This window comes from Hibiscus syriacus, unplaced genomic scaffold (assembly GCF_006381635.1).
Source record: "Hibiscus syriacus cultivar Baekdansim isolate YM2019G1 unplaced genomic scaffold, ASM638163v2 tig00111832_pilon, whole genome shotgun sequence".
Taxonomy (NCBI): Eukaryota; Viridiplantae; Streptophyta; class Magnoliopsida; order Malvales; family Malvaceae; genus Hibiscus; species Hibiscus syriacus.
Window position 1 is genome coordinate 188,622 of NW_024063190.1, and position 72,089 is coordinate 260,710.

Sequence of the window (72,089 nt, forward strand, 5' to 3'; positions counted from 1 at the left end):
GAGCTACTTCCCATGTGTATGAGCTGAAGATGAGCTGGTCATAGGTGAATTACATGAAGATGAGTCTTTGGCCAGCTCCTTGTGAAAAGACACCTCTTGGAATGACAACTCTTCGCGAAAATGTACGAATCCACGAAAATTGACCTTGACCATATTTGAAGTACTCTGTGTGGTGGTGGTGATGGTGCAACTCTCCAGCTGAAATGAGGTATCTAACTAGCTCAAAAATCCATCTCAAGTCAGTTATAAGCTCGGGGGTCAACTGACAATTTTTCACCATTTGTTCTTCATGATCTCCCGAGTCATCCTATGTAAGTTTTCCTAGCTCCTTATCCTTAGTTAAGCTCAAATTTAACTCCCATCATGTGGCCGAATATGCACCTAAAAAAAAGCATAATATAAGCTAAGTATTTTAAGTAAATAACTTATAATATAAAGATGTGGACTATAGATTATAATAATAACTCATGCATCATATGATAATGAATGAATATTATTATTATAACTATAGATTATATGCTTGAATATCAATCAATGATGCAAACCATATAATGAATAAATGCTCATGTTATGATAATTCAAGTATATTATAATATGTCAATGTATGCTCATAATAATAGATAATGCATAAATGAGTAAATATAAGATAAAGTAAGGTAGAACTCCCTTAGAATAACATCCATGGTGTGATCAAGTCATGGAGAAAATTGGAGCTAGACAGGATCACATCATCCCTCATTCTTTTAGGCAATTTATCCTCAAATCGAAGTAGCTTCTAATTGAAGACATTCTTGATGTAGGAAGGATGTAATCATTATGTTCTCCTTGAGAAGATTCTCCCCATGAAATATTCAACTTCATTGTTCCATATCGTTTGTGTTGCTTTGGTTCAACATTTCTTACTGTAAAGACTTGCGTCTCTTGGAGTCCTCTTTGATGTCCTTTGGAAATATCATATCCTTCATCAATGAAGAATGTATTTTAATCAATCTTTTTACTTGAAACAACATATCCTTTGGAGAAGGTATATAACTCTTCGTCTTCTTTCTTTAAATCATCATGATGGTTGGTGAAGAGTCTTAACCCTTGAAATCCTTCAAGTAGGTAGATCACGTCAACTCTTTGGTACTATTTTGAAACATCTTGTCCTTTTGTAAAGACACTAGTTTCTTGAACGTTTCCTTGGTGTTGTTTGTAACCGACATGTCCTTTGGTGCATGGATGTGTCTTCTGAACTTTGCTTATCCCTTCAACTTCTCTTTGGTGATGGTAGGAAACTTCATGTGCTTTTGCCTTTGTATCTTTCCAAATGATCACCTTTGATTCAATGGAAACAACCATTAAAGAGCTAGGCTTAGTAGGAACAAATTTTTCATCATCTTCCGGTGCAACTCTTTGTCAAACTTATGTCTTCTTTCATTTCCTATAACCACAATCAGATTAGTAGAAGAGAAAATCAATTCCAAAAGAGTAGAGAAAACAAACCCTTTAATGTTTATGAATGGAAGTAAACACTTATTCATGATGCACAATTGTATTGGTTCATCATTTGAAGTACTTTCATTATCCTGCATCAAAGAAAAATCAAGAATAGGAGAAAAAGAATTATTAGATAAAATCGGTTGTTTATACTTCTTGTCTCCAAATTCATTCTTTCCAATTCTCTCATTTACAACCCCAAGGTTTTATTCAACTTCAAAATGCTTTTCTTCATCTAAATTTTCCTCTAAATGTTATTCTTCAATTGCATTAAGTTGCTCTTCCATTACTTCAATACTCCTTTCCAAATGAGTTTGATCTTCATTCACTTGACTAGGAAAAAGTGACGTCAAAAGGAATTTATTGCCATTATGGGTTATAGTATATCTGTTTGTAAACCCATCATGGATTGCTCGTCTGTCGAATTGCCACGGTCTTCCCAAAAGTATATGTCCAGCATCCATTGGTATAACATCACAAAGGACTTCATCTTGGTATTTGCCAATTGAGAACAGAATGAAAACTTGCTTTGTGACTGTTACTTCTCCTCCGTCATTCAACCATTGAAGTTTGTATGGATTCTGATGCTTGGAAGTCTTCAGGCCAAGTTTTTCCACCATAAGAGTGCTTGCAACGTTCGTACAACTTCCTCCATCGATGATCATGAAACAAACTTTGTTGTTTACATGATAACGAGTATGGAAGATGTTTTCTCTTTGGTCATCTTCTAGAATTTGAGTTCTTAAAGCCTTTTTAATGACAAACACTTGTCTTGAAGCTGTATGAAAATCAAGCAATTCTTGTGACATGGTTAGTGAAATAAAATAAATTAAAAACCTTACCAACACACTCACAAAACCTCACTTGATCACTCCAAAGAAAGTTCAGATTGCACTCCACTCACACTCGTGTTTGCACTCGGGGATACAGTCTTGGCTTTTTTTATCCCTCTTCTGATCTCACCCTCTCTTTTGCCTTTTACCACTCGATTCTCTCTTGTGGGTCCTTTTAAAGAACGAACTCAAGATTGAGCAAGTTTTTTTAGTTTGTACGTCGGTTTAGAAATGGTTATGATATAGGGTAAGAAAAGGATATGGTAACGAAATAAGAAAATATGAAAGAAAAGGAAATGAAATATTAAGAAAGTGAAGATAACTTACAACTCAAGTTGCAACACTTATTATATTCCTTCACAAGAAACAACAAGGATACCTCATTCAAGTTTGATGTTGGGCAGATTGTAATATGCTTCTCTTTGAGTGTACTTTACAACTTTGCTTCACTGATGTAGGGGGATCCGAGACAGATGATGCTGAGCTGTCAGATTGCACCTTGATGGCGCTGAGATACCATGAATTGGCAGATAATCACAAAGGCGGGAATTGATTGTGACATGTTCCTCATTGGGGTCGTTTTGAGTATGTTTCAGTCTTTTGGCCATAACTTTGGCTACAGGTGTCAGAATCGCGCATAAGACCCCAATCCGAAAAGCTCTTTTCGACGCGCACGCTCTTCACATTGAGCTATGCTCTATGTAGCCTTTTTTCAACCTCAAATTCTGTCGTTTTCCCCTCCAAATCTCTAGAATTAGATATTTTTTTACTATTTATGGCAATATTTCGATTGTCAATTAGGAAGTCAATTTAAATCCGATTTAGAACGGATTTTTTAGAGATTGCTTATTTTATTTCGAATTTCAATTTAGAGTGATTTTCGGAATTTTGCTATTTTTGGCAAAATTCGAATAAAGACGATTTTTGGCTATAACAGTCCGGCTTGTGGACTGATTTTGCATGGTTTTGATTTGATAATATTTTATTAAACCCTAGAGACTTTTTTTCTCTGGATTTTTTTGGGCGAATTTTCTCTTGTGAATCATCTGTTGGAGCGCTTGCAGGATAATCACTATTCTGTCTGGCGTCAGTTGGTATCAGAGCTTCAACATCTTCCTGGGAAATTTCACCAGTTTCAATGGCTGGAGGTCGTGGTCGTGGTCGTCGTGAGCAGGTTCCGAATGAGGAAGCCCAACGCCGTGATTGTAACGTTCAGGATGTGATGATTGCGGATTTATAGAGGCAAGTCGCAGAATTAGCCCAGCGCCTGGCGGCGCAGGATTTCGAGGATCGTGAGGCCTCTGATCACGATACCAATTCCGCTTTCGAAAACCCATATCACAATCGTGCTCTATTCTGGGAACACCGTGGTCGGGAAGAGCGTCATGGAGACCTCGGTTTTCGGGTCGATCTCCTTGAGTTTTCTGGTACGTTACAGGCCGAGGGATTCGTGGATTGGATTAATGAAGTAGAGCATATTTTTGAATATAAGGAAGTCCCTGATCGTGTAAAAGTGAAACTGATCGCCATCAAACTCAAGGGCAGAGCATCTGCGTGGTGGGAACAGTTGCGACGTTCAAGAGAAAGACAGGGCAAGGCCAAGATCATTGATTGGGAGAATATGAAGAAGAAGATGAAGGGCCACTTCCTTCTCTTCGGCTACACGCAAACCTTGTTTCAGCGACTTCATGCGTTGAGGCAGGGCGCACGATCAGTCGATGATTACACGGAGGAGTTTTACCAATTGGTCACCCGGAACGATTTATCTGAGACGGATGAGCAAATGGTGGCGCGGTATTTGGGGGGTTTACGCCAGCCCTTACAAGATGTCCTCAGCCTTCATTCACTGTGGAGTGTTTCCGAAGCTTACCAGCGTGCACTTGCTGTTGAAAAACAACAAAATAGGAGACCATTGATCAGGAACGATCACAACAGTCGACCAGTTCGTCCTCAGGATTCCCGTCCTGCTCAACAGCCACCGCAGGGTAATTTTAACCCTACTATTAGATGTTTTCTTTGTGGTGAACAAGGGCATAGGGCGACTGATTGCAGGAAGCCTGCTAGTCAAAAGGGCAAAAATTTATTAATTGAGGAAAACGCGGAAGACGAGACTGAGGAGATTGGCGAACCCGTGTATGACGATGATGAGACTGATGATGTGTTGTATGGAGATGGTCATGAGAATCTGGTCGTTCGCAAGATTCTACTTACTCCCAAGGGCGATTCAGGGGACGATTGGTTGAGAACCAATATTTTCCACACGACCCGTACAGTTACAGATAAAGTCTGCAAAATGATCATTGACAGCGGCAGTTGTAAGAATGTAGTGTCCGAGGAGGTTGTCCAGAAATTGTAGTTGAATATAGACCGTCATCCTAAGCCATACAAGCTGTCATGGCTAAATAAATGCAGTGAAGTAATAGTTGATAGGCGATGCCTCGTGTCTTTTTCAATTGGTAGAAAATATTTTGATAATGCATGGTGTGATGTTGTGTCTATGAATGCGTGTCATATATTGTTGGGTCGACCCTGGCAGTATGATCGCAGTGTCATTCATGATGGACGGAAGAATACATATTCCCTTAGCATCAAGAGAAAAAAGATTATGTTGGCACCCCGACGGGAAGGACTCACTCCTACCCCAGTAACCCATAATACTACTCTGCTTTCTATGTCCAGGTTTTTAGATGGGATTGAGCATGGCGACGTGGTCTATGCCTTACTACCTTGCGAGAACAATGCAGTAGACGTGGATGTAGATTTACCAGTAGAAGTGTAGCGGCTGCTAGCAGAATTCTCTAACTTGATGCCAGAGGATCTTCCTCCTGGGCTACCACCTATGAGGGATATTAGCATCAAATTGACCTTATTCCTGGGTCAAGTTTTCCAAATCGACCAGCATATCGCCTCAGTCCCAAAGAGGCTGAAGAGTTGCAGCGACAGGTGGAAGAGTTGTTGGAGAGGGGCTATATCCGAGAGAGTATGAGCCCATGTACAGTCCCTGCTCTGCTAGTGCCAAAGAAAGATGGTTTTTGGCATACGTGTGTTGACAGCCGAGCGATCAACAGAATTACAGTTAAGTACCAATTTCCAATTCCCCGTCTAGATGATATGTTGGATAAACTATCTGGTTCTAAGGTATTCTCAAAAATTGACCTTAAGAGTGGTTACCACCAAATTAGAATAAGACCTAGAGATGAGTAGAAGACGGCGTTTAAAACGCCACAAGGGTTGTATGAGTGGATGGTCATGCCTTTCGAGCTATCCAATGCGCCCAGTACGTTCATGAGATTTATGCATCAGGTCTTGCGGCCTTTTATGGGGAAATTTGTTGTAGTTTACTTCGATGATATCCTCGTTTATAGTCCGACATAGACTTCACACTTCGATCACCTCCGTGTTGTTTTTGAGATGCTGAAAACGGAGTACTTGTTTGTCAATCAAAAGAAGTGTTCTTTCTTCACTACTTCTGTGACTTTTCTTGGTTTTGTTGTGTCTACTGATGGTTTTCATGCAGATCAGTCAAAGGTAGATGCAGTCTTGGAGTGGCCCAGACCAAAGACCTTACATTCGAAGTTTTCATGGCTTAGCGTCTTTTTACCGCCGATTCATTAGAAATTTCAGTACTCTGATTGCCCCTATCACAGAGTGCCTCAAGGGGCGTGATTTCCAGTGGTCTGAGGAGGCAGAGGCTAGTTTTCAACTGGTCAAGCAGAAGATGACCGAGGCTCCAGTTTTGGAACTTCCAGATTTTGACAAAGTGTTCGAGGTAAATTGTGATGCATCTGGCGTTGGCATTGGTGGTGTTCTGAGTCAGGCAGGTCGTCCGGTTGCTTTTTTCAGTGAAAAACTATCGGGATCAAAGAAAAATTATTCCACTTATGATCTGGAGTTCTATACCATAGTTCAGTCCCTGACGCATTGGCGTCACTACCTAGTACAGAAGGATTTTATTCTGTTTACCGATCATGAGGCCTTGAAGTACATCAATGGAAAACACAAGCTGAGTAGACGTCATGCCAAGTGGGTGGCATACTTGCAAGAATTCACTTTTACGCTGAGGCACCAAGCAGGGAGTTTGAACCGCGTCGCAGATGCCCTGAGCCGTCGTACCTTACTTCTCACCACCATGAGTACTAAAGTTGCAGGCTTTGAGACGTTCACAGATATGTATGCAGCTGATCCTTCCTTTGGAATGATATTTCAGGAGGTAACTGAGGGTCACCGTAATGATTTTGTTTTGCATAATGGGTATCTGTTTCGTGGATTACAGTTGTGCATTCCAGATTGTTCATTGAGACAGCAAATTATAAGTGAACTCCATAATGAGGGACACTTTGGCCGAGATAAGACCTTGGCCCTTATCTCTTCTGACTTTTATTGGCCCAAGTTGACTAGTGATGTGGCCCATTATGTGGACCGTTGTTATGTGTGCCGGCGATCTAAGGGAGTTCTCACCAATGTGGGCTTGTACACTCCCTTACCTGTTCCTGAAGCTCCTTGGTTCGATTTCAGCATGGATTTTGTACTAGGCTTACCCCGCACCCAAAGGGACTTAGATTCTATCTTTGTTGTGGTTGACAGGTTTTCCAAGATGGCTCATTTTGTAGCTTACAGAAAGACTATGGATGCTGACCGGATTGCCCATCTCTATTTTAAGGAGATTGTGCGTTTACATGGTGTTCCTCGATCCATCACTTCAGATCGTGATACTAAGTTCATCAGTCATTTATGGAAGAGCCTGTGGGGGAAACTGGGAATGCAGTTGAATTTCAGTAGCGCCTACCACCCCCAGACGGATGGCCAGACCGAGGTGGTGAACCGAAGTTTGGGAAACCTCTTGAGGTGTTTGGCAGGAACGAAGCCGAAGCAGTGGGATTTGGCATTGCCTCAGGCAGAATTTGCCTACAACAGATCAAAAAACAGAACCACAAGTTTAAGCCCATTTGAGATTGTCTATGGTCAGAACCCATCCGAGGTGCTGGACTTAGCCCCTATTCCACATATAGGTCATTTCAGTCCTAAAGCAGATGAGATGGCAAAGTATCTTCGGGGTATCCATGAGTAGGTGAAACAAACCATTCATGAGAGCAATACCAAGTACAAGACTCGGGTTGACAATCATCGTCGTCAGGTACTTTTTGATGTTGGTGATTTTGTTTAGGCTGTATTACCTCGTGATCGTTTTCCTATTGGTGAGTATACTAAGCTTAAGGATCGGAAGATTGGACCTTGTGAGGTCGTGTAGAAGATCAATGATAATGCTTACAGGTTGCGCCTTCCCAGCCACTTGAAGACTTCTGATGTCTTTAATGTGAAGCACCTGAGTCATTGTTTTGTGGATTCTGATGACACTACTCTGAACTCGAGGACGAGTTCTTTCCAACCCAGGATGACTGATGCAGGGGGATCCGAGACAGATGATGCTGAGCTGTCATATTACACCTTGATGGCGCTGAGATACCATGAATTGGCAGATCAGCGCAAAGACGGGAAATGATTGTGACATGTTCCTCATTGGGGTCGTTTTGAGTATGTTTCAGTCTTTTGGCCATAACTTTGGCTACAGGTGTCAGAATCGCGCATAAGACCCCAATCCAGAAAGCTCTTTTCGACGCGCACGCTCTCTATATCGAGCTATGCTCCACGTGGCCTTTTTTCAACCTCAAATTCTGCCGTTTTCCCCTCCGAATCACTAGAATTAGATATTTTTTTACTATTTATGGCAATATTTCGATTGTCAATTAGGAAGTCAATTTAAATCCGATTTAGACCGGATTTTTTGGAGATTGCATATTTTATTTAGAATTTCAATTTAGAGTGATTTTCGGGCTTTTGCTATTTTTGGCAAAATTCGAATAAAAACGATTTTTGGCTATAACAGTCCGGCTTGTGGACTGATTTTGTATGGTTTTGATTTGATAATATTTTATTAAACCCTAGAGACTTTTTTTCTCTGGATTTTTTTGGGCGAATTTTCTCTTGTGAATCATCTGTTGGAGCGCTTACAGGATAATCACTATTCTGTCTGGCGTCAGTTGGTATCAGAGCTTCAACATCTTCCTCGGAAATTTCACCAGTTTCAATGGCTGGAGGTCGTGGTCGTGGTCGTCGTGAGCAGGTTCCAAATGAGGAAGCCCAACGCCGTGATCGTAACGTTCAGGATGTGATGATTGCGGATTTACAGAGGCAAGTCGCAGAATTAACCCAGCGCCTGGCGGCGCAGGATTTCGAGGATCGTGAGGCCTCTGATCACGATACCAATTCCGCTTTCGAAAACCCATATCACAATCGTGCTCTATTCCGGGAACACCGTGGTCGGGAAGAGCGTCATGGAGACCTCGGTTTTCGGGTCGATCTCCTTGAGTTTTCTGGTACGTTACAGGCCGAGGGATTCGTGGATTGGATTAATAAAGTAGAGCGTATTTTTGAATATAAAGAAGTCCCTGATCGTGTGAAAGTGAAACTGATCGCCATCAAACTCAAGGGTAGAGCATCTGCGTGGTGGGAACAGTTGCGACGTTTACGAGAAAGACAGGGCAATGCCAAGATCATTGATTGGGAGAAGATGAAGAAGAAGATGAAGGGTCACTTCATTCCCTTCTGCTACACGCAAACCTTGTTTCAGCGACTTCATGCGTTGAGGCAGGGCGCACGATCAGTCGATGATTACACGGAGGAGTTTTACTAATTGGTCGCCCGGAACGATTTATCTGAGACGGATGAGCAAATGGTGGCACGATATTTGGGGGGTTTACGCCAGCCCTTACAAGATGTCCTCAGCCTTCATTCACTGTGGAGTGTTTCGGAAGCTTACCAGCGTGCACTTGCTTTTGAAAAATAGAAAAACAGGAGACCATTGATCAGGAACGATCATAACAGTCGACCAGTTCGTCATCAGGATTCCCGTCCTGCTCAACAGCCACCGTAGGGTAATTCTAACCCTACTATTAGATGTTTTCGTTGTGGTGAACAAGGGCATAGGGCGACTGATTGCAGGAGGCCTGCTAGTCAAAAGGGCAAAAATTTGTTGATTGAGGAAAACGCGGAAGACGAGACTGAGGAGATTGGCGAACCTGTGTATGACGATGATGAGACTGATGATGTGCTGTATGGAGATGGTCATGAAACTCTGGTCGTTCGCAAGATTCTACTTACTCCCAAGGGCGATTCAGGGGACGATTGGTTGAGAACCAATATTTTCCACACGACCCGCACAGTTGCAGATAAAGTCTGCAAAATGATCATTGACAGCGGCAATTGTGAGAATGTAGTGTCCGAGGAGGTTGTCCAGAAATTGCAGTTGAATACGGACCGTCATCCTAAGCCATACAAGCTGTCATGGCTAAATAAAGGCAGTGAGGTAACAGTTGATAGGCGATGCCTCGTGTCTTTTTCAATTGGTAGAAAATATTTTGATAATGCATGGTGTGATGTTGTGTCTATGGATGCGTGTCATATATTGTTGGGTCGACCCTGGCAGTATGATCGCAATGTCATTCATGATGGACGAAAGAATACATATTCCCTTAGCATCAAGAGAAAAAAGATTATGTTGGCACCCCGGCGGGAGGGACTCACTCCTACCCCAGTAACCCATAATACTACTCTGCTTTCTATGTCCAGGTTTTTAGATGAGATTGAGCATGGCGATGTGGTCTATGCCTTACTACCTTGCGAGAACAATGCAGTAGACGTGGATGCAGATTTACCAGTAGAAGTGCAGCGGCTGCTAGCAGAATTCTCTAACTTGATGCCAGAGGATCTTCCTCCTGGGCTACCACCTATGAGGGATATTAGCATCAAATTGACCTTGTTCCTGGGTCAAGTTTTCCAAGTCGACCAGCATATCGCCTCAGTCCCAAAGAGGCTGAAGAGTTGTAGCGACAGGTGGAAGAGTTGTTGGAGAGGGGCTATATCCGAGAGAGTATGAGCCCATGTGCAGTCCCTGCTCTGTTAGTGCCAAAGAAAGATGGTTTTTGGCGTATGTGTGTTGACAGCCGAGCGATCAACAGAATTACAGTTAAGTACCGGTTTCCAATTCCCCGTCTAGATGATATGTTGGATCAACTATCTGGTTCTAAGACATTCTCAAAAATTGACCTTAAGAGTGGTTACCACCAAATCAGAATAAGACCTGGAGATGAGTAGAAGACGGCGTTTAAAACGCCACAAGGGTTGTATGAGTGGATGGTCATGCCTTTCGAGCTATCCAACGCGCCCAGTATGTTCATGAGATTTATGCATCAGGTCTTGCGGCCTTTTATGGGGAAATTTGTTGTAGTTTACTTCGATGATATCCTCGTTTATAGTCCGACATGGACTTCACACTTCGATCACCTCCGTGTTGTTTTTGAGATGCTGAAAATGGAGTGCTTGTTTGTCAATCAAAAGAAGTGTTATTTCTTCACTACTTCTGTGACTTTTCTTGGTTTTGTTGTGTCTACTGATGTTGTTCATGCAGATCAGTCAAAGGTAGATGCAGTCTTGGAGTGGCCCAGACCAAAGACCTTACATGACATCCGAAGTTTTCATGGCTTGGCGTCTTTTTACCACCGATTCATTAGAAATTTCAGTACTCTGATCGCCCCTATCACAGAGTGCCTCAAGGGGCGTGATTTCCAGTGGTCTGAGGAGGCAGAGGCCAGTTTTCAACTGGCCAAGCAGAAGATGACCGAGGCTCCAGTTTTGGCACTTCCAGATTTTGACAAAGTGTTCGAGGTAAATTGTGATGCATCTGGCGTTGACATTGGTGGTGTTCTGAGTCAGGCAGGTCGTCCGGTTGTTTTTTTCAGTGAAAAACTATCGGGATCAAAGAAAAATTATTCCACTTATGATCTGGAGTTCTATACCATAGTTCAGTCCCTGACGCATTGGCGTCACTACCTAGTACAGAAGGAGTTTATTCTGTTTACCGATCATGAGGCCTTGAAGTACATCAATGGACAACACAAGCTGAGTAGACGTCATGCCAAGTGGGTGGCATACTTGCAAGAATTCACTTTTACACTGAGGCATCAAGCAGGGAGTTTGAACCGCGTCGCAGATACCCTGAGCCGTCGTACCTTACTTGTCACCACCATGAGTACTAAAGTTGCAGGCTTTGAGGCGTTCACAGATATGTATACAGCTGATCATTCCTTTGGAATGATATTTCAGGAGGTAACTGAGGGTCACCGTCATGATTTTGTTTTGCATAATGGGTATCTGTTTCGTGGATTACAGTTGTGCATTCCAAATTGTTCATTGAGGCAGCAAATTATAAGTGAACTCCATAATGAGGGACACTTTGGCCGAGATAAGACCTTGGCCCTTATCTCTTATGACTTTTATTGGCCCAAGTTGACTAGTGATGTGGCCCATTATGTGGACTGTTGTTATGTGTGCCAGCGATCTAAGAGTGTTCTCATCAATGCGGGCTTGTACACTCCCTTACCTGTTCCTGAAGCTCCTTGGTTCGATGTCAGCATGGATTTTGTACTAGGCTTACCCCGCACCCAAAGGGCCTCGGATTCTATCTTTGTTGTGGTTGACAGGTTTTCCAAGATGGCTCATTTTGTAGCTTGCAGAAAGACTATGGATGCTGACCGGATTGCCCATCTCTATTTCAAGGAGATTGTGCGTTTACATGGTGTTCCTCGATCCATCACTTCAGATCGTGATACTAAGTTCATCAGTCATTTCTGGAAGAGTCTGTGGGGGAAACTGGGAACGCAGTTGAATTTCAGTAGCGCCTACCACCCCCAGACGGATGGCCAGACCGATGTGGTGAACCGAAGTTTGGGAAATCTCTTGAGGTGTTTGGCAGGAACGAAGCCGAAGCAGTGGGATTTGGCATTGCCTCAGGCAGAATTTGCCTACAACAGGTCAAAAAATAGAACCACAAGTTTAAGCCCATTTGAGATTGTCTATGGTCAGAACCCATCCGGGGTGCTGGACTTAGCCCCTATTCCACGTATAGGTCATTTCAGTCCTAAAGCAGATGAGATGGCAAAGTATCTTCGGGGTATCTATGAGTAGGTGAAACAAACCATTCATGAGAGCAATACCAAGTACAAGACTCGGGTCGACAATCATCGTCGTCAGGTACTTTTTGATGTTGGTGATTTTGTTTGGGCTGTATTAACTCGTGATCGTTTTCCTGTTGGTGAGTATAATAAGCTTAAGGATCGGAAGATTGGACCTTATGAGGTCGTGCAGAAGATCAATGATAATGCTTACAGGTTGCGCCTTCCCAGCCACTTGAAGACTTCTGATGTCTTTAATGTGAAGCACCTGAGTCATTGTTTTGTGGATTCTGATGACACTACTCTGAACTCGAGGATGAGTTCTTTCCAACCCAGGGTGACTGATGCAGGGGGATCCGAGACAGATGATGCTGAGCTGTCATATTGTACCTTGATGGTGCTAAGATACCATAAATTGGCAGATCAGCGCAAAGACGGGAATTGATTGTGACATGTTCCTCATTGGGGTCGTTTTGAGAATGTTTCAGTCTTTTGGCCATAACTTTGGCTACAGGTGTCAGAATCGCGCATAAGACCCCAATCCAAAAAGCTCTTTTCGATGCGCACGCTCTCCACATCGAGTTATGCTCTATGTGGCCTTTTTTCAACCTCAAATTCTGCCGTTTTCCCTTTCGAATCACTATAATTAGATATTTTTTACTATTCATGGTAATATTTCGATTGTCAATTAGGAAGTCAATTTAAATCCGATTTAGACCGGATTTTTTGGAGATTGCTTATTTTTTTTCGAATTTCAATTTAGAGTGATTTTCGGGATTTTGCTATTTTTGGCAAAATTCGAATAAAGACGATTTTTGGCTATAACAGTCCGGCTTGTGGACTGATTTTGTATGGTTTTGATTTGATAATATTTTATTAAACCCTATAGACTTTTTTTCTCTGGATTTTTTTGGGTGAATTTTCTCTTGTGAATCATCTGTTAGAGCACTTGCAGGATAATCACTATTCTGTCTGGCGTCATTCACTTTTTCTTTTGCTTTGAATTTTCTTCTTTTCTTTTCTTTCTTTTGTACTCCAAATTTGATGTAGGAGTCTTTTTCTTTTTCTTCTTTATTTTTCTCTTTTTGTTTCTTTTGTTGTAGCACTTGATTGTCAATCCACCAAAGCTCTGATTACTACTTGGTGTAAGGCTAACCAGGCTTCTTCAATAATGGAGAAGTTGGCAACCTTGTTGTTTCCCGATCTAGGAGAGACACCAAATGCTTCACTTGAATCAATAAGTAATATGCACAAAATTAAAAGAAATAAATGATTAAAAATAGAATATGGAAGAAGAAAACAAATGATAAGAAAGGAAATGGATAGAAATGTTATCAAAGATGGGATGCGGAAGTGTTAAATAAATCTCCTTCAAGTAATGTTGACTTCAACCTCCAATGGTGGTAATGAAGTATGCCTTGTTGATGAATGAAGGATAATTTAATGATGAAAAGTTGAAGATGGCAATGGAATGGTAATGGAGTTGGCGTGAAGGTGATGGACTATGGAAATAGAAAATATGGTGATGGAAATAGTATCTTATAAAACTAAGAAGGAACCAATGTTATAAAGAACAAAGACCCGTTTCTTATAAGTTTTATAAGGGATGATAGCAAGGACTTTGACACACTAGTTATATGAACTAGGAACCAGAAATATCAATGAAAGGGGTTTGACGCCACGAACTTTAGAAAAACTTGCTTAATCAATATAGTTCTAAAAATAACTTGAAGAGAGAATAATCTCACAAAGAGTTTGTATTTATCCAAAGGGTTCTATTTACAATGGAAATACAATAGCCTAATTATAGTTTTCAAAGGGTTTAGGTCGAATATACACATGATGGTTCGGCTAAGGTTGAAACCCCTTTGAAAACACATGTTTTTTTAATGAAAATACATAATTTTAATGAAGATAAATGCTTTTGGCCGAATGGTTATGTGTTGGTTCGGCCCTAAGGATGTTTTGAATGCATTTGAAAGTTATTTGGGCACCAAAATGAAGAGGAAAGAGTCTTTGGCCGAATAGGAAGCATCCCTTGGTGTTTTGGCGCCAATTTGATGTCACATGGAGTGCACATGCTTGAATGATGCACATGACAGCCTACTTGAACGCACATGGGCAGTAACTAGGCGTGACTTAGCTTCCAACATGCATCTAGGTGTCATGGTCTTCAATGGGCAGCAACTTGTCATGAAAGGTCACATGTGTAGAAGGTAACCTTCCATCATTTGAGCTACTTCCCATGTGTAAGAGTTGAAGATGAGCTGGTCATAGGTGAATTACATGAAGATGAGTATTTGGCTAGCTCCTTGTGAAAAGTCACCTCTTGGAATGACAACTCTTCGCGAAAAAGTACGAATCTACAAAAATTGACCTTGACCTTATTTGAAGTACTCTATGTGGCGGTGATGATGGTGTAACTCTCCAGCTGAAATGAGGTCTCCAGCTAGCTCAAAAATCCAGCTCAAGTCAGCTATGAGCTCGGGGGTCAACTGATAACTTTTCACCATTTGTTCTTCATGATCTCCCGAGTCATCCTATGTAAGTTTTCCTAGCTCTTTATCCTTAGTTAAGCTCAAATTTAACTCCCATCATGTGGCCGAATATATACCTACAAAAGAAATCATAATATAAGCTAAGTATTTTAAGTAAATAACTTATAATATAAAGATGTGGACTATAGATTATAATAATAACTCATGCATCATATGATAATGAATGAATATTATTATTATAACTATAGATTATATACTTGAATATCAATCAATGATGCAAACCATATAATGAATGAATGCTCACGTTATGATAATTCAAGTATAGTATAATATGTCAATGTATGCTCATAATAATAGATAATGCATAAATGAGTAAATATAAGATAAAGTAAGGTAGAACTCCCTTAGAACTAGCTTTGAATAACATCCATGGTGTGATCAAGTCATGGAGAAAATTGGAGCTAGACAGGATCACATCACGTTACCATAACAGAATGTACAAAGTTACACCCTTAATTGATAAACACATTGCTAGAACAATGGAGACCAGAGACATATGTTTCATTTTCCTTGTGGGGAGACGACTATTACCCTTGAAGATGTCGTATACTATATAGGGTTGCCTGTTGATCGAATTAGCCATGGAGAGAAAAAAATAGAGTTGAACATGAATTGATTTAAAGAGAATCGAAAATTAGATTGATCGCTCTAACCTGATACCATGTACAAAACAGAGTAAGTCTCTGTTATTTTTATTCTTATATTTTTCAATGGGACGTATTACATCATTATATACAAATTATGTCTCTAAACTATGAAACTCTAAGTTAGGAAAGATACTAATCCTAGGAGATGTAATCCCTTGAAATAATGGATTGATCTCTTAACTTAAGGAATGAAACAACTCATTTCTATAATTCCTACAACCTTCCACTTACATAACCTACACTATATCATCAAGCATCTCTCGCAATCAGAGTAAATCTCAAGTTAACTGCAAAGTTCTATGGCCCTTACAAAATATTGCAACGAATTGGTGAAGTGGCATATCGATTGGGCTTACCAGAGACTTCTCATATTCACCTAGTCTTTCATGTCATCCTCTTGAAGCGACGAGTTAGGGATTTGATTATACCTTCTACTACTACTCTTACAATGGAAGAAAATGATCAATTCAGACTCTATCATCATATGATTCTAGGCAAAAGGGTTGTAAAAAGACACAACAAACCTGTCACTCAACTGTTGGTGTAATTGACGAACCTCGATGCCTCCCATGATACTAGAGCATTGGGTCACATATGGAGAAGAAGAGGTTAGACTCGAGGCAAGAAAATTAGGAATAGCCGATGAAGGGTCAAGGATTTCGAGTGAAGCAATTGGGAAATTCGGGAATAGAAAAGTGGATAGGAGTATACGTGGGAAACATGTGATAAATAAAATGAAAGAAACATATGATATGCCCATTATCTGTTCAAAATGAGAAGAAGAGCATGCCCGCAATCCACCAGCCCAAAGAGATTAGATGATACTTGCACAAGACCATTAGAGGTTTTTATGACAAAGACAACTAGATGGCATATCTACTAGTTTCAATATCCTATAAGCAAATAAAACTATGTACTAGTGATGCATTTCTCTCATGAATTTACTGAATGAAACATTTCTTTTTCCTAAACCCTCTCTCTCTCTCTCTCTCTCTCTCTCTTCTTTCCTTGCATCTAAAAATTCTCTCAATCATTTTCAATTCGTAACTAAATGTTAAGCCATTAATTTAAAATTAAAAATGAAGAAGTTTGAATTTAATTTATTTAATTAAGAAGAGTATAAAAGGTATTTAAACTGAAAAAACAGTAGGTTAATATTTAATTCACCTATAAAACAATTTTATAAAAAATTGAAGGGCTAGAATTTAATTCGCCTACTTTTAAAAAATAAAAGGATATGAAAATAATTGAATTCAAAAAATTGGAGAAAAGATAAGGCTTAATTTATCTACCCTCAAAATTAAAAGTTTAAAATAATTAAATTCAAAATTTTTTGAGAGGACCAAAAAGTTTCATCCAAATTTTAACAAGCAATCAAATTATAATATGTGAGATTTAATAACATTAATATTTAGTTTAATTTGAAATTACATCAATACTCCGCATGATTCTTAGTGAAAAATGAATTTCGAATATTTTAGAATTTAAATGTAATATGTAAAGCTGAATTTGAAAGACGAAGCAAGCCCTCAATTTTTTTATTAATATGATATAAGTATAAGACAATATATTCTATCACCCGTTTTTATTTAACAAATAATTAAGTATTAAATAATATTTTAATCCCTAAAATTGTATAAAGTAGGTTAAACATATTTGTGAATTGTGATTGCTCCCATCCACACCGTACTAAGAGTCACGTGATTACTGTTGAATTCAGAACTCTGAACTCTTTTTGTCTCCTCATTCTTCGCCCCCTCACATGCCCTACATTATATTCTCGGCTAAGCTATAGATTGTATCCTCCTAAGCCCTAAGCCTAGGTTTACTTTTAATCGTTAACCCCTAGATCCTAACACATGCTCATGTCTTTGAACATGTTAGTCACGTGGGTTTTCTATTGGGATTTCAATGTGGATAACCCAAGAAATTCTTTATATGCAATAATTATCATAAACAATGGAGTTTTAATTTAATCAGAGGAAAATACAATAATGAAAGGGTTAAATAATTTGGAATTAATAATAAGTAAAAATGGTTACAGTTGGAATATTCATGTTACCATGTGTCTTCTAACCAAACTCATTTACTTCTCATCTGTTTACTGCAAATAGTCTGTTAATTATCGAATTCAATAAAAAATAAATAAACGAAAGTGTCTTGTGATTCATAAAACGCCATCATAATTATTATTATTAATAATAACATTAATATTATTGTGAGATTATTACCAAAGCTAGAGCTGAAGCTGTTGGAATTTATTTCTTATCTGATTGATGAGGCTTACGGTCCAAGTGCAGTTGATTTTATTAGGCTAAGTCTACGAATAATTGAGATCCATAATGATATGCATAGTTTAATACGTATATAAAGCTGGCAGTGGCAACTACTCTTTATATCTCCATTATGCCCATGTGATCTTTGACTTCAAATATCAAGGATCTGATTCTAGTTTATATTGTGGATCAAATCAAGTCAAATTTGCATCTAACACTGATACTTTACCTTCCTCTTTCTTTAACAATTAATTACACTTGCATGAACCAAATAATTTCAGTAATTAAATGGATGATTGTTATACTTAGAGATTTCAGTCAAGCATCAATGATTGTAGGATACTTGAACGTTCATTATTAAATGTTTTGGTCTTTTGAATAAATGCAATAACTTGTAATCACTCTAGATTAATAAAAAAAACAAGTAATCACACTTTGCATTGGTCTTAAAGTGACATGAACTCACAATTTTAAACGACTCCAATACAATCAGACTGTATAGAAGACGTAAAGTTAGTCATATCCTCGAACGTAGACTTCAGCTCTCTTCTATTGATAAAAATCATCTATACCATTCTAAACCAAGCCTACTTTATGATGCTTTTTTAGATCTTACGATAATATAATATGGTGGTTCGAAGGCCCGTTCCAATTCAAAGAAAATAGTTTGTATAATGGTTAAAAGTAGTAGTTTGATCGGTCTGGTCCGGTCTAATCGGTTCAATAGGTAGGTACGTTTAATATTGGCGTCGGCGCAATTATATACAAGTGAAACCCTTGCTCTCATGCCGCAATTTCCCCCAAACCACTATTTTTTACCGCCAAATTCCCACACCCACTCTCTATTCCTCCCCTCGAATGCAGTATACAAGGGCTTCGCAAAAAACAATACTTAGCCATAAGCAACAATGTCTTTCAAGAACCGGTCACCGCCGAGTCCTCAACCTCAACTGCACGATCTCAAAAAACGCGTTTTCGCTTGCCTCGACAAGCTCGCCGACCGCGACACTCTCGCACTCGCTTCGGCCGAGCTCGAGTCCATCGCTCGAAACCTCACCGCCGATTCCATCTCTCCGTTCCTTAACTGCCTTCACAACACCGACTCTTCGGCCAAGTCTCCGGTTCGGAGGCAATGCGTGATGCTTTTGACTTTGATGTCTCAATCGCACGGCAACATCCTATCTCCTTACCTTTCTAAGATGATTTCCGTCCTCGCCCGCCGCTCCGCGACCCCAACTCCGCCGTCCGATCCGCTTGCGTCGAGGCGACGACCGCTATATCATCTCACATCACGAAGCCTCCATTTTCGGTTCTGTCAAAGCCTTTGATCGAAATGCTCGTGGTGGAGCAAGACGTTAACTCGCAGATCGGAGCTGCGATGTGTTTATCGGCGGCGATCGAGGCGGCGCCGGATCCCGAGATGGATCAGCTTAAGAAGGTTTTGCCGAAGTTGGGGAGGTTACTGAGGAGTGAAAGTTTCAAAGCGAAAGCGGCTGTTTTCGGAGTTATTGGAAGCATTGCCAGCGTTGGCGGTGCCGGAAGTAAAGGCGTCTTGGATTGGCTAGTCCTTGCGCGGTTGAGTCTTTGAGTAACGAAGATTGGGGAACGAGAAAGGCGGCGGCCGAGGCGTTAGGGACAGTGGCTATGGCGGAGAAAGAGCTAGCAGCGGACTTTAAAGCGGCGACTGTGACTGCTCTTGAGAACAAGAGATTTGATACGGTGCATCCGTTTGTATCCTTACTCCGAATTCATTTAGTAATATATCTTTTCCCGGAAAGGGGGAAAAGTAGAAGAATATTTGCTCATCGTTCTGATAAATTTTGTTGCTTCAGGTTAAGATTGTCCGAGAAACTATGAATCGTAGTTTGAATTTATGGAAGGATGTCTCTGGAGTTTGTGAAGAGACCTCAACGTCCGATTCATCTTCAGTAGGTATAATATTGATTTAATTATATTTACCTTGTAATTAATTGTCTGATATTTGGAAATTAATCATCATTATCCATACCCTTAATAGTTTGATACTTCAATGTGAGTGATCAATTTCTTCAACAAGATTCACTTTAAAACTTGGAAAATTTAAGGGTTGCTATTATCGTGCTGCTGTAGAACATTTATGGTTGATAACCACTGCTATAAACTAGTAGCTTTTATCATTTATGAATTATGATTGTGTGCTTTGATCGTGGGAACAGATAATGGTAGCGTTGGATGCTTTCCTTCAGTTGCAAAAAATATCAGTGATGTTGGTTTTAGAACTCCCCAATCAAAGAAAGTAGTCATCACGAGCAGGTCCCCTCCATCTGATGCATCCACTGCGAAGAAAGAGACTCCGCTGAAAAGTAACTCGTCGATTTTTGGTAAGCCGGACCGCTCAAAATCATCTAATTGGAAGATTGAAATCTCCGAGCCGAAATCTCTGTTTTCCGATGACGACAATACCAAAAAGTGTGTACCCTTTGTCAAGGCCCGTGATGAAAAAGTAAAGAATTTTGGTGGTTTGAGATCAGAGTCTCGGGTGGTTCCTTTACATGATGATGACGAGAACTTTGATGTTGACGAGAATCTCAAAGACATGGAGGATCTGTCTTTGATCCGTGAACAACTTGCTCAAATTGAAGACCAGCAATCTAATCTATTAAACCTCCTCCGGGTAGTTTACTTTGCATAGTCTCTATCTTTCAAAGGGTAATGCTTTCTTATAATTTCTTATTGTTGTTCTTTTGATTCTAGAAATTCATTGGGAGCTCCCAAAGTGGGATCACTTCTCTAGAGACACGAGTAAATGGCCTGGAGATGGCTCTGGATGAAATATCATATGATTTGGCTATTTCAAGTGGTAGGATTCCAAACACGGATTCTCCAGATAACACATGTTGCAAGCTGCCTGGTGCAGAATTTTTGAGTCCCAAGTTCTGGAGGAAAACCGAAGGTCGATTTTCTACTTCTTCTTCGGGGCACAGGCTTTCGCTAAATGCAATACATAACACACCTGATGAAGATTCCGGCGGCAGAACGTATAATCCATCATTTAGCCAAAGATATCAGGTTCAAGGGTGGAGTGGATTTGTTATGAACTCAGTGGCCGATGCTGGGAGTGTCACAAGAGAGAATTCAGGGTTCTCAAGTAGAACATCAAAGAATTACATTCAAAACGCAGAGGGGTTCCAGGCTGGCAATGGTAGTGCTGCCGGTGGGACTTCACCGGTTCGTTGTGGCAACAGGTAAAGGAATCGCTCTTTAAATTTGCTATATACTTGATGTCTCCGCAAGATGAAAACCGAAGTGTTTTTGATCTTTTTATTTCCCTTTTTTGTTTTTTCAGGTAAGCAGACAAGCGCCTCGGAGAAATCGAGATTGAAGATGAAATGATACGATGAAATCGTGGGTGAAACTGATAATGAGGTGCCAGCATTTTGGCATATACACACGGGGCTGTAGGTTTTCCTTTCAATTCCATCAGTAAATTAACTGTAAGAACAATGGTTTTAGAAGATATGGTGTGCAACAGAATACTTGCCCCCTCACAGCCACTGATTGGCTTAGGTCCTATCTAGTCTACGTGCTTTCTTTCTTGATACCAGTTCTCGTGTAGTGCATATAAATATATATTCAATCAGGCAAAATTAAATTATTATCCCAATTGAATCTTCTTTCATGTAATAAGATTCTCAACAACAAACAGTTTCTTAATGAGGATTGATAAGATCAAAGAAAATCTCCAAACTATAAGAGAATAGGCTTTGAATTGAAAGATCCAAAAATCATTCACCAAATGACGAAAACAATTTACAAATCAAAATGTCCAACATGTCCTCCCATCAAAGCATGGTGTATTGGGCCTGCAATTTGGATTCTATTAAGAACAAGATTGGGTTGGATTTAGGTTTAGAATGGCAATTTTTTTTTATTTCGACTTAAGAATTATTCTTGATATAATTGAAAATAATTATAATAATATTTTTTTAATTATGATATTATTTTATCAAATTATACATATATAGGTGTAGGTAAGGATTCTTATCCCAAAGATGGAATTAAAATTAAATGAGACGAAACTTCCCTAAATCTAAATTGAATAATAAATATATAAAGTATAAATATTTAAATTGGGTCGAGTGTCCGAGGACATTATTTTGTGGATTCAACTAATTATTAAAAGTTATAAAATGGTCCTTAGATTATAGAACGTTACTTTGTTGAGTCCCATAACTATTAAAAGTTACAAACTAGTCACTCGAGTATTCATATGTTCCAAACTCATTATTTTCTATTTAAAAATTGACAGTTGTCTAAGTTGAACATTAACTTGCTGATTAGGATATGATATAACTTGATTTCATGCTCGTTTGAGTTGTATAGTTATTTGAGATTCTCGAACCAGATTTTAACATATCCCAATCAGCAGGTTAATTTTCAAAATACAGAGTCGTTAATTTTTTAACAAAAAAAGACGAATTCAAAATGTATGAATAGTTTGATGTCATTTTGCAACTTTTAATAGTAGAAAAACTCAACAAACTAGTGACTTATAGCAAGAGGACTATTTTATAATTTTTAATAGTTAGAGGACTCTACAAAGTAATCTCCTATAGTTAGTGAATCATTTGTATAGTCTATCCTTAAAAATATTATGTTTGTCACTTTAATGATAATAACTAATAGTGTTATCTAGTTGAATGTACCGATGAAATTTAAAAATTAGAGTATTATAACCTATCAAATCGACTCGTACTAAAAAGAATGTTGTTTTTTTAGAGATTTTAGGTTTAAACAATTATTTTTACAAGGTGTGCATTGTCACTTAGTTAAAAAAAATTAAAATATTATCTAATAATCACCTTAGATTATTAAAAAAAAAGTATTATATATGATGACAGTCCACATCTTTTTGAGAACGGACGCATGTTCACTTTTAGATTACTTATGGTGTCCACTTATTTTATTTATATTCATTGTACTAAAAAATTGATAAATTATACGTTTAGTATTAAATTATTAATTTTGGTCTGTTTTAGTACTTAAACTTTTATTTTTTTTAAAATCATACCTAAAGTTTAATTTTTATTTCGTTTTAGTACTCATTGTTAAACCTTCAGTTTTTGTTTCATTTTAGTATTCTCGTTCAAAATTTAACGTTAAGGTTTGAAAATTTGAAAGTTTAGGTACTAAACACGTTAAATTTTTAACGATGAATACTAAAATGAAATGAAAACTAAATATTAGGTATGTTTTTTTTTAAAAAATTGAAAGTTTAAGTACCAAAACAGATTAAAATTGATAATTAGGTACTAAATGCGTAATCTACTCTAAAAATTTATGTGTTAACATGTGTTCATTCAAAAAAAATATTTTCAGATCTTCCATTAATTATATTATATCAAATTAAAAAGGTTAAATCTTTAATTTCAACATAATATGAGGATCGAAAACAAAGTTAGTTAGACCCTCTATATTTCACAATTTTCTTCTTTTTAGGGATTAATGGGATTATAGCCCGTTTGCCGTTTACTTCTCCCTTTCTTGCCTTTAACAGTTAACACTCGATTGTTATATATGTATTTTCCCGTTCCCGTTCCCGTTTTCACTTGAAACCGAAATAAAGGGTCCAACCAGATTCAGGGATCATAGAAAGAAAAGAAAAGAAGGATGTCTCGTAGCTGTTCTCAGAGTGGAAACGCCGTCCACAACTCAAGAACATGCGGGAAGGTCGCTGGCGGCCGTAACAGCATCATGTTATTCGGTGTTCGAATAAGAGAAGGGTCGTTCAGAAAAAGTGTTAGCATGAACAATCTTTGCCAGTTTGACGATGAGGAGCAGCAGCCTCCGGATTATTCCAACGCCGTCGGTGCCACCGGCTATGCTTCCGACGACGTGGTTCACGCATCTGGAAGAAGCCGCCAACGCAAGAGAGGTATAGTTTTATTACGACACATCTTTTTGACTGATTTTGTCTTTCACCGTTAAATTTAATTATATATATAGGTGTTCCGTGGACGGAGGAGGAGCATAGATTGTTCTTAGTGGGGTTGAAGAAAGTAGGTAAAGGAGATTGGAGAGGGATTTCCCGGCACTTCGTGAAGACACGTACGCCGACACAGGTGGCCAGTCATGCTCAGAAGTATTTTCTCCGGCAAAATAACCGGAATCGGAGACGCCGTAGATCCAGTCTATTTGATATAACAACTCATTCAGTACGAATAAATATACATTTTCTCTCTTTTTGATCTATTTATTACTATATCTAATTACATTCTTTTTCTTTTGTGCTGGAAATTGTAGTTTATGAATACGACCAAATCGGAAGAAGATGAAGTTATCGGCCAAGAAAACGTTTCGTTGCCGCCGCTGCCTGTGAGTCAAACGCTGAAAATGGCTGATCTTAATTTAAACCACAAAACCCAAGATGACCCTTTACTGACGCTGAAAGTCTCAACGCCGTCCGCCGATAAAGAGGAAGCGGCGGCAGGAGTTTATTCGTCTACTTTTCAGGCCATGTCTAGTGGTGATATCAATGGCAGCATCATCAGCGTCGCTTGAAAAAACTAAAATAATATGGGATAAACCTTGTATTTATTCATCTACCTATTCTTATTATTAAGCTTTGATCTATTGTTAAAAGATTAACAATGATGGTAATTATTATAAGATTATGTTAAGTATCATTGAAAGAAATTCACGTCAATCGTTCTATTTATTTTTTAAAAGCAGATGATCAAAACGCAACTAAATATGACTTTGAAAAAAATATTTGAATGGTTAAAACGATACCAAAGAATAGACATGTTACTAAATACGTAATTTATTCAAAAAAATATATTATATTATACAATTAAATAATTTAAAACTGTATAAAGGGTGGGAGAAGATTTGATGTATGATTGCATTATTAATTGTAGATTAAGAAGATAATTCGAGATTATTAGGTGATTAGGTGAAATTTGGTTGTATTGTATGGTATTTGTGCAGGCGTTTAATTAGAGGAGATGGTGGGCCTGTAATCTAAAGCGAGTGGGGTTCCTTGTCTTTGATTTTGTGGGTGGTGCCCTTCGAAAAGGATGGTCACAAGTCACGGGCTACACTTTTTAACCTTTCTATCTTTATTGTTTTCGTTTTTTGTGGTTTATATTTGATGGGATTTTGTATCGGTAATTTACATAAATCATTAATAAATTTCTCTCTCTCCTATTTTACTTATTAAATTTTAAAATTTTTGAATTTATTCACTGACTCTATCATTAAATAACTAATGGTGTTATGGCACGTCAACTTATATTAAAACAACGTTAGTTTGAACCCTTAAAAAATTAAATCTAAATCAAAATATTGTTGTTATGATTCATTATAATTTTTTTCACATTCCCATTCATTATTTATTTTTTTCATTTCTTTTCACTTTGTTTGCTTCCATTTCTTCTTATCGTTTTATCACGTCCTCTTGTTAATCTGAATTGGTTCAAATTTTAATCACCACGTTGATTTATTCCAAAATATCGCACGATTTTTAATTTTTGAGTAAGATATATTTGAATTGAATGGGATGCATGTAACACCCTAATCTAATTCGACATGAAGATCGAAAGATTAGAGTATTACATGCACCATCGAAGTAACTGACCCAAAATTTTCTTAAAATCATTTGCAATTATCATAAAAGAAAGCATCCATAATAGTCATAAAATAAAACATAGTATTTTAGCTTACAAAATACGGGAAGCTCCTAATGATAAATCTCCAAAATACAATAAGTTTTGAATAGAGTTATGACTTGAAATTATATAAGGTCCATACAGTACATGTCCTCTAAAAACTCAAGATATACTTTGAAAAACGACTGATCTAGAATGTGTCTGTGCGATAAGCTCCTCATCGATCCTCTACAAACTTGCGCACGGAAATAAATTTCGAACGTTGAGCTTACAAGCTCGATACCACACTAATGACTATGTTATACTACATGCATCCATTACATATACACACTAGTAATTGAAGTCATGGGTATGCAAAGAATTCAATAACATGCTAAGGTAGGTCTAATGGTGTGGTCAGAGGAATTTTTTACATCTCGGTATTACACCCTAGCCTACCTAGGATACTCGACGATTTCGAGGTAAGAACCATAAATTTTATGCATAAAAAACATACATCCCTAGCCTACTTGTAAGCTCTCGAGTATTTGAGTGTGATCTGGAATTTTCTGCATAATATACATACACCTGGTCAATTTATTTCGTTGAGTCTTGAAGCACAGGCACCCAGTTAGCAACTGAAGTGCCTAACGACCGGATACATACATCGATGTTAGAGGCCCATTCCACTAACTCATTGTTACAAAAATTAGACCCAATTGGTTTGTTCAATTAGTTAATTAAAAAATTAATTACCCAATAATTTAATGATAAGTAAATTTAAATGTGAGAACACAATGAAACTTCACAAATTTATTTTTATAAGAAAATAATAACCATCTAAATATAGAGATCAGATCTTAAATTTTATTAAATTACAATAACTTAGGCTATATTTTGAAGGGAAAACAAACACACATATGGTCTAAGAAATAAAAATATTGTTCATCAATAGCCACTAGTTAAGTATTTAATACGCAGAGATTTGTTGGTGAAAAGGATAAACTCGGCATGCTATCAACAGCTATCTATCGTTTACAGGGAAGACACATAGAGAAAAGAACGTCTTCTACATGTCTCGGGGAGGACGCCCAGTATGATCTGAGAAAAGTATGAACACGCATTAGCTATGGAAGCATGGGTAAGATACTAGATCTTTCATGTGTTTTCATGAAAACGTCAGTTGGTTCTGGCGTCTTTGTGATAACATTTTTTTTTAGATAAGTAAATTATATTCATCCAAAAAAGAGTACAGCAAAGCTGTTACAAGAACAAGGCAAAATCAGCACTAGATCAACCCCCAATTTATACCCACTTGCCTATTTACATCATCAATCTCCTGTAAACTATAGCTATACAATTTGATTTTTACAGCATCTTTAATACTACTTACAATCATATCAGCAGAACGTGAAACACCCCTAAAGCTTCTATGGTTACGCTCCTCCCAAATGTAATACAAAAAACCAGTCCAGCCAAGCTTAAGAATCCTCACCCTGAGAGATTTGCCCTTCAAGTTAACAATCAACCATTGAAGGCAATCGTCCCAATTAAGCGAAACAGGACGAATCCCACAGGAGACTAGCACAACATCCCAAACTTCTTGAGCAAAGAAGCAATCAGCAAAGAGATGGTCCCGGGACTCAATCCCAGACCCACACAGGACACATCCATGATCCAAGACCAGACGAACCTAATCAGCCTATCTCTCGTAGGCAGTCTATCAAGGGTGGCCATCCAGGCAATAAGGGAGAATTTTGGAATATGAGCAGGGAACCAAATGATCCTGTGCCAAGTAACTTTCGCTACACGAACTCTGATCTGATCCCAAAGCCATTTACCCTTAATCATGCTCCAATTAGTACAAGGAATAAACAAGTTCCTAGCCTCCTCACGAAGTTTCAACAGCTTCTTTAACAACCAGCTGAAATAGTCTTTGTGATAACATTATTCAAAACATCTCATTTGAGAAATTAATATGGGGGCTACATTTAGGGAAAATCGTTTTCTCCAATTTGTTATTTGAGTGTTTTATCATTTTAGGGGTTAGGATCGAATATCAAAAATTTTTAGTTTAAAATCTTTTTAGAATCGTTTGATGAAGTAAAATCAAAAGTTGAGATTAACTCTTTATTTTTTTAGTGAATATCTTCTTATTTCTTACCATTAATCTCAACCTTTGATTTTCGCTCATCAAACATCCTAAAGGTTTCAAAAAGTAAATAAAGCCCAATAAATGTATTTGTCGGTAATGTTGTATAAACACACATTTGTTCTAAAGGCAAGTTTGAAAGAAAAATCATTACCAAACGGGTAAAGATTAAAGATAAAAGCGCATTTAGATCGATTATTTTAAATTAACCGCAAAATTATTTCTAGTTTTTATAGTTCAAATTTCCATCGAGAAACAAAGTTATGTTTTTACCCTTACTGTGATGCATGGACTCTACTCTTTTTTTTTCATTTTTTTAAAATTCAGTTTTTTAACAAAATTATGTATTAATTATATGATAAATACATTTTACTAAAAACCCCTTTAAATTCATTTTATATTTTATTGTAATTATATTTTTCATTTATATTCTTTTTTATAATTTAATTTGATATATTCTATATGTTAAAATATTAATATATTTAAAATAATTTAAATTAATATATTTTTAATTTATATTATAATATATAAAAAGAAACATTTTATCTTATTAAAAATACTTTTAAATAACACTATCAAACACTAAAACCTTAAACTTAACTTTTTCAAAATCACTTTTAAAATCACTTTCTCTAATATTATTTTTCAAACATACTTTTATAAAACAATGTTAAACTGGCGAATCTACTTTTTTTTTATAGAATGTTACATCCTCAATTTCATGTCAACCGTACTCATTTAATTTATTATTGCTTTATTATTTTTGAAAAAAATGATTAAAATGTTGCGTGAAATTGTGTTCTTTCATTCTTTGAAAAGTTTGATGCAAGACTTGTGCTTTTAGTATTATTTTTAAAAAGGCTTAAATCAATCTTTGGCCCCTAAAGTTTAAAAAAAATCAAGGTGCCCCTATCCTTTTTTTTGGATCAATATGGCCCTCTAACTCGAAAAAAACCCAATGTGATCATTTGACCAACGTTTTCCATCATTGGCCAAAATTCCGTTAATATCTACCCCTGTTAATTGGGTAAATTACACTATTTATCACTCAACTATTTTCTTCTCTTCTATTTTGGTCACTAAACTCTAGAAGTTTTTAATTTCAAAAATCCTAGAGGCTTCAGGGACTAAGGTTGTAGTTAACCCATTTTGCCCCATTTCTCTAACTTCTTCCCTCTCCTCCTCAAACTCTCTACATTTCCCTACACTGGGTAAAATGGGTTAACTATAATCTTAGTCCCTGAAGTCTCTAAGATTTTTTAAATTGAAATATTTTAGAGTTTAGTGACCAAAATATAAGAAAAGAAAATAGTTGAGTGATGAATGATATAATTTACCCAATTTATAACAGCAGAAATTAATAGAATTTTAGTCAATGACGGAATACGTTGGTCAAAGGGTCACATTGGGTTTTTTTTTTTAACTTCAAGGGCCAAAGGTTCATTTAAGCCTTTTTAAAAATATAAATAATTATTTTAAATATAATATTATAAGCTAATATATATATTCTTTAATACTATAATAATAAAACATATCAACTTATATTATGATAAACATAAAATGTTATGAATATATATTTACAATTGTAATAATTTTTTAATAATTTAAAATAATTATAAATTAATATATGTTTAAAAATTTTCTTTATATATTGATATCAAATATACACCCTAAAAATATAATTACTCAAATTAACATATTTAAAAAGTAATATTTTTTTACTATTGAGATGGGTTAATAAATCGGTAATAACAAAACTTAAAAACTAGCCCTTTGGTTCATATGATTTTCTAGTAATTAATCAAAGGAATGTGAGGGAAAAGGTACAATTGTGGTAAGAATAAGGAGAGGTTGAGACTTTTGGTCACATCAAAAAGATAAATCTGGATTGGGGCGAATTTCCCAATAAATCACTTTTTCCTATTTATTTCCTTATCAGTCAGCCTTCTATCTTTATTTTTGATTTAACAACATGCGCATCTTATAAAATGCGTAAAAATTGAGTGTTAGTTTTGTAAATATTTTTATAATAATACTTAATATGTAATTAATTTATGTTATGGTGATATTTGTATAAAAACGTCACTTTTTTTGTGTGATATTATTTTTAACCACAACTAATAATATTTATTGACTTTTAAAATTAATTGTTTAAAAATATAAAATAAACTTTTAAATATAATTGAGAGATCAAATGAATTATTATTCTTTTTTAAAAATTAATAAAAATGCAATAAAAAATAATTAAAAGTGAATAAAATTCAATAAAAAAGAATATAAATTTAAAAAATATCACATCTTTATTTAAAATATTCTTTCTAATATTAATTTTTAAAAATATAAAATTAATATTAAATTCTAATTTTATTAAAAATAAATAAACATTATTAACTGTTGTTAAAAAATAATAATTAATGAATAATAATTCATTTGATCCCTCAATTGTAATTAAAATTTATTTTAATATTTTTTATATTTTTAAACAATTAATTTTAAAATTCAATAAATTTTCAAAAATATATGAATTTTATAATTTTTTAAATTATAAAATATTTATTATATCATCATCATCATCCTTTTGTAAAAGAAATACTAATTATAAAACTTTTATAAAAATTATTCATATTTTAAAATAATTTCCCTCAAAGTTTTCCTATACTAGATTATGTATTGTTAATTTCATGCAAAAATTAAAATTTATCGAGTTATAAAATAATTTGCAATAGAATATTTAAAATTTTAATGTAGAATTTTTTTCCAAAACAAAAAATAAATAAATAAAGTTGATTTTTTACACAAATATCACCTAATAAAAATTAATTACATAATATACATTATTTTAAAAATATTTATAAAAATAACACTCAGTTTTTTACACATTTCATAAGGCATAGTGCATGGCCGAGCCTTACCTCACATGGGGTCATATTAGTGTAAGGCGCGATGAGCCGCGCCTTAAGTGTTGGATCGAGAAATAAAAATAAAGAGAGAAAGATTGATTTATTGGGAAAATGGCCCTTGATTTGCCTTGAAAATGACAAATTAGTCCTCACGTCATTTCCCTTTGACCATCCAATCATCAAACTGTTGCGTTATAATGATTTAGGGTTTGAAAAATATATTTTAAAAATAAGTTTTGTAAAATAAATTATATTTTATGAAAATATTTTTGGAAAATATTTTACGGTATTGGATGATATTGTGAATTTAATTTTTCACTTGTTGGTAAATTAAAAAAATTATTATAAACATCAAATACAATAAATACTATTATTTATTACAAAATAATAGTATTATTTTTAAATATTAAAATAATTTATTTAACATTATTTATTTCAATATTATACTAAAATATTATATCTGTAATTTTATAAATAAAATATTATGATCAATATATTTTATTAAAATATAGTTATTATAAATTATAGTAATTAATTATTAAAATAAGAATAATATATTATTAATTATATTAATTATTTATTAAAATAATAATATTGTTAAAATATTGAAAATTATAATATTAAAATAAGAATATTATATTATATTTTAAGGAGTATATATTAAATGTTCAACAATTCAATAATATTTTTTATGAAATTAATAAATAATATTTATTTTATTAATAATTTATTAAATATAATTAAATAAAAGTATAATTTTATATATTTAATAATATAATTATAATAATATTATATTATATTATTAAAATTATCAATAAATATAATTTAATAATTAATATTTTTATTAAAATTATACTAAAATAATATATTGATATTCAATATATAAAATAATAATGTTTTGAATGTCTATGATTTGAAGTTAAAAGTTTGTAAAATGACTTGCGAAAAATCAGATGTAAGTTATTTTCCAAAAAAATACAAAGAAAATTCAGTTGACAAAGAAAATGAATTACATTGACTATATGTATTCCACAAACCAAATACTGAAAAATGAGAAAAATATTTTTAGAAAAATCAATTACATGAAAACAAACATACCTTTAATGAGCAAAAACACTAGACTTAGTTTAGTTTTCAAATGGAATAAGACTTCATTTTGTCCTTTAATTTGATACTTTTTAAATTTGGGTCATGAACTTTTATTCATATTAATCTTGAAACTTAAATTCCATTAAATATTTTTATTTTGATTTGTAATATCTCTAGGTATGATTACGTGGTACTTTGAAATTGTGTGATGCCATCATAAATTTTACATACAAAATTTGAAAAGTTTAAAATATTTAAAAAAAAATTAAAAATATAAATTAATAAAATATACGATAGAATTCAAATTCTAAAATTATGGCGAACAAAAATTTTAGAGAGAGAACATAAAGATAAAAAAAAGTTTTTAATATAATCAAAATATTTCAGTGGTTAAGACCAATTCCAGTGCATCTCCAAAATAGATAAAATCTCCACTTTGGAGATGAATTTTCACTCCAACCCATCTCTAAAGTAGAATCTGAAATGTGGAGATGCTACGGTGATACTCTACATCTGGCTTAGCACTGTAGTTGCGCTACATAATATTTTTTTGTTATTTTTCTGATTTTTGGTTTTCGTTATTTTTTTTTACTTTTTTTTGTTATTTTCTTTTTCTTTTCTTTGTTACATTATTTTCTCTTATTCTATCTTTTATATTTTTTTATTGTAATTTCTACACAATAAAATAAAAATTAAACATAATATAATAAATTCAAGTAGATTAAATTGCAAGATAGAAAAAATACAGTAAAATTAGATAAATAAACATACTAATAGTTAAATATTGTAAATAAAGTAGAGTTGGTGGTAATGTAGAGATAGTGCTGGAGATGAATTACTGTTTCATCTTTAGAGTAGAGATAAAAATGTTGTAGAGTAGAGATGAGGGCTGGAGATGACCTAAGGGACTTATTGTTATCATTTGATATCCTAAGTTTGAGCATCACATATGTCAGGAGTATGAGCGTTTATTGTCAAAATGATTGAGATTCTTTGAACATAGAGTGTCTTGCATACACTCCAGTTTTATCAAAAAACAAATAATAGTTTGAAGTGATTATGTCACATTATCTATTCAATTTTTTTCTTAATCTATTAATAAAGTTTATACACTTTATAAATTAAACAATTAAAATCTAAATTCTTAAAAATAAGATTATTTTATCACTAAATTCATCTAATAAATTATAAGGGTGAGTAAAAACCCTACTCAACTTGAAAAATTAATATTTTTTAATTTTAAGTTATTCGATTCAACTCAAATGATCAATTCGGTTTGAGTTTGAATCGAGTTAAAAAATAGAAATTTCGAGTTACTCAAAAAAATAAAAAATGACTATTTATTTGATAATTTTATGATTTAGTTCGTAATTTATTTTTCCTTCAATTCCTCATTCATTTTAAGTCATTTTAACCAAATTTGAACAACTTGCTCTTAAACCATCTTAAAATACATATGTACTTTTAGACAACAAGTTTTTTATTTTTTGATTTAGTCCCTCAATTTTTCATAATTTCCTTATTTATTCAATTAATCTTTTATTTTAAGTTAAATTTTTAACCAAATTTGAACCATGTGCTCATATACTACTATAAAATACCTATGTAACTTCAACCCTTACTTTTTTTTACTAAAAATGTCCACTCTCTTTTATATAATCCCATAACATTACATTTTAATCAATTTCGCTTTTTGACCGCCACTGTTTGCAAATTCTTTCTTCCCATTAATTTCTTTACTCTTTCATACTCTCACAGTATTTTACCCTCAAAGTAAAGAAAAATATAATATTATAAACATACTATTTTATAATTTTAGATTGTATTTGATACATAGTTTTAAGTAACATTATAATGTAAAAAGAATATGAAATATATATATCTTATATGATTAGAGAAAGTTGGAAAATTGGAATCAATCTTTACCATAATATTATAAATAATTATAATAAAACTAGCATAGAAACTCAAATAACTCAACTCGAGTAACTCAACTCAAATTTCTTAAACTCGACTCGATTTAAAAAAAAATTAAATTCAAATTGTAAAATCCTACTCATCAACTTAAATAACTTAAAAATTTTGCTCAACTCGATCGAATGTAAATTCTTTATCTAAATATCATAAGTTTTGAAGAAAAGGTGGGGTCTCCTACAGTTAACCCAAAACATGGCTGCATGTTCTTTGTCTTCGCATCCCCATGAAGACCCATCGCTCTCAATCAATGCATCAGTGGTTTCTATTTCCTTAATTTAGAAATCTTGACTACTAATTTTGACGTTCATCTACTTTCTCAAGAGACCAAGTAATTAAAAATAAAGATAAATTATTTAAATCGTCATTCAATTTTTCGAACCTTAATTATTTGGTTACTTAATCGTTAATTTATTAAGTTTTTAGTATATTTATATCATAGCCTATCCTTGTAGCTTTTTTCACCTAAATAAACCTCTACTCTTTATTGCATGCTCATAGAAGATTCTGAATTTAACTAATTGACAATTTTTTTAATTTTTATTTTGAAATTTATTGGTTGTAATATATAAATGTCTAACCACACAATCAGGTGCAATAAAAATTGTCAACTAATTAAAAACAAGGACTTCTATGACTACGGATTATAAGATAGGAACTTATTTAGGGAAAAAAATAACTACCTGGACTTGTTTAAATTAAGTTAGGATAGTTTTAGGTTTTTTTAATAAAATAATAAAAAAGATTACAGCTGAAATGGATGGATGTAAGTGAATTTAAAGTATGAGGGATCAAAATGTTGTTGTTTTAAGAGTTTAGTGACTTTTTTATGGTGACAAAAAAGTTAGTATCTTAAAATTTGAGTGACAATTGAAAGAATTTATCCTAAAATAATCAAATTAATTTCCAACGAGAACAGAAAATACGGCGTCGCATAGAAATCAAATCTACATCTGAAAAGAGTAGTAATTATAACACAACAAAAGGGATGCTGAATGAGGAAAAGACAAAAGCCCAACATGAAAAATATTCAACTGGCAGTCAATAAAGGTAACCTAAAACAGCAGCTGAGTTAAGCTGAGCTGAGCAGTGAGCACTGAGCAGAGGAGCCATTGCTTTCCTTTCTTTTCCCTCCCTTCTCCATCTCTTTCTTTGTCTCCAAACAGTCAATGCCAGCTGCCCATTTCCCTCCTCCGTTTCGTTTTCTCACATAACCGCCATCTCTGCTTTCTGTTAAAAAAAAGAAGAAAAAAAAGCTCAGCCATGAAGAACAGTCCCATTTTCATGAGTTTCTTGTTTTTACTTTTCAATCTCTTCTTCTCTTTCGCCATCGAAGATGACATCGCTTGTCTCGAAGGGCTGAAAAGCGCCCTCATCGGCGCCGGCTCCCCTCTCTCCACGTGGAGCTTCAGCAACCGCTCGTCGACCTCCGTTTGCCAGCTCACCGGCGTTTCCTGCTGGAACGAGAAGGAAAACCGAATTATCAGCCTCCACCTGCCTTCGATGAAGCTGTCTGGTCAGTTGCCGGAATCTTTGAAGTATTGCCGAAGCCTCCAGATTCTGGATCTTTCTAACAACTCTCTCTCCGGCCCCATTCCGAAAGATATATGCACTTGGCTTCCCTACCTCGTCCGTCTGGATCTTTCCGGTAACCTTCTCTCCGGTTACATCCCTCCTCAGATCGTCGACTGTAAGTTCCTAAACGACCTCGTTTTAGCCGATAACAAGTTGTCTGGTTCGATCCCTTACGAGCTCGCTCGGTTGGACCGGCTTAAACGGTTTTCCGTTGCCGGTAACGACTTGTCTGGCTCGATCCCCTCTGATCTGTCCAGATTCGGGGAAGATGATTTTGACGGTAACCATGGACTTTGTGGGAAACCGTTATCGGAATGTGGTGGATTGAATGGTAAAAACCTGGGGATTATTATAATAGCCGGTGTCACCGGCGCGGCAGTTTCGTTAATCATCGGTTTCGCCATTTGGTGGTGGTTCTTTATCCGAGCTGGCGCAGGCGAAAAAAGAAAGATGAGTCACGGCGTTGAGGGCAAAGATGATAGTAGTTGGATTGAGCTGCTGAAATCCCATAAGCTTATTCAAGTATCCTTATTTCAAAAGCCAATAAACAAGATCAAATTGGCAGATTTATTGGTGGCAACGAACAATTTCGACGCTGATAATGCGATTATTTCGACCCGAACTGGAGCTTCCTACAAGGCAGTGCTGCTGGACGGGTCTGCGTTGGCGATTAAGAGGTTAAGTGCTTGTAAACTTACCGAGAAACAGTTTAGGTCGGAAATGAATAGGTTGGGACAACTTAGGCACCCAAATTTGGTTCCACTTTTAGGGTTTTGTGTTGTGGAAGAAGAGAGGTTTTTGGTTTATAAGCATATGCCCAATGGGACATTGTATTCTCAGTTGCATGGAGGGAGTCTTCTTGGTATAGGGAATGGGAAGTTTGAGTTTTTGGATTGGTCAAATAGGCTTAGGATTGGTGTTGGTGTTGCTAGAGGCTTAGCTTGGCTTCACCATGGATGCCAACCGCCGTATGTTCATCAGTACTTCAGTTCCAATGTTGTGCTTCTAGATGATGATTTCGATGCTCGAATAGCCGACTTCGGTTTGGCACGATTGATGGGGTCTCGTGACTCGAATGACAGTTCATTTATGAATGGGGATTTAGGGGAGTTTGGTTATGTAGCTCCCGAGTATTCAAGTACCATGGTTGCTTCTTTGAAAGGGGATGTTTATAGTTTCGGGGTAGTGTTGTTGGAGTTGGTTACGGGCCAAAAACCGATCGGAGTTAGCAACGCAGAGGAAGGGTTTAAGGGGAATTTGGTGGATTGGGTCAATCAGTTATTCAGCACCGGTCGAAGCAAGGATGCCGTCGATAAAGCATTGGTCGGGAAGGGTCACGATGATGAATTGATGCAGTTCCTGAGAATTGCTTGTACTTGTGTGGTTCCTAGGCCAAAGGACAGACCTTCTATGTACCAGGTTTACGAGTCGTTGAAGAGCATGGGCGAGAAACATGGTGCCGCTGACACTACGACGAGTTCCAGCTGATCTTCGGGAAACAACAAGATCATGATAATTAGGAGTAACCCTGTTTGGGGTATACTGCGGTGATTGTGAGTTAAATGCAGGCAATGACCAACATATCTGCATTTGTGTATGGTATCTTCTGTTTTAAGGCATTTTCTGCAATTGGTATGATTTCCACATGATCAGGATTCCTTGTTTTAATGCTAATAAGTTGGGTAATTCTGTATATCACATGAATCATCATCTTGCACTGCAGTGATCGTTGGCTTAAATGCAGTTGAAAATCGTTCCTTATTATCCCTGCGAGCTGCTCCATCTAGTGGAAAATGATAAACTAATTTCCCTGGAACATATTTGGAAGCTAATCATTACTTTTTTAATGAACGGTTGCAAATAGAGTGCATTTGATGAACTAATTTCCTTAAAACATCTTTATAATATTTGCTTCCAAGTGGATACTTTGATATTTATGGTCATGTTTCTTTTTCCTTTTGGATTCGAACTAGTTTTATACGATGAATTAACATTTGATACGTTTTAGTATCAGTAGAAGGCCTTGATAATTACTATATTAATTTTTATGTTCGTTATACAGACTTTATTCAGAATTTATGACCATCTTTTTATAGTATTTTGCGAGTACGTGTTATAGTCATTATTCAAAATTTATGATTCTTCTCCTAATATGTATTCATTTAAAAAAAAAAATTAAACTCTCTTATCGAACATATAATATATCGTAAAGTGCATTTAGCCCCTTAAAGTTGCATGAAATACGCAGGCAACACGAAGTTCTCGTGATAGGGGTCGATGGTCAAACATGATGTGGTTTATTATCTTATGTTAAGTGGATCTTCCTTTTTGGACGTGAGAATTGGGACCAAAGCAGGCAAGGCATGTGGGGTTTAGCTATTCAGTAAAACGTCAATCGCTTTGGCTAATCTTTCATTATACGGTCTCTCTGTTTCTGATTTTTGCAGCACAGCCTGTGTCCCTTGGAGTACAAAACCACGTGCTCCTTACCCCACTCCCATACCACATTTATCTCTTTATTATGGTAATATTTAATGATTTAAATAACGGTTTACTATATGGATAACGATCTATATACATCGATAATGATATAATTTAAAATTATTATTATATGACTCTGATTTTTACGATTGCTACAACAACATATGTTATATCTATTATAACAATAAACATAACACAACTAAAAAATTTGATCGCAATCATAATTTAAACGAGGATAATATTTGTGAAATTTTCGATTCAAAAGGGAAGTCTTTTAAGGTGCGTTTGGCTCATGAAATGTAGCATTACTCCGAGAATATGATTACCTGAATTTAACATTACCTAACACATTATTGGAAATGTTACGTTGTTGTGTTTGGTTCGTTTAGCATGAATGTAAAATTACAGTGTTGGTTAAAAAAATAAAAGATTATTGGAATGTATATTTTACCAAATTGTCCTTATTATATATCGGTTTTTTAACAAGTTGAATTCTAAATATTAAAATGAAAATATTTGTATAAAATATCATAAAAAATATATAATTTTACTATTTTAATTTATATATTTTATTTAAAATTTTAAATTCATAAAATTCATATATTTTTTTACAAAATTTAAAAGATAAATAGGTTTAATGAAAGGGTTTAATTTTATTTTAACCCCTGAACTTCATATAAAATTTTAATTATGATTTTTTTTTGTAAATCTAAAATAGTTTAAAGGATAAATTTACAATGTAACATTCGTAGATTTTTTTATTCAACTACAGAATAATGATATTTTTGAGAAAAAAATTATGTTAAGGGTATTTTAATCCAAAACGTCGGAAATGTAAAAATACTTAAGGGATTGAGGGAATCACATTCCTAGTAATAAACCCTCAAAATGTCACTATTAATAATAAATTATTACAGGCTTTACAATCCAAATGGAAGAATCATATTTTTAAAAAAATCCCCTTATAATACAGTAATCATGATCCAAACACCCTCTTAGGGATTCAACCTCATCCCGTGAATGCAATCAATCTAGTCTTGGTGGGGCTGTGTGAATGAGTGCTATCTTTTGCAAGTTGCGTTACATCTGATAAAGACGTTTGTACTCCTCTGCCTGCTTTAACTGATTAAACCCATTACTTGCACTTCCTACAATCTTATTCTCCACACACACTAAAACGGATGAGAACTAAGAGGGCATCTGTTTAGAACCAAAATTGATCGATCATACTCAAATTTAATACAGATAATTAACAATTTTTTAAAAGTTTATAATGTTTTGATACTAATTGATTCCAATTTAAACGATTTTATATAATCATATGCAACACACACATATATATATACATATTTTTTTCATATGTGATGCGAATATATCATGCAGAACCGAGAGTCTTTAATCTAACTTAAAAATCAATGTACTAATTTTAAAAGTTTTATGTTATTTAAATTATTCGAATTTAATTTTACAGCTTAAAATTTATTTAAAGTTTGAGCCGGATTTATAAAATTACGAACAATGAAATCAAGTTGAGTTTTTAGTTGTTACATTTAATCGAAAAATTTAATTTTCTCTAATCAAATTATGGTGCAGGTCAAAGGTTGGATGTAGTGGGTGGAACCTTACTTTAAACAACAAAATGCTTTTCGCTTCGACACATCTATAGTACCGAAGCCACAACAGTTAGCACAGAAGGGAGTTTTAAAAAAAAAATAGTCCTGAGTTTTACGTGCAGTATCGGGCTCGACTTCCCGAGGAGTTAAGCTGGATCGAACTGAAGAAAATTCTGGTCCATATTCTCTCCTATTTCTAAAATTGCAGCCATATTCCCACAATGCACAACGATAGCAATAGTTCGGGCACTGAATATATGGTAGAAGTGGTAAGTAATTTGATGTCACTTAAGTGAATTATATCTTAGGCTGAGTCCTTATGTATGCAAAAAATCATCGTTGATAAACTCGCTCACCAAAACCAGATATATAACTCAAGTTGATCCGAATTAAAAAAAATAAAGCCTTAGAAACCAAGGGACAACCAAAAAAACCAATACATCAAAATTGTCATCACCGTCATGGACATCCTAAAATACTTGTCTAGTTCAATTGTTGTTTTGAAAGTATCAATTAATTTTGTGTTAATCACATTATATTGTTTGGCAGACTTGAAAAAAATGGGATAAAGTATATATTTTTAACTAAACCGACAATAAACTGTTATAGAAAAAATAAAGTAAAACAACTCAAAGCCAAAGAACATGTCTCCACTACCAAGTTCCACCACATATTGTTCCTTAATCCTACATGTTTCTTTTCTATGTATTTATTAATTAATTTAAGGGTTAATATTTAATTACCAACTAATTAATAAAATAATTTTTCTTTCAACGTACAAAAGGGTAGCTAGATGCTGGCTATCTTTCTCTGCTAGAGCTTTCGATGAGCATATTTTGTATTCTCTCCCTTCTTCTAAAAAAAAACACAACTACATGCATGCAGGCTAAAATGGATAATCCAAATATTTCAAATATTTATAGTCCCACTTCCAAAATATTACATGCACAATATATGCCAGATATGATGGCTTTGATGTCATCGTCTTTCACCGCTTCGGCTGATTCGAAGCTTCCGGCCGCCGTGCTTTGATGCCTAACCTTGCCTCGGCGGTCGTCCCGAGTTGCCAGCTCGCCTGTTTAAAAGGGAAATTAACAAAGAGAAAAGATACTATCAATCAATTGCAAATTGCTTTAGTTCTATAGATTTGTTTTGCTTTGTAACTGCACTCTCTCAAAAAAGAAAAAGAGAAGGTGTATTGCAGATTGGTATAGCAAACTAATGAAAGCAAAGCATGGTCAAAATAAAGGGTAAACTACACTAGTGATTCTTTTTCTTTTTGGATTGGTTTATTTTGGTTACCGTTTTAAAAAAACGTAACGTTTTGGTCATCATTTAAAAAAATTAGTTATGATCACTTTTATTTTTCTTTCTCTTAATTTGGTCCATAGGATGTTAACTCCCGTTAATTTATGTTAAATTTTAATTGAATCCCTAAATTTCAAATAGAATACTAATTTGAACTTAAACTTTAAATAAAACACTATATAACTCTTAAACTTTGGATAAATTACTAATTTGACCTTACTAATAGTTTATCTAAAGTTTTAGGGTTAAATTAGTATTCTATCTAAAGTTTAAGATCAAACTAGTATTCTGTTAAAATTCAAGGTCAAGTTAACTATTTTTACTAACATGCAACGCCCATAAACTAACATAAATTTACGATAAAAAATAAAAGTGACAAAACATAACCTTTTAGAAACTAGATACCAAAATAAGACAGGATAAAAACAAAATGGATTACTAATGTAGTTTATCCAAAAAATAAGTTGATAAAAATATGTTGGCTAGATTGCCAAAAATATAGTAGAAGCGTAGAAGCAGACCTGTTATGAATAGGATCAGGTCCATTAGGAACTCTTCTTTTGCTCATGTAGTTGAGATCCATCCGTCGGTGCACCAAACCCGACAACTTTCCTCTGCCGAAGTCCTTCACTTGCTCTTCCTTCTGTAGCGTCGCCTTTCCCTTCCACGACCAGGACTCATCATCCTCGTCGGCCGTGGTCTTTGTCGTTGTTTCGTTCCCTTCACTCTGCAGGGTCCCAACTAAGATGAACCCCAAAACTACAAGTGCCCCAAACAAGGCTTTAAACGACAAACAGCAATTATTACCGGCGCTCATGGTTTTATTTAAGCAATAATATGTTTCCTAGAACATGGACGAGGAAAAAAAGAAGATTGTAGAGTTTGTCTGTATAAATGGTTTATATGAGAAGGAAAGGAGGAGTTAAGGCAAGAATTTTGATGTTTCACTTGCTGGTTAGTATTCTTTTATAGAGGGGTGATTCTTACTTTCTGAAAGGGAGGGAGGAACAGCTGGTTTTTGATACGTTTGCTTTGAGTGTGCGTATTTTCATGCACGGCTTAACTACTTAAAAGGACATCATGCCTTACGTACGAGAACAACAAAGCATAATACTTTAGGTGATCCATTGAGTTATGGAACTTGGAGGGTATATATACCGCTCTAAAGATTTGAGTCACGTACCATTCATTGTATCGTATGCTTAACCTATATTTCAGGCCATGTGTTGCTAATGAGAGAATCTAAGTTCGAATCTTAAAAATAATACTAATGAGAATAATACTTATTAGTTATAAACCTTGAAAGGTTTATCTTCATTCTCCAACAAATAATCTATTCAACGATTAAATCTCGGATCAAATCACTTTATGAATTCCTTCAATTAAAAGTGAATTCCTTCAAATTAAGGGGATAAATAATTATAACTTAAATCTCTTCTGCACCTTAGAACCTCCGAATGACACAGAAGCATCTTTGAGCCTCCAGCCTCTCATGTTCCTCAGGATCTCTGAAAGCATAAAGCAAATGTCTGTGAAAATAGGACATCGAATATCTAACATTCCTTGAGAAACTACAACTTATTAACATAACATTTGACATGTCTACATGGTCTACCAAAATTAAATTTGCCACCAGCTAACTGTATCCACTTAACCTGTCAGCCTACGAATAGTTATGATGATCCTACGCCTATTATAAGCTCTAAGAGTTACTATAAAACATTTCGACTAAATAAGAAAATGGATGGAATCTTCTTTGCGTCACTTTTTTTCTTCTACCTCCTTATGATAGAGAACATAAACACCGGTTAACGACCATTCTCTTACTGATTGTGACTCTCTGTCCAAATAAAAAAGAGGATGAACCACCTATAGTTGTAAACCATATTTTATTATAAAACACTAACTATCAATTGGTATAGTGAAATAAGATATTAAATTATTTGAATAAAATCAGTGATTCAAGTTATAATATTATGAGACATTAAATCACATGATAAACATTTATATATCTTAATTTTCTCTACTTTTTTGTATTTTCTTAAAACAGAAACTTCAGAGAATATTTATTCAAAGTTTGACAAATAAAATTTTCTGTCTTCAAAATTTCCTTCTTATATTTCGATTCAAAACTTGTATATATATATACCCGTATGCTATGCTATACCTTTTTGCCAACTTCGAATGAGAATTTGCGGCCCAAAGGAGTAGAGATTCCCATGCACGTACGTTCGGAGTTGAACATCACAGTTCCCAAACTTTAATACTCTTAACCACTACCAACTGATGTCCACATCCACTGTAATTTGCCAGCAGCCATGGTCCACAGCCTTATGCTCTGACCATTTCAACCACTCTTAAGTTGGAGTCGCTATTTTTATCTCTTTTCATACATATCTTAAAGGAATATAAAAACAAAATATATGTATAATTATTGATGGACGTGAATTCCAGAACAAACCCAGATAGGAATAGCAGAAGCATCTTTTTTTTTTTTAATAAGAAACAAGCATTAAGTAGGTTAGAATATAGCAAAGTTGGGGCAGTCCATATTCCATTAGGGCTAAAAGATCAGCATATGGCACATTTTGTCTTTACCCATACTATTTGAATCATAGTTTTGGAACATTAAAGTGTTGTGTTTGGAGAATCCTATGCTTCCCACTGTAATGGCTTCTCTTTGAAGGTAACTTCAGTTAAGTAGTCGTGAAATTTATAGATTTTATACAGAGAATTTTAGACACTTTGGGACAATAGATATGGATACTCGAAGCACTTAAGTGCAATAATTTTACATGTGGCGGAGTTGCGCACGTTGCGAGTGGTTTCGCCGCCATTCTCTGATCTCAAATTCTCACTTTTCTAATTTCGTGAAACAAAATGGCAGCAGATTTTTGCCCTTTGTTTTTTCTAGTAATATCAATACTTTAGGAAACGATCTTAATTTACCTTTGATTCCAAAGCTGATATTGACATTTTAGGTTAAAGAATCGGTCGAAATAATTTTTGATGGTCAGAAAATATTAAGTCTTTTAAAATTGAAATTATCGATCATTTTAAGTTAAATACGATTGAATGTTCATTTATTAAATTTATATTTTACACAAAAATAAAATTTATATTTGAGAGTTGATCACAACAAAAAAGGTTAAAATCGATCTTTCAATTTTGTCAATTAGACCACTTTAATTTTTAATTATTGTCAATCAAGCAACTGACATCATGTCGTTAACAACTAATGAAAGTGCTAATGTGGCAGTTAACGAAATTGACATAATTCCACATTTAATCCTCAATAGTTATATATTCTATCAATTTGATTTTACTTTTAATTTAATAAATTTAATCTTCTAATCATTTTCGACATGTGTCATTATTTTATTGAAGGATTTGTATTATAATTTAAATTAATTATTTGTTGACCCACTCGTATCATCGTCTGATTGGAGGGAAAACAATTAACATCGTCTCTTCCCGATTTATCAGGACAGAGAGATGGAAAAGATTGTTATCAAGAACAGTGTGGCACTGATAAACATTCACAAATCAGTTGGTAGTTTAAAGTCATTAAATCACTTGGATATGACAAATTGTTCAAACCTTGTTGAGTTTCCTAGTGATGTTTTAGGAATGAAAAATATTCAAACCCTTGCCCTCAGTGATTGCTCCAAGTTGAAGGAGTTACCAGAAAGCATCGGCAGCATGAGATCACTCAAAGAACTTTATGTCGATCACACCGGCATAAACAAGCTGCCTGAATCTATTTACCGCCTGGAAAAGCTCGAAAAACTGATCCTAGACGGTTGCAAACATGGATAGGAATGCTCGTTTCTCTCAAGGAACTTCGTCTCAATCACTCTGCATTAGAGCAGTTGCCCGATTCTGATGGATCTTTGGAGAACTTGGAAAAACTAAGTTTAATATCTTGCAAATCTCTCACTGTGATTCCCGATACCGTCGGCGATCTCAAATTATTGAAAGAGTTGTTCACACAGGGCAGTGCAATTACTGAGTTGCCAAATTCATTAGGTACTTTATCATATCTGAAAAGCTTATTTGTAGGAGGCAAGCAGATTAGCAAGTTGCCAGATTCATTTCGAGGGCTGTCGTCTGCTGTGGAACTTGATATTGAAGGCACATCAATTACTTGTCCCCCAAGTTATATCGGCAAATTGACATTACTTGAGAAGATTAGGGTAATGAATTGCATTTCACTTGAATCTCTGCCAGAGTCAATCGGGAGCTTGTTTGCTCTTACTTATATGAACATATACAACGCCGGTATTACCGAGTTGCCGGAGTCTTTCGTGATGTTAGAAAATCTTATTACGTTAAGATTGAACCAATGCAGAAAGCTTCATAAACTTCCATCCTCAATGGGAAATTTGAAGTCTTCGCATCATTTATACATGAAAGAAACCGCGGTGAAGGAATTACCGGAAAGCTTTGGCATGCTCACAAGCTTGCAGGTACTGACAATAGGAGAGAAATACAGTACACAAGTCAACCGAATTCACCATTAGTGGTGTTTCCGCCATCTTTCACGAATCTGTCATCGCTAAAAGAACTCGACGTTTGGGCCTGTAGAATATGTGGTGAAATCCCGGATGATTTCGAGAAGTTGTCGAATTTAGAGGTTCTGTTTCTAGGAAGCAACGATTTTCATAAACTTCTGTCGTGCCTAAGTGGATTATCGCTTCTCAAAGATCTCCGGCTGCCCAACTGCGAAAAGCTCGAGTCCCTCCCTCCACTTCCTTCGAGTTTGGAGAATCTGAACCTTGCAAACTGTATTTCATTGTAGCATTTGTCTGATCTCTCCAATTTAGAGGGCTTAAGATATTTAGACCTCACAAACTGTGAGAAGTTGGTTGATATTCCAGGCCTAGAGTACTTGAAGTCCTCCTTGAGGAGATTGTACATGAGTAATTGCAGCACATGTGCTTCAGCTGCAAAGAAAAGTCTCTCAAAGGTTTATCTCAAGAATCTGGAAAATCTAAGCATGCCCGGAAGTAGAATTCCGGATTGGATTTCGCAAGATACAGTTTCTTATTCGAGCCACAAAAGCCTTGATCTCACCGGGGTGATACTAGTGGTAGTTGTTTCCGTTAACCATCATGGACCAGATGAACTGAGATATCAAATACCTGTGGCGGTGGACGTCAGGCACAGATCTTTGATGGTGACAGGGCAATATTCACCACTTCCTTGCACTTAATTGGGGGACCGAAAACGAACCAAGCATGTTCACTTGTATCGATATCCTCCTCCTCATCCCTTGGTTTCATTGTTGAAGGATGGCTTTAAGATTAAAGTGACGAGGCGAAACCCGCCCTTTGTGAAGGGCGTAGAGCTAAAGAAGGCTGGTTTTTATTTAGTTTATGAGAACGACAATGATTACGACGGCAGTGAAGAATCACTGGATGAGAGCCAGCAGACTGTGTCTCAGAGATTAGCCAAGTTTTTCAGCTCTCTTGAAGAAAATGGACAGCAGCCATGAAACAAAAGAAGAGCTTCAAGTCCAAATTCTAGGAACAAAAACGCCAGACGAGCAGGTGGAGGAGGCGCTGTCATCAGATATGCAGATGCATTTAATCTCGGACCAAGGTGCAGCGTCGGCAAAAATCATGCTGAAGCCAGAAAATTTTCAGATAGCAGTAAACTGGCTTTACTTATTTATTACAATCTTATTTGTTAACAAACACAGTTGACTCAACATGTAAGCATCAGTAGTTCTGAACAAGCAACTTTCTTGTACAACAACAATAATGATTCTAGCAGATTCTGTTCAGGTAATTAGTACAGAGAAGGCCGTGAAGCCTGAAATTTCATATATGGAGTAAAAGAACACATTCTCCAAAACACAAAGAAGATGTTCGGATACTAACTTTAGCATTCTTTTAGATGGAAACAGCGACTCGATGCCTCATGTTGTGAGGAAGAAAATATACCGTCTCTGGTTTACCGGGATGCAATATACTTGTTCGGGGATGATGACTGATGGACGAATCATTAGAAATTAATGCTCTTATTGCCTATTGACGAGGAATTTCCGAGATTATGTTGTTCTATCGAAACCACCGCGGATATGCAACCACTCTGGTGATGAACTGCGACTGTATTCCCTTGTTGCTTGCGAACCAAATGCCATTGCAGTAGTATCAAACGTTTGTTGGCCATACTGAAATCCAGAATCAATTGTTATAACATATACAAGCCTGGGGAAAATCACAATTATTATAGAAACCAGATCAACCAACAAGCTTCTACAGAAACTAGTTGTTTAACACTGTATAGATCTGCTCTTCTTATTTTGGGCCATCAACTATCAAGAAGGCTTATTCTTTCACCAGACATGAATTCTAAGCGAAATACGGTTCAAGTTCGACATAGAAAGGAGTGTCGATTCTAGCAACTAGAAAAGAAAGTGATAAAACTTTCGATCACAAGTTTAATTAAATAAAATCTACATAGTCAACGGCAGAATAAATACTAACATCTTTGAGAGGAAACACTTCAATGGCAGGGTTCATTCTTGAATTAACTGCTTCAAGCTTCATCGACAATAACTGCAACACCAGCAATAACGTTTCATAATATAAGTTCGGGATTACCGAATCGAAAATGTAAAATAAACACAGTGATAGAAAAGCAAAAGGATACACACCTTAACCTGACGCTGTAGCGATTGTATGTAATTAATTATCTCATCAAGAACAAGAGCCTTGCCAATAATCTGAATCCAACAAACTACTTAGCAAGTGGCTTAAAACATGCTATAATCAGGGGAACTGAAGAGAAATTTCGATAGCCTTTTGGATTAGCAGCAAACCAGGCAATAGGTTTGCTTATACACAAAACATTAGATTTCGTAGCACAAAACAGTTCAGAAATTTCATCAGTATATACCTTATTGCAACCAGGGACCAGATCCTGAAGAATTTTCATTCTTTCACTAATCTTTTCCCTCCTAGCCTGCCAATCAAAAAATCCAGATCAATGAAATATAAAGGATTGTCTTCTGCAAGAACTGCAAAATGATCTCAGGACTATGATGAAAGCAAATTACCCTTTCTGCTAAACTGTGACTATCAGTGGCTTGACCCCTCCTAGCTCGGACATGGATGAAATCTTGTTTAGGTGGCTCAACTTGTTGAGCTTTCTGTCCCACTAGCTTGCCTGAACTGGGTTCCCCTTCAACTTTAGAATCACCATTCTCGTCTCTACATTCAGATGCTTTAAGTTTCTTCCCATCATCAATATCCTGCCCAAATTATGAAGCCAACATTACCAAAAACAGAGCATTTGCATATGTGAATTAGTAGAATTGAGGATCACAAAAAAAGAAAAGAAAATCAATTGATTAAACAATGTGAACTGAAAATGAATACAATGCCATTGCCACCACTGGTGGAGACAATCTTAGCTGACTCATCTTCCCCATCACGCCTCCTCCTCAAACCAACCCCTCTCTGCTGCCTCTGCTCCAAGCTCACCGGATCATTACCCGATTCCTCTCGATTAGGATCCACAAAATGACCCCACACATTCCCAAATTGACCCTTCCTTATCCCGGATTCAGTAACGGGATACTGCCAGCTCTCCGCTAGATTGTACCCCACATCACTCATAGCCGGTGGATCCATCACCAAAATAAAAACACTCAAACGTCACCCAAAATGGAGGGAAAAAATGCAAACTTTGTTTTAAATTATTAGCAACAGATGATGGGGTTTTTTCAACTGCGTTTACTTGTTTTCGATTTTGATGCTTCGAAAGAGTTCCACGGGAGTTGCGAACTAAGTCACTTCCAGTGAGGTTTACTATGTTTTTAATGGTTTCGAGAAAAAACCCTTATCTTTCTCTCTTCTTCTCTCGTTTCACTTATCCTCCATTGGAGTACAAAATCCTCCATTGGAGTACAAAATCCAGGGTATAAATATACTGGTGACTGGTGTTACTTGATTTGTAGAAAATTAAGGTGATATGATTAATGATAAAAGTTTTAAAGCAAAAATGATTAGATTTAAGTGTCAATTTGTGGGAAAGTGGATCATATTCGTGGGACATTTGTTTGTGGTGACTGATGAGACATGTAACAATTATGGATGTTTAAAAATATCTTACTCGGTTGACCTCATCAGTCAACTTATCAATCCAATTAAAAAATATTGAATATTTATATTGAAAATACTCAATTTTTTGGTAGGATACTCAGCCCACAAAATTTTTCGGATTTTCGGGTCAGATATTGATAAAAAAATGTTGCTTAATTGAGTATCCGCGGGTATGATATTCAGTTTATTATATATATTAAATTAGCAACATCTCGTGCCCAAAAGCAAAATAGCTGCACCACAAGATAGATGCCCAACAAATAAAGCAAGAGATGATGACTTGATGTGGATACAAAGGCACACTATAATTATATAATTTTCATTCAAATTCAATTATATAAAGATTTTCACAAGAACACTTTTTGTTAGCATACAAATTCTATCACGTTTTGGTACAAATATGATCACGTTTCGCAAATTCGAACACGTTTTTTTTTAAATGTAGATTTTGTTGGGAGTTTGAAAATGGGCATTTTCAGCAAAGATGATGAACAAAAGCACGTAGTGGAATAATTGAAGCTCGGCAATTTACTATTACAGCTAAGGTATTAATAATGTGCAGTGTTCCCTTTTTCATTTGTCGGAGTATATAGAAAGGCGAAATATATCTAACAAGCTTAGATAACGGCTTTTGCCAAACCTTGCCATTTCCATGTTTAACTTTGTTAGGCATACATAACCACTAGAAAAGATAATTCACTTACTTGGCGTCAAATGGAAAGTGTGGGGCAAACTTATTTCAGCACGTTTTGGGTTACTAACAGTACTCAAATTAGAGTTAATTTGATCAAAGTTTTCTCTCTTGGGACGGTTTTCGAAAATTTCTCCGTTTATCGAAGTCTTTGATAAGTTTACATTCTCTAGAAATAGGCTTTTGATCAACTATAGTGCATAGACAAGATATTTAATAGACAAATCTACTTAATGCGTCAGAACAAGATTTAAAGTTCAACCATCGGATTCTACCTACCTATTAACCTACAAATAGCAATGATCGACCTTACAATTGACACACATGCACTAAATGTCGCTATAAATAACCTCATTCAAAGATTAGAAAAGAGGATGGATCGCTCGTAACCGATCGGGCTCTTTCTCATTCCTCGTGATAATCCAGTTTCTCTTTCCTTAAAACATCGATTGACGACTATTCTTTAACCCATCATGACTCTCTATCTAAATCAGAAGAGATGAATCACCAACAACCAAGTAATCAAACTTATTCCATCGACAATATTAATTTTAAATTTTATAAAATTTAATTATAAAAGATTGAAATAATAAAATGTATTCTCAACTTCAATCCAAACAAATTGAAATATTTTTAAATATCATTTTGATTCATTAATATCTCTAATTTGAATTTGGTAATGGATAAGTAATGTCACATCAGTTGCCAAAGATATAGCAAAGCACCGAAGGAGGAGTATAGGTAAAGGCGGTAAAAATGTTGAAATAATGCATTGAGAAATTTTATTTCCCCAAATAATCCACCCCATCGTTTATTTACCCAAATAGGGTGAATTCTACATATATTTTTGAAGACACATACCAATCTATGCGACTAGTAGAAAACTCCAAGCTTTCTACAAGTCTTCTAGCCGAACTCTCCATGCTTTCTACACGTCTTCAACATGCATGAAAATTTTGAAGACCCTAGGACTTCTACACGTCTTCAAGGTGAAGACTATAGGATTTCCCCAAGTCTTCAGCAGACATCTTTACTCCCATGTAGAGCCATGCAGCACTGTTGATCCATGCAACCCGTGAATGAGTAGATGGAAAAATTGTAATACCCCAAATAGTAGGCCAACGACTAAATTGAAAGGATTTAAAATTTGAGGATTTATTTGATTAATTTTTTAAAGATGATAATGATTTGGAATAATGTTTGAGACTAAATTGTAACAATGGAGGATTAAAAGGATATTTTGGTCATTGGAATAAAATGAATTTAAAATCCATTGTTATTAGGGTATTTAAATAAGGAGAAAAAGGGGGAAAGGTAAGTTAGCTTAAAATTTCCTTTTTTCTTCTCCTTTCCCCGTGAATAGCTCTCCTCCATAGCTCAAAGGTGAGTTTTCAAGTTGCTAGTTATCCTTTCATTTTTGGTTGGTTATTGAAGCCTTGAGTATGATAGAAGCTTAAAGAAGGATTAGTTGGGATTAAAACTATGTGAATGAGGAAATAATGGAGATTTCAGAAAATGAGTTTTGAAATGATATGTTAATATATGAGTTTTTATTGATGTTTATTGGTAGAAATGACTTGTCAAAGAGATAAATGAGAGCTTAGAAGCATTGGATGAGTTTAAAAACAAGTTATAAATTGTGATGTGATTCTTAGAATCAAATGATTTTGAGGGATACTAGATGTTTTAAGTAGCTAAATGAAGGAAAGTTAGTATATATAAGTAGAGAAGAGTTAAATAGTATTGTTGGGGTAAACATAAGGAAATCTGACCAAATTTGGGTATGTTTCGGGTTGAAAAATGGAAAATATGGGTAATGGTATCGATATTGATAGAACAGTATCGATGTTATAGGCTAAAATGGAATGAATTAGCTTAATAGTATCGATACCATTCGAACAGAATGCTCGATACCATAGTAGAGTATCAGTATCATAGTATAGTAGTATCGATACCATGGTAGGGATATCGATACTAAGGAGCCATAAATTGTAAGATAGACTAATATTGTTATAGAAAAGTTAATAATAGGTACTCTTGAGTAATGTTTAATTGTAATTGTTAGAAAATATACTAATAATTGATTATTATACATGTATTTAATGGATATGGAAAAGATCGAAATTTCTGGAGTAATCAACTTTGCATTGTGGACACCAAAGCGAGGCAAGCCAGGTGAGTGCATTTAATTATGTACGTTTATGTTACGATAGTCATAGTTGTATGATTTATTGATGTAAGTATGGTGATTACCAAATGACACTTAGTGTGCAAAAACTTAAGAAATTCATACTAAGTGGATGAATTTCCGTATGGGCACTATATGTGTAAACTTGAGAAATTCATATTAAGTGGATGAATTTCTGTATGGGCACTATATATGTAAACTTAAGAAATTCATAATAAGTAGATGAATTTTCGTATGGACACTATATGTGTAAACTTAAGAAATCCATACTAAGTGGATGAATTTCCGTATGGACACTATATGTGTAAACTTAAGAAATTCATACTAAGTGGATGAATTTTCGTATGGGTACTATATGTGTAAACTTAAGAAATTCATACTAAGTGGATGAATTTCCGTATGGGCACTATATGTGTAAACTTAAGAAATTCATACTAAGTGGATGAATTTCCGTATTGACACTATATGTGTAAACTTAACAAATTCATACTCAGTGGATGAATTTCCGTATGGGCACTATATGTGTTAACTTAAGAAATTCATACTAAGTGGATGAATTTCCGTATGGGCACTGTATGTGTAAACTTAAGAAATTCATACTAAGTGGATGAATTTATGTATGGGCGTTATATGTGTAAACTTAAGAAATTCATACTAAGTGGATGAATTTATGTATGGGCACTATATGTGCAAGCTTAAGAAATCCATACTAAGTGTATGAATTTCTGTATGGGAGATATATGTGCAATTATCAGAAGTTCATAATAAGAAGGTGAATTATTGTATTGGTAGTAGGTGAGCAATCCACGTAAATTATAGTAAGATTATGGGATTATTGCATTGGAAATATAGGTATAAACCGTAGAGTGTATAATGGTTTGAAAGAGTTAATTGATATTATGAATAATTATAGTAGAAACTGTTCTGAAATAAAAGATTAATAGCCTAACTGTGCATTTGACATAAATGTGTCAATTATGCCAGTTAGATAAAAGGCTAAGTGCCTTTGAGGCCTAACTGTGCATTTGACAGAAATGTGTCAATTATGCCAGTTAGATGAAAGGCTAAGTGCCTTTGAGGCCTAACTGTGCAATTGACAGAAAGGTGTCAATTATGCCAGTTAGATGAAAGGCTAATATAGTTTAGGCCTAACTGTGCATTTGACAGAAAGATTTCAATCATGCCAGTTAGATGAAAGATTAAATGCCTTTGAGAAAAAGACTAGATGTATAACAATGTATAATGTCGTATAAAAGGCATGAAAGGATGTCATAAATGAAATGTATAATAGTGTAAAAAGGGGCATGAAAGGATGCCCTAAATAAAATGCATAATAGCGTATAAAAGGCATGAAAGGATGCCATAAATGAAATACATAGGGGTGCATTATCGGCACGAAAGGATGCCATAATTGAGATGCATATGGTGCATTATAAATATGAATGGATGCTCTCAATGAAAAAAAAGAATAATGACTAAAGAGATAAATGGAAAAAGAAAAATATAAACAAAGATAGGTATGCTAGGCATACTAAAAATAATTAAGGTAATTATGAATGAAATACGGTTTAACTGAGGAGGATTATAGGATCCTTAAAGAATATATGATTTAGTACGAACTAAATAAATATGACATACTTATGTATACATAAAGATTACTTTTAATATTGTGTCTCACTAAGTAAATACTTAACGTGTGTTGCTTTCACGCATAGGTAAAAGAAGAGACAATTCAAATAAGGAGTGCAACAATAGCAACATATATCATCAATTAAGATTGACTCGTCAGTAACTATAGGACAATCTGGTTTGTTTTGGAAAAATTTAGTTGGCATGTAATTAAAGTATGAAAAATGCTCTGAATTGTATTTAAGTAGAACCTCTTATCATATTTCAATTAATGTTTTGCTTTATATAAAAAAATATTATGTTTTAAGAAAATCTGGAAACAAAATTTTACGGGTTTTTAGAAGAAGAAATATTTTAAAAGTGATGTGACATATGTATTTCGTATACGGAAGGGTACACGGAATATGACAAAATTTTACGGGTTTTTAGAAGAAGAAATATTTTAAAAGTGATGTGACATATGTATTTCGTATACAGAAGGGTACACGGAATATGGTTGTTACAAAAATGATGCAATGAATTATTGGTGCTTAATCAATGAGTGGTGCTAGGGCTGTAAATGAGACGAGACAGATAGCGAGCTACTCAAGATCGACTCGATCAAAGCTCGATAAATACTCAAATCGAATGGACTCGACTCGAGTTTTTAACGAGCCTAAACGAGCTACTCGATATTTGACTCGAAAAGCTCGTGAGCAACTCGAAAAATGTTATATTATAATTTTAGATTTTTTAAAATTACATTATTAAAAATATATTAAAAATGCACTATTGATAATTATAAAATTTTTAAAATATATAAAAGTTTCTATAATACAACTACCTCAAATTTTAATTAATGTCATTACAATAAACCCTAAACCCTAAACTTAAATCATAAACCCTAAACCCTAAATTGTACTTACCTCATAAATCAGTATCAAGTCGATTAATTAATGTCTTTGCAATAAATCTTAAACCATAAACTATAAACCCTAAACCCTAAATCCTAAATATGATTATGTGATAGGGGTTAAGTTATGCACATGAAGGTAACATACAAATTATACAAAATGATGTTATGTGACTCCTAAATAAATCAATCGCATACTTATACATAAACATATCAATATGCAAAATAAATATACACAACTAATTAAAGAAAACAATCCTAAACAGTGACTAAATTAAGAGAAATCTAAATGTGAAGACTAATTTAAGCTAAATATACTAACTTTAGAATGATGATTAAATTCACGTAAATGTAAAATTAAACTTACAAAACTGGAATTAAGCCAATGACTTAAATACAAAATGACCATAAACTATAGGGTCTTATATGCAATTGATCATATTCGGTTTAAGCTAAAATGATATGAAAAATAACATAAATGACACCTGAACATTTAAAACAAATAAGAAAATTTAAATAAATGTGATTGAAATACAAAAATTAAAATATAACATACCAAACTATAAATTTATTAAACATGCATATACACATTAAACTAATGAAATGGCGGCAACAACGAGTGATGGCTCTCATTAGCAAAGGTTGGTTTTTGAAATGCTTTAACTACGCAAAATGCAGAGCTGCAACTCCAGAGAGAAGTTTGGGCCTATGAAAATAAATATATAAAAAGGAACTCTTATTCCTCATACGGGGAGAAAAAGAATAGGCATCTTAGTTAACGTTTAAGTCTGTAAGTTTACATGAAATTAACCATATGAACAATTAATGACAATCAAGTTATATAACTACTTCACAAATAATCAGAGTCTGATTAAGATTAAACCAGTATGGTTAAATTATATGGCAACAAGAAACTTCCTTTTGAGGGGCTCGGGCTCGGCATCATTCACCTTATTATGTTGGCTGCTGGCGGGAAACCATAATTCTTATTACATGTCATCTTGGAACAAAGCCTTTGAGACAGGACCGAGAGGGTGAGCTCTGCTATCTCTATGGTCTTTATCATCAATGGTGCTTTCGTAGGGGCTTGACCGCTTCTTTTCTGTCATTGGAGTCTCACATATTGTGTCATAGCTTGCCTTTCTATGGTTTTTCTTTTTTGATAGTTTTCGAAGATGATCGGACTTGTGTTTCATTGCATTCGGCTGCTTTGGAGCCCAAACTCTCTGCAAATCTGGCATCCAATTTGTAAAAGATGAAAAACGTCGAGCCCTCTCCCTCATCTTCTGAGCCTGAATCAGTTTCAATTCATGCTCCTCGGTTCTCATTACTAGGGGACTTGTTTTGTTATCATATTTCTGCAGTTGGGGGCACTCCTCTTCCATTAAAACTGATTCAGGATTTCTGATGTGTGCATCTTCCTCTGGTTTCCCTCTCGAGGATCGGTTACTGTTCTCGTTGTTCAGTACTTGGAGGCTTCAATTAAGCTTGTTTAGCAATCTTCGATGAACAGGGTGTTGAAGAGGGTGAAGATCACGGGGAAGACGGTGAAGTTCTAACCGTATATCCCACACACAACATGTGGCCTTATATCCCACATTTTTAAGATAGAAGCAAGTGCTCCACAAGTGATCCTATAAATTAAAGCTCAAACTCAATGGTTTAATTTACGGAGCCACGTGGTGAGCATTCGAGCTTGAGTCTCGAGCTTCAGTCGAGCTCTTGAATTTTTTTTTGAGTTCGAGCCTTTTCGAGTTCGATTCGAGTTTTAATATTATCTTTCAAGTTCGAGTCGAGCTTGAAAATTTTAGGCTCGTGAGTTTTCGAGTTGAGTCGAGCTTACAGTTAAAGTTTTCGAGTTCGAGTCGAGCTCGGTAATACTCGAGCTCGACTCGGCTCGTTTACACCCCTAATCATATGCTTGCAACTATTTTTCTCTCGGGATTTCAGAAGCCCACTTTTAAACATGCTCATCATAAGCCCGCTTCAAATTCTCTAACCTCTTATCAAAATTTGGTTGGCATAGTTCATATCATATTTTATAGTATATATTGTGTTAACTTTGATTTAAAACACACACATAAAAATGGATACAAATGTTGAAAATAAAACTTACCTATACTGACTATCTCGCTATGAATACGGCCGTTATAAAACTTTTTGATACAATTCTTACCAATATAGTGAATATAATATTCAGGATATGCATGCGGAGGAGTTCATCAACTTTCTGGTCGTTCAATTGTCGCCAAAAGGTTTGTTCCTCGATCGTATATCAAGGACACTCTATCTTTTTTAACGACATACTTAAATAGATTGGTAAAAAAAGAAATCACAAGCCTCTATTGTCTCTCCTTCAACAATGGCAAATGTTATTGGAAATATATTTTGTTGACCATCTTATGCAACTGATATCAATAGTATATGCGTATATTGCCTTACAACCACGTACCATCTACTTGGACCATACGTTTGCAAAATGGAAATTCTTCTATGCGTGACTTGAATTCCCAAAAGAGTCTATAGAATATTATCTTCCCTTGAAAAGGTTGACCTTTTAGGTTGTATGTAGACATGGTTTGAGATTTCACTATGGTTCCCGGGATGAAACGTTTCATAGCTTGTAACAAATCCAATAGCTCATTGTATGATGTATCTCAATCACCATATATCAACCTCCTTGCCTTCTCCTTCGCATACCAAACTGGTTTCTATTTTACATTATATCTGAATTGGTCTCAAATAGATACAACTAACACCGAACAATGGATCCTTGGATTTTGTTTAACCAACACCTTCACATATTGTCATATTACATTGGAATCTAATAGTCGGTGGTCTTGTTCAATGGAGTTTCATAAACATGTGTGAGGCCATTGTACCTTGTAATGACCCAAGCGTCTTGCCTCGCATTTTGGATGCTCTGATCAACCACTTACACTCGGGGTCATATTTAACACACTTCTATACAATTTTTTTTGTTGGACTCTGCAACCTTGTAATCTACATGGTCTTTTATGCAATACTCTTTAATCGCCAATGTAACTTCATTTTTTCCTCTAAATTGTTTCCAAATAGATAATTCACCTGAGGTTTCGGATGACTCAGTTACGTGGCCTGAAGTAAAATGTGGTATCTCTGGGAATTCATGTTCTCTCGTCGTATCATAATCTATCTCGTACATGTGAGGAGTAGGTTGATACGATGTCGGATATTTATCATTGGCTAATTCAGCTTCACCACCATCAAAAATAGTGTCATCGTTAACAAAATCAAGTTCCTTAGGTTCCTCAGTTTCTTCATCTTCGTTGGAATCATCATGTGTTTCTCCCCAATGATTCTCAACGTCAATATCAACAATCGATTCCAAATGATGTATGCTTCTTGTCTCATACTCTGTTGTTGCTGATGTCCCACCAACTTCATTTGCACTTTTCAACAGCGCCATACAATTGTTTATCGACCTATATGTCGAGTCTTCAAACTCACTTCCAAAAGTCATTTGAGATGAATTTCCAACCACATTTTTTGACGACCCAAGAACATCAAATATCTTATGCACCTCAACAAATAACCTAATAACTGAAATATTTGTTGAGTCATGTACTTCAATCTTGGTTCTAGTATATTCTTCTTCTTCTTCAAATGGTACTGTAACATACCTGACGAGATTAGGACATATCATAAACTTGTACCTCAACCATCAATTATAGCTCGTATTTTTCTTTCTATCATCTCATTTATTTTTATAAATGTGATTATCTTTTAAGCATCATATTTATAGGTCTTTAAGACTGAAAAACAACACCGACCTCATTCTCTATAATCTATCTATTATAACGAACAATCATGAAGAATTTGTTGCTCATTTTCCCTACATATGATATATATAGAACAACAAAATAAAATATTCTAACAATATTTTTCTATTATTTAAATAATAATTAAAATTTATAATACTATTTTCAATAATTAATAAGTCAAAATGATATATTTGTTTGATCATTTGTAATCCAATTACTAAATCAATACTACTAAAAATTTATAGTAATGATTCAGAAGTCAAATAAAAACTAAAATTTTTGCAAAACTTAAATAGTAATACTTCCAATAAAATCTATTTGTACTTACTTGAGAACTTCTTCCTCCAACTTGATTTACAAAAAATATCTTGAATCAACTTTTTACTTTCTCTTTAATCTGCAAATGAACTCAACAATATCATTTAACAAAATAATAAGAGGTAAAATATAAAAAAAATATATAAATCATTCGAATACTTACTCAAGAAAATGAACATGCAAATTTGTTAAACTTTTTCTCAAATGCTCCAAATATTGGTTCTTCCAACTGCTTGCTTTCTCTTTTGTTCTCCACTATTTTTTCTTCAATCAAATAACACCCCAACCCATACATATATACATCTAAAATTATTTTTTTATGCAAAGTTTATTTTACACGCATAACAGGGCACGATAACCTCTGCAGAGCATTGGGAAATGAAATTGTAAGGTCTGTAATTACTGCATGGGAACAGTGCTTCACCATTCACTCACGGACTGCTACAATTGTTTCAGGGAGTCACTGTCAAATTCATTGATTTAGCACCAATAATTCACTGCACCAATAATTCACTGCACCAACAGTGCTTCAATTCACGGGCAACAACTGCATTAAGTCAGCTTTGCATGCTGCACGGCTCTGCATGGAGTAGATATAAACGTTGAAGACACGTGAAAATCTTGTAGTCTTCAACTTGAAGACATGTAGAAATCCTGGGGTCTTCTCCAAATCGCATGAAACGTTATGCGTCTTCACCTTATTTGGAAAAATAAAGGATGAGATGAATTATTTGAGGAAATAATTATTCCAAAAAGCATTATTCTAATATTTTTGTCGGTAAAGGCGTATTCTTTGTTCCAAGCTCCCATTTCGAGGTAGATCTATTTCTCAGCCATGTGGATAGGATTTGGCCACTCGTAAATATCGGCATGTGAAAAATACATAACCTATGTCAATGTCGACTCCTTTTTGACAAGTACAATCACGTGCTCAATTACTCCAATTGGTAAATATGCTCACTCCCAATAGGTTCGGTTTGCTATACTGTTCTATCAAGGTGCTTTATTTTTATCAGATTAAAATAATGCTTTTGGAGTTAATTATTTTATATCATAAATAATGAACTACGATAAAAAGTATTCTTTAAAAATAACTTCTTTTTTCAAGTGTAAAAAAAATAGTATTTCTAACTTTTGAAAAAGTGTTTTCGAGTATGGAATTACCAATATTCTTCATATTTGGGTAAAATAAATAGTTTAAACAATTTCATATAATGTGGTTTTTTCAATTATCTATTATCATTAATAGTCCTTTTTGGTTTATGATAATTTTTTTGGGTAAATTATGTGTTTAGTATCTAAACTATAAGTTTTGATATGTTTTAGTACCGAACTTTTAATTTTTTCAAAATCATATCTAAATTTTTGTTTTTGTTTCATTTTAATACCATGATCAAAATTTAACGTTAAGTTTTGAAAATAAATTGAAAGTTTAGGTACTAAAACAAACCAAAATTGATAGTTTATATACTAAACGAGTTTAAGTTTTTAATGACGGGTACTAAAATGAAACAAAAACTAAAAGTATAGTCTTAAAAAATTGAAAGCTTAGATATTAAATCGGTTCAAAACTGATAGTTTAGATATTAAATGTGTAGTTTACCCTAATTGTTTTTCAAAATATGAACATGGGCTTAAATATTTTTGTTCAACTCGGCTTTTGTCAAGAACCCTATGCGGTTTTTTTGACCCAATAGTGCAATCCAGAAAAAAATTTGCAAAATAAACCTTAGCCTTTTATTTTGGATTCTACGGCATTTTATACAGTGAATGAAACTCGTCATTTTGAGGTGACAAGTTTAGATAAAAAATTGCAAAAATTACAAAAATATTTTTTATTCAAACTTTTTACTTTGATGTGATAAAATTTAATAAAAAAATTATATTTTATTGGAACTCGTCACCTTAAGGTGACAAGTTTTGATAAAAAATATTTTTATCACTATAAAAAATATCTTATATCCCAAAATAAAAACTCGGGTGCCCTAATAGGCTAAATAAAAAACCTAGATGCCTTAATGGGCCAAAAAAACCATCCTCTGCCCTTATTTCTAATGCCCTCAGTTTTAATTTTTAGGACCCAAAGGGTTCGGAAATTTTTTTCCCTCTTGTTCAACAGGCTTCAGAAATTGTTGCTAGTATAAAATGTTAAGCCCACGTCGATGCTCTCACTCAGTTGAAACAATTTGTCAAAATATTGCTGTAATGAAATATTATTATGGATACCATGTCATGTTATCATGTTCGTGCTTTGCTTTTTCATCTTCTTATTAAAACACAGTATAAAATCCATTGACTTAAATAAAAAGCATTTGGCAAATAAAAATAGAAGGAATAAAAGCTCATTAGGCCTGTTAACAATCTATGAAGAACTCTGCATTCCTACATAAGATATATGTTGTTGAAAGTGAACACGATGATATAAAAACCTGCATTTTATTGGATGGCAAGCATGGTTGCTTTTGTGACGGTGGCATGCTTAGAGAAAAGGTACGGACAGAGACCTTGGTTACTTCAGAACGAAGCTGCCGACACCGATGCCGTAGGCCTTGTAACGTCTCCCTCCATAGTAGTAAAGTTGTCTTTACCACTTAACATCTTGATTGCTATTTGAGCAACCTCGGCAAACCAGTCATCCTCCGGCAACACGCTGCGATCAGAAGGGTCAGTCTAGTGTATCGAAACTAAAAATGCTCCCATGATGATATTGGTCATGTGAAATTTACCTGTATGGATCAATTCCGGTTGCAGCCAGCGCCTCGATGGCTCTCTCAATTATGGTTTTGATAACTTGTTGCAGATTTCGTGACAGATACCGGCCTTCAGAAGCGAAGATCATTACAAATTCCATGTCTAGATAAAGCTGCATCAAAAACAAAACGAGTGTTATATGATATTCAATCATCTAACCTGATGTATTTGTAGTTGATTGAGTATACCTGTTGAAGACCGAGGGGACCCAAAGGTGTCGGCCCCTGCTCGATCTCTTCCCAAAAGGTTTGGTCATCGGAAAGCCAAAGGATCACAGTCTCCGTTTGTCTCATTAATAGAAGTGTAGCAAACCTTTCCCTTCCCACAAACATATCAGCTGCTATGCTTGCCATCCTTGTTAGTTTTTCAAAAAGTTCCTGAAAACAAGGTAAAATTGTAGAGGAGAAAATGTTTATCCTAGTAAGTGATAAAAGTTATGAACACCAGAATTATGTATCCATATGTAACTGTTCGAATCCCATTCGTCCGGCTTGGATTCACTGGATGTCATATCTTACTTTTTTTCATGTTGGATGCTTATGTCATGACCAAGGAAATCAAGATATTACCTGGAAAATTGGTGATGGAAACCATTCCGGTTCCTCAGTATGGCTATCCATACTTATGTATATCTCTGCATTGAGACGCATGTCCCCGTCGACAGTGAAGATAAGATCGAGGGCGTGTTGTCTACAAAAGCTATCTCGCAAACGTTCAACCAAGCGGTTTAATTTCCGCTTCCATTCCCTCTGTTCTGGAACACTGCCTTGCCTATCCGAAGTGCTTCTAGGGGTGGCATCCACTCTGCTAGCCTGGCCCAATGGCAGAAGTTTCAATGCAGCCCGTGGAATTAGTTCATCCGCTAGCAATGATGCATTAGCAAGCAAAGCCAATTGTTGGGCTTCACTCTCTGCCATCTTCAGAACTCTATTCCCGGAACAATCTAAAGTTTCTTCGTTTCCATCGAACCAGGCAATGCACTTATCAATAGATTAACATAGGAATTGAATATTTGTAAAACTCCTTCTAAAGCTGGACCATACAATTGAAGAATCTCAAGGGGGCCAACATCCCCCATAAATGCCTAAAACCAGACATTAGGCAGATTAGGAGCACCAAAGATTCTAAAACTTGCAAAACAAGGAATTAAAAGTACATTATACTTATGTTTGATCACATAACATTAATCACTGTGAAGCGGAAATAATTACCTTAACCATTGAATTCAATTTGTGAGCACTGCTTGAAAGCTTTGGCTGTGGCATATTTGCACTACTAAGAGATAAAGTAGAAGATAACGGACGTGCATCACCCGGGGCATAAGAAAGCACCCAATCATCTGCAGCAGTACTCTGTTCAATTCTTTTTAAGGTGGCACTGAATGCCAGGTCGACACAGGGCTTAAAATGCCTCATTAAAATAGGGGAAAGGGCTAATCCACGAGCTTCTAACAAAGCGCAATGGCCAAGGCATATCTGAACACATTCAGTGGCCACTCTTAGACCCCCAGCAGCTGCCGATGAAGCTAGAGCATGTCTCTTTAAAAGAAGCGTGAATGTGTCGGTTTGCTTGACAGCCCATGTTACTAGTTCAGATGAATATGCAGGCTCCTCGCCAAAAACCGCTAAGGAATCACTAGATGCTTGCGCAATGGTTGAAAATACAAGCTGTGAAAGAGCCGAAGTAGTTGATCCTCCATGAGAATTGTTCGTAGGACGAAGACTTTGCATTCCACGCTGCAGCCTCTGCTGGTGAGAATTGAGCAGCAATGTATGGGCACGTGGACCGTCCCCGAGATTTTTAATCGACAAAACGGCCGAACGAAGCTCAGCACCTTTGGTGAAAGGTTGGCAAGTAGTCTCTGCGAGCTGATCTACTAGTTTTTGTCTCAGCAAAGTGAGGGCAGTCTTCAACCTTTGAAGTGCATCTGGACTCAAGTTCTGTTTAGTATTAGGTTCTTTTGCTACTTTTTCCCCTTCCCCCAATGCGGCAATAGCTTCACCCACTCTCTTTTCAGCCAATAGAACTTCAAGGTTCTCCTCATACTCAACAAACCACTTCTCGGTTTTATTAAGTTTCGTATTTTTAACTGCAAATACGTTATCCTATTCCGAATCGTCAGCACCGGCTGTCAAGGAATCGAGGAAGACACCTTCGGCTAAACCGTGAACTAAAGCTGCCTGAGTAGAAAGAAGATTCCTCATCGAAAGGAGCTCCCCTTCAAGAACTGTAATCTCCTTGGATGTACTTCAAATGCAAAGAATTTCAAGATTTTAGAATCTTAAGGTTGGCATGTACTAAACCAAGAATTGGTACTTTCTTTACTCGATGCCGGCCTCTAATTATCACAAAAACCGATCAATATTATGTTGATTCTCTTTCAATCATTCAAAAGATTAACCGGCAACAATGAAACAAGTTGAAAACCGAGAAATCCAGAACACAACAAGCATTTTACACAAATACATCGGTATAGCTCCTTGAGTGAGTATAATGAAGACTTACCGTATAAAGGCAGTATAATTAGCGTACACACTTTTACGCATTTCCTCTGCAGACGCCTTCCTTAACTCTAACAAGTTCATGCACGAATGCTTTATCTCCTGTGATTTAAAAAAAATTGATCAAATTGAATATCTCCACCATTACTAATATTCTTGAGTTATCCTCATCTCGTTAGAACAGAAAAAGAAAATTCGGAATCCCTTTTGATGGCATAAATCATTATGACTGACGTATTTGTCCATGTATATGATTATTTGGGAATTGGAATTAATATACCTTCTCCGTCATGTTGTTGCATTTGGATTGGAGATAAGCATCGGGATTGAACTGCGAAGCTTTGAAGAGCTTCAAGCGATCGCTGAGAGTGAGGTTACTCTCTAGCTCTGTTAGGTTGCCGATGCTCATTTTTCTTTTCTGAATCCAAAATTTTTACCAGAGAAAACCCAGAAAACGTTAACGTTAATGTAATCAGGAGATCATGAAAAATTAAATTGAATTAAACGAAAGAGTGAACAAGAAGATTTCTGAAACTGGGAGGCAAGGTTTTAAAATACGGTCTGCGACCGCGATTTCGGTCGCGATATAGCGGTTTCGCTGCCGACCGAATTACCCGCGACGGCCGCAATAGTTTCCGCGACAGCCCTAATTACGGTAAATCCGAAATAACCGAAAACACGACTGCGACCGCGATTTGAAACCCTGCTGGGAGGCAGAGTCGGGCATGTTTTGCCATGAAGATTTCAACGTAAAACTCTCGCTTGTTTGTTTCGAATTTATTTTAGCTGTTGTATTTTCACATTGAGCTTTTCTAATCTGATGGTCTGGGATTTCGTTTGGAATTCACAGATAAATCTCAGTCGTTGATCACGTATCATCGGGTTTTCTAGTTAAACTATATCAATAGTCCCTATTATTTTTAGTCGATTAACTTTGGTCATCGCTTTAAAAATTAAGTACGTTGAATCCTTTACATTAACAATTCATTCGATTTAAATTTATCGACAACCGTAATGTGGACCTAATGTTAACCCGCAGGGGATGAGCATGATCCGGCCCTGGTTCACGAACTCCGACCCCGATAAGTTATTGATGTTTTGACTTCAGAAAGGCCTGAAAAACTAAACTAAAGAAATCACAAATTGCTGCAAAGAAGAAAGCAATCAACATATTTACAGCTATGTAAGTAGCTCAAGTTGATGATGAAGAAACGATCCCTAGTAAAGTTTGCCGTTACGAAAAAGCCCTTCCAAAAGAAAAATGTATTCATAGTTCATCTTGGGTTATGAACTTTAAATAAGAAGAATGTATTCATAGTAATGTCAATGGGGATCGCTGAGGAGGAAGAAGAAGAAATGGGTTTTACATGTGGGTGTTATACGTAGGGTTTTTAGAATTTTTTTTTTAATTGTCAATTCAAACTTATGGGATAATAGAAATTAATGTCCGCGATACCGCATTGGCCGCATGCAGAGGATGACCCGAAAATTGGAATATTGGAAGAGGGGGATGAGTCAGCGGTGGTAACTCAGTTTATGATGGAACTGCAAGGGTTGAAGACTGTCGACGGCGATGATCCGCCTCGCATTCTTCATTTCAATCCGAGATTGAAGGGGGATTGGAGCGAGAAGCCGGTGATCGAGCACAATACTTGTTATCGAATGCAGTGGGGATCTGCGTTGAGGTGCGAAGGGTGGAAGTCTAGAGCTGATGAGGAAACAGGTTACCTTAATTTTTAGTTCATTTGTTTGAACGCTGTATGCTGACTAAGTAAATGGAGAATGTGGGTTGAAAAAATTCTATGAATTTGGTATTTAGTTGTCGGTGGTTGGATGGGGTAGTTTACAAGTTACTTATTTGGAAGTTTATATAAAAAAAAAAAAATCACCCTAACAACAAAATATATCTGTCAAGCATCATTTCTTTAAATATTGTCAATTTAACACGCTTTCTCACGAATTGCTGGAACATGAAACGCGCCTTCATAAGTTATGTTTGAGCTGGCGTCACGTTAGAAGGTATAATTATCATTTTTAGAAGTTAAACTTTTATTATATTATAATCATTTAATAATTTATTATATATTTTTTGAAATAATTTTTTATTACTTTTTGTAGTTATAAAATAATAGGTAGGTTACCGCGTTTATATAAGAATCATATCTAGAATCTTTTACTGATACGATAATAATTTTAAATTCTGTTATTTAATTTATTATAAATGTTTTATTTAGTTATTTTTAGTATTAGTTTATATTTTAATTTGTATATTATTTATTTAATTAGTTGAATGATTGTATATTAGATCTATTTATTCATAACTTTTAAGTTAGAGTCATCGAATCGTGTCTGGCTGTATTTAGTCGCGACTGAATTTGGTGACATAGCGAAATATGAAGGGCATTGTAACCTTGAATCCAACCTTATTTCTACATTGATTGAGAGATGAAGACCAGAGACACACATTTCATCTTCCATGTGAGGAGTGCACTATTACGCTGAAGGATGTTTACATACATTTGGGGCTTCCGGTAGATGGGGATGTTATTTTTTATGCGGCAGATGGTGATCATCATTCCTTGTGCGAGGAGTATCTTAGAGGTATCCCGCCTAATTTCAACGGTGGTCGAATACATTTATCATGGTTGGCTACAAATTTTCAACAATTTAGCAAAAATTGTTTCGAGGAACAGGCTAAAATATTTGTTCAAGCTTGCATATTACAACTCATAGGAGGGATCTTGATGCCCGATAAACCTCACAACCAAGTTCATTGTATGTGGTTGTGTCACATCGCAGATTTTCGAGTTGTCGGCTCATTCAGTTAGGGCTCTGCAGTTTTGGCATATTTGTATAGAGAACCGTATTAGGCAACTGATTATCGAAAAAATGCTATCGACTGATGTCTCCTTTTTCTGCAGTTTTGGGAGTGGTATTGTATGTCATTTTTATGTACGGTCGTGAAAAACCTGTTAGTCTTCTCGTTATTATTGAGGTAATTTCAATATTGAGTTCGTATATAAATAATTTTTAAGTATATAAATAATTTTTAAGTATATAATGAATTTTTTTACACTGAATAGATGATAATGTATAAGGAAAAATCATCATGATATACAAGATGAAATGGAAGAAATTCAACTACTCATTGATCAAAAGGTCGATACATAGGTATATATTTAAATTTTACTATTTACCTTTAATTATCGTTATATAATTAAAATATCATTTTGATAAGAATTATATATTTGTTTTAGTTTCAAGTGGCTCATTATTGTACGAAAGAAATGAGGCATTGCATCCCACTTTACTTAAGGGCCAGTAGATGTATGGATAGCGGTAGTTCCTCTAATATGTTATGTTATTGTCGAGTGACATCATACTGATGGCGTGCTCCGCCAATTTGGTTTCGTACAATCTATTCTTGAATCACCTAGGAATCTCAACAATATGTATAACGTCGATAGACAATGCAAAAAAGATACAATTGGCTAATGAAACACATCAAGTGGGTAATGATTTGGGAGGATCGACGTAGATACATTCCCCGTACAGAGTTGATTTATGTCGATCATTATTTCGGTTGCGGATGACTATTATCAATGGTTCAACACGAACAAGAAGTTGTTTCTACTTTCCGAGGAAGCACGATGTGAGAGCATTAATCAGGGTTGAGAAAAGCATCCACCGTTACAACATCATTGTCCCCCGACTCGTGGGCGGAGAGCATGCGCTTTTGGCTCATCCTCAGCTGCAGCACTGGAACCATCACAACAGTCATTGTTTACATCGATTTATATTCTATAGCTGTTTTAGATACCACCGTAGTCATTTAAAATGGTACCACAGCCGTTTCTGATGCCACTGCAACCATTTCAGACGCCACCATCACAGGGTTTTATGACACCTCATGGTAGATATACTCTCATGCTTATATATCCAATATGGTCTTCATATGTTGTTTATTTGGCGAGTGATGTTTCACCAGAGACACAAATACCTCTAACTCAGTTTTCACATTCATCGATGTCGATGTTTTCGCAGTTTTCACGATTTTTTATGAACGGTGGGTGGTTACTCGTGCACCTCTAGTGTCCTTATTCTATGGAGGTGCTACATCGTCATCCGTTCCTCATCAACAAAATTTAGTTGCCACTGATGATGATGATGATGAGAGTGAGGAGGAAGAGCAATTTATACGAAGAAATCATCATTGAAATAGACAGCCACCGCCCTGTGGAATATATTCAAGATGCAGACATTGATACACCTCCAGGATTTCTTCGTATAAGTTGCTCTTTCTCCTCACTCTCATCAGCAGCAGCAGCAGCAGTAACAAATACATTTTGTTGATAAGAGACGGATGATGATGTAGCACCTCCATAGAATAAGGACCTCGGAGGTGTATGACTAACCATCCCACTGCTCATAGAAAAGTGTGAAAACTACGAAAACATTGACATCGATAAATGTAAAAACTGAGTCGGAGGTGTTTGTGTCTTTGGTGAAACATTCCCCGCCAAATAAGCAACATATGAAGACCACGCTAGATCTATAAGCATGAGAGTATACCACTAGGAGGTGTCATAAAACCTTGTAGTGGTGGCATCTGAAATGGCTATGGCGGCATCAAAAACAGCTACGATGCCATTTAAAATGGCTATAGTGCCATCTGAAATGACTGCTAAATATAAATCGGTGTAAACGGTGGCCGCTATGATGGTTCTAGTGCTACAGTTGAGGACAAGCCGGAAGAGCCTACTATCTTTCCATGAGTCGGGGGACAATGATGTTGTGACGGTGAACACTTTTCTCGACGTCGATGAATGCTCCAGTCTCGTGCTTCCTCGAAAAGTAGGAATGACTTCTCGTTTGTGTTGAACCATTGATAATAGTCATCCGCAATCGAATAATGATCGACATAAATAGGCTTTGTACGGGGAATGCGTCCACGTCGATCCTCCCAGATTATTACCCACTCACTGTGCTTCATTAGTCAGTTGACTTCATTTTTGCACCGTTTATCGACGTTATGTATATTGCTGAGATTCCTAGGTGCTTCATGAATAGATTGTATGAAACCAAATTTATGGAGCATGCGATTAGTAGGATGCTACTCGACAGTAACATAACATATTAGAGGGACCACCGTCATCTATACATCTAATGGGCCACTCAAGTGATGTGTGATGAAATGCCTTATTTCTTCAGTACAATAAAGAGCTCATTGAAACTAAAATAAATATATATAATTCTTATCAAAATAATATTCTAATTATTTAACGATAATTGAAGGTAAATAATATAATTTAAATACATACCTCTATACCAGCCTTTTGATCAATTAGTAGTCGAATTTCTTTCAATTCGTCTAGCATATCACGATGATTTTTCCTTATACATAATCACTTATTTAGTGTAAAAAAATTCATTATATACTTAAAAATTATTTATAGACGAACTCAGTATTGAAATTATCTCAACAATAAAGGGAAGACTAACAGATTTTTCACGGCTGGACATAAAAAGGGCATGCGATACCATGCCTAGGACTGTAGATGAAGGAGACATCTGCCGATATCATTTTTTATAATCAGTTGCCTGACATGTTTCTCTATACGGAGATGCCAAAACAGCGGAGCCCCAATTGAATGAACCGACAACTAAAAAATCTGCGAGGTGACACATACAATGAACTTGGTTGTGAGGTTTATCGGGCATCAAGATCCCTCCTATGAGTTGTAATATGCAAGCTCGGGTAAATATTTTAGCATGTTCCCTGGAACAATCTTAGCTCAACTATTGAAAATTTGTAGCCAACCATTATAGCTTTATTTGACCACTGTTGAAATTAGGCGGGATACTTCCAAGATACTCCTCGCACAAGGAATGTCAATCACCATATGCCACATCAAAAATAACATCCCCATTTACCGGAAGCCCTAAATGTATGGAAACATCCTCCAGCGTAATAATACAATCCCCACATAAAAGATGAAATGTGTGTGTCTCTGGTCTCCATCTCTCAATCAAGGTAAAAATAAGGTTGGGTTCAAGGTTACAATGTATTTCATATTTCGCTATGTCACCGAATCCAGTTGCGAATAAATATGATCAGACACGACTTGATATCTCTAACTTAACGTTACAAATGAATGCATATAATATATGGTCATTCACCTAATCAAATAAATAATATACAAATTAAAATATAAATTAATACTAAAAATAACTAAATAAAACATTCATAATAAATAAAATAATAGAATTTAAAATTATTACCGTATCGACAAAATGACTCAAGATATGATTCTCATATTAATGTAGCAATCCACCTGCCATTTTATATATGCAAAAAGTAATAAAAAATTAATACAATAAAATATAATAAACTATTAAATAATTATAATATAATAAAAAATTAGCTTCTAAAAATGATAATTATACCTTCTTAAAACTTGATAGAAGGAAAAAATATAATATTTTCGTTTGTGGTGTGAGTGTTGAAAAGAAGGGGTATTTATAAAGGGGGAGGCGGACGGACGGTTGGATTTAAATAAAAGGTATTCACACCTTTTGCCAACTCAGACGAAATCCCGCGAAGGCGCACTTCATGATTCGCGCCTTCCAACGTGACGTCAGCTTGGACAGAACCTCGCGAAGGCGAGCTTCATGATCTTTATGTTGTCGAAAAGAGTATTAATTCGATAATATTTGGAGAACCTAACAGGTAATATTTCGTCAGTAGGCAGATTTTTTGTTGTTGGTAAAAACGCAACTTATTTGAGCCATTATATATATATATGATTGTTTATCTCTTTCTCGGGGTGGTAGTTGATGGACAAGTGAAGTGCGAGAAATGGATTCGAGATGATGACAATGGTTCGGAAGACTCAAAGGCTACATGGTGGTTGAAAAGATTCATAGGCCGAAAGAATAAGGTCGCATTTGATTGGCCCTACCCTTTTGTGGAGGGAAATTTATTTGTTATCACATTGAGTGCTGGATTGGAGGGTTATCATATCAATGTCGATGGGCGTCATGTTACCTCATTCCCGTATCGGACTGTAAGTATCCTCTTTGTTGTTGTCTTATCGATATGATGAATAGAGAGCCCGTCTTTAAATTCCTAAATACATGCAGGGATTTTTGCTTGAGGATGCTACTGGGTTATCTCTAAAGGGTGACCTTGATGTTCACTCCATATATGCTGCTTCCTTGTCCACGTCTCATCCAAGTTTTGCTCCACAAAAGCATCTTGAGAGGTTAGTAAATGGAAGGCGCCTCCACTACCCGATGGAAAAGTAGAGCTTTTTATCGGGATTCTTTCTGCTGACAATCATTTTGCAGAGAGGATGGTTGTGAGGAAGTCCTGGATGCAGCATTAGTTAATAAAGTCTTCCAAAATAGTTTCTCGATTTTTCTTTTGCATTGGTAAGGGAAGATAAAGCAGACACAAGTTATTTCCTTTGGAAAATTCCTTTGCCTAATATATTTACACCCTTTTTCTTTTTAGAATGGAAGAAATGATATGAAAATGGAACTGAAGAAGGAAGATGAATATTTTGGTGATATCGTTATAGTTCCTTACATGGATAACTACGATTTAGTTGTACTTAAGGCAGTTGCCATCTGTGAATATTTAGGTCGGTCAGTGAGTGAGTGGTCGAACGATATGATGTTGCTTATTTTTCCCTTGCTGAAACTGTGTCATATGTGTATATATAATTAATTCAATATTGTTCTTTAGCTGTTAAAAGGTCTACTTTTATATGGTATCTGATTGTTCACAGGTCCGAACAGTGGCTGCAAAATACATTATGAAGTGTGATGATGATACATTTGTCCGGGTGGACCCTATGATTAAGGAAGCAAAGAAGCTTGGAAATAAAAGCCTGTATATAGGAAATATAAATTACTACCACAAACCTCTGCGAGACGGTAAATAGCAGTAATGTATGAGGTGTGTTCAACCTGTTGAACTTAGCAAATTTTATGGAATTTGATTTGAACAACTTATTATTTAACATTTACTTTCTTATCTTCATCACTGCATCTTAATCATTTTGTGTATTTTGACACACTTCTATTAGTTCATAAAATAATAGAGCATCCCGTATCAATTCATAAAATAACGGAGCATCTCGTATCAGTTCATGATACATATGTTGTAACACCTCCAACCCGTATCCGACTCGGATCCGAGTCCGAGGTGTCACATTGACTTTTCAAAACATTTACTTGTATAAAATAGTAAGTAATTTAAAATTTTTATACATATAATTTATTCAAACATTTACAGAACCATTCAAAGCTTATACAATATATTCTTTTGAATACATGTCAACTAGAACTTCATATATTAAAATACATATTATTCACCTTTCTTCTGATCTGACCTTTGGTAAGGAAACTGACATGTCTTGCTCCACATTGCTCTTTACTCTTCTCACTTCTGTAACTTACGTGTGAAACAATCACACACTAAGTCTATGACTTAGTGAGGCATTAACGTATAAAAGTAACTCTAACTACTCAAATATGCATGTACATATCATCTCATGCTATCATACACAACAATATAATTTCCCATATAATCAACTGTACACATATACCCATTATTCATCATTTCCATCGTTAATCTTATTCTATAATCCGTATTATTATCATTTATATCCTTTG

The 72,089-nt window shown here is 35.3% G+C and overlaps 4 protein-coding genes and 3 pseudogenes across 4 annotated transcripts; 4 read left to right on the plus strand and 3 right to left on the minus strand.

The window, feature by feature from the left end:
* Positions 1–18,633: 18,633 nt before the first annotated feature.
* Positions 18,634–21,380, plus strand: LOC120171328 (annotated as a pseudogene).
* A 1,930-nt stretch (positions 21,381–23,310) lies between these two features.
* On the plus strand, positions 23,311–24,341 carry LOC120171305 (transcription factor KUA1-like). Its single transcript, XM_039179022.1, has 3 exons — positions 23,311–23,714; positions 23,786–23,994; positions 24,083–24,341. The coding sequence occupies exons 1-3, from the start codon at positions 23,450–23,452 to the stop codon at positions 24,338–24,340; spliced, it is 732 nt and encodes a 243-aa protein (XP_039034953.1). The 5' UTR covers positions 23,311–23,449; the 3' UTR covers position 24,341.
* Positions 24,342–34,640: 10,299 nt separating this feature from the next.
* LOC120171342 (probable inactive receptor kinase At1g27190) lies at positions 34,641–36,747 on the plus strand. Its single transcript, XM_039179052.1, is given in 2 exon segments — positions 34,641–36,583; positions 36,586–36,747. Coding segments are annotated over 2 exon segments (1,830 nt in total). The 5' UTR covers positions 34,641–34,806; the 3' UTR covers positions 36,639–36,747.
* A 3,085-nt stretch (positions 36,748–39,832) lies between these two features.
* Positions 39,833–41,620, minus strand: LOC120171323 (CLAVATA3/ESR (CLE)-related protein 25-like). Its single transcript, XM_039179034.1, has 2 exons — positions 41,042–41,620; positions 39,833–40,287 (listed from the first exon to the last, which is right to left on the minus strand). Exons 1-2 carry the CDS (start codon positions 41,335–41,337, stop codon positions 40,248–40,250), a joined length of 336 nt encoding a protein of 111 aa, XP_039034965.1. The 5' UTR covers positions 41,338–41,620; the 3' UTR covers positions 39,833–40,247.
* A 4,548-nt stretch (positions 41,621–46,168) lies between these two features.
* On the minus strand, positions 46,169–48,349 carry LOC120171332 (transcription factor BHLH089-like). The gene is made up of 6 exons (XM_039179042.1): positions 47,909–48,349; positions 47,587–47,781; positions 47,427–47,492; positions 47,185–47,253; positions 47,015–47,086; positions 46,169–46,698 (listed from the first exon to the last, which is right to left on the minus strand). The coding sequence occupies exons 1-6, from the start codon at positions 48,161–48,163 to the stop codon at positions 46,576–46,578; spliced, it is 780 nt and encodes a 259-aa protein (XP_039034973.1). The 5' UTR covers positions 48,164–48,349; the 3' UTR covers positions 46,169–46,575.
* A 12,320-nt stretch (positions 48,350–60,669) lies between these two features.
* On the minus strand, positions 60,670–63,842 carry LOC120171344 (annotated as a pseudogene).
* A 1,008-nt stretch (positions 63,843–64,850) lies between these two features.
* LOC120171285 overlaps positions 64,851–72,089 on the plus strand; it is a 9,947-nt pseudogene continuing 2,708 nt past the window's right edge.

Bases quoted from the DNA above. Each gene is read 5' to 3' on its own strand.
- LOC120171305 (XM_039179022.1), top strand. From the start codon at position 23,450: ATGTCTCGTAGCTGTTCTCAGAGTGGAAACGCCGTCCACAACTCAAGA. The intron at 23,715-23,785 runs GTATAGTTTTAT...TTATATATATAG, and splicing joins AAGCCGCCAACGCAAGAGAG to GTGTTCCGTGGACGGAGGAG. The intron at 23,995-24,082 runs GTACGAATAAAT...TGGAAATTGTAG, and splicing joins TTGATATAACAACTCATTCA to TTTATGAATACGACCAAATC.
- LOC120171323 (XM_039179034.1), bottom strand. From the start codon at position 41,337: ATGAGCGCCGGTAATAATTGCTGTTTGTCGTTTAAAGCCTTGTTTGGG. The intron at 40,288-41,041 runs GTCTGCTTCTAC...CCTTTTAAACAG, and splicing joins CCTGATCCTATTCATAACAG to GCGAGCTGGCAACTCGGGAC.
- LOC120171332 (XM_039179042.1), bottom strand. From the start codon at position 48,163: ATGGATCCACCGGCTATGAGTGATGTGGGGTACAATCTAGCGGAGAGC. The intron at 47,782-47,908 runs GTATTCATTTTC...TAATTTGGGCAG, and splicing joins CCAGTGGTGGCAATGGCATT to GATATTGATGATGGGAAGAA. The intron at 47,493-47,586 runs GTAATTTGCTTT...TTTGATTGGCAG, and splicing joins GTCACAGTTTAGCAGAAAGG to GCTAGGAGGGAAAAGATTAG.